Here is a 68,679-nt window from a genome sequence, read left to right on the forward strand (position 1 = left end):
CAATAATGAACGAAGGTAATCCCACTGATAGTCTCCAAATATGCTCAGACATCCAATTCCCCCCTCATGGTCAAGGGCGGCGAAGAAGCTAGCATCAAACTTTGAAGCAGGGAGCTCCTCCTCCCCTGCGGTCAACGTGATGGGTGCGGGCCCCTGGAGCGCACACCCATTCAAGAAAGTTGGGCAACCAAATGTTGCTGGGACGAAACAACAACTTCACCCCGACAACAACTCCCATCGCGGTACAGAGACCGACTAGATGCCAAACTCAACACCCTCTGCCTCGCTTGCGGATGTTGTCCGAAGCAGAGCCAACCCAGCAGACCCGGTAACTTTCAAACCTGACTCCCTGAAGAATATAGGATTTGCAGGCACAAGCAAAGGTCTCCCCTCCATATACTTCTCAAGATCAGAAACTGAGATCCTTGCCTAAAGAATGGGACACGCCATCGTGGGAAAATTTTCACACTCTATCCCAGCTGCCCATCAGATTCAGAGAGCACTCGATGATATTCACTTCTCCCGAAACTGAGGAAGCGATCCTTGCGCACCTGAGCCGATACGAAACCAGCTCAAATCCCACCAACAGATCAGAGATGGAAACCTTAATTTTGATTGTGCTTTGATTATTTTTTAATATTAAAAATACAAATTTTATAATTAGCCCTAAATTTTTAATTTTGAAATTTTATTTTCTAATTAATCTAAAATTCTTAATTTTTATTATTATAAAAAAGTTGAATCACAATCAAAATTAAATTTAGCTACAAGTCTAAAAATGCCCTCCATGCTTTTGGAGGCATTCTTCGTTCAAAATCATGATGAATAGTGAAAAATAACAATGTGATCACACTTTAGTTCAAAGACTATCCATGATATTTTTAAAGATCAGATATTTGCGAAACGCTTAATTCTAGGGCTATTTGGATTTGCGTAGTTAACTATTTAGAAATATATAGATTATCCAAGGAGAAAATTGCGTCGCTTAGAGCATCTGTAACGCAAGGGGCCGGGCCGCATCTCGCGAGTCCCGGCCCGTCCCGAGCGTTGCACGGAGGAGAGTCACGGCCCAGGCCCGTCCCGGGGCCGCGTTCCCGGCCTGTCGCGCGTCCCGCGTCCCGGCCTGGGACGGCGTTGCACGGTGACGGGCCGCAACTGTAGAGTCCCGGCCCAGCGTTGCACGCTCCTCGGGCCGGGCCGCAACCAATTTTTTTTTTTTTAATTCGAAATTTTTTTCTATAAATACTACTCCATTTTCATACACATTCAACTTCATATTCAACTTCAAATCTCTTCCTAGAATTCGAAAAAATCTCCGTATGCATGTATCATAATGCATAACATGATCGTTGAGGACGAGCAAGATAACGTCACTTTGTGGAGTGACGATCCGCTCGCCAGCACCGGGAGCAACTACGTTGTCACCGAGCCGCCCGTGTGCAGGGCCTTCCTCACGACATCCGCAATGTCATGGCCCGTTCAGCTGCGATGCGCCAAGAGGAACAACACACTCGCCTCCAAGCCGATCTAATCGAAGAAATTTGGACTCGCACCAATGTTTTCCAGAATTGACGTTATGTTTTTATGTATTTTATTTTCAGTTTAAAATTTCTATGTTGTAATTTTGCAGTATTCGATGAAATTAAATTTTCCGTGTTATAAATTTCCAGCGTTTTTTATTTTACGAGTTAAATAGGTTGGAGTTGTGAATAGTGTCATTTATTAGTTGCGGCCCTGGCCGCAACCTGTAGGGTTACAGCAGTTGGGGCCTGGGCCGCAACTGTAGAGGAATGATGACGTGGAGGGGACTTAGGGACGGGGTTAATGATGGCCGCAACCTGTAGGGTTACAGCAGTTGGGGCCTGGGCCGCAACTGTAGAGGAATGATGATGTGGAGGGGACTTAGGGACGGGGTTAATGATGGCCGCAACCTGTAGGGTTACAGCAGTTGGGGCCTGGGCCGCAACTGTAGAGGAATGATGACTTGGAGGGGACTTAGGGACGGGGTTAATGATGCCCTTATATACTCACCAAAAAGCTGCAGCGAAGAAACGCGACTTCTCGGAAAATCAGTGCTGCAGCCCCAAAAAACCACTAAACCCTTGCAATGAAAGTTCAATCATCAACAGAAATTCTCTACTTATTTCGGAATTCTGCAAAAAAAAGGAGATTTTTTGGCCTCACATTGTTACAGATTAATGGCTTTCAGGCGTAGCATGACTGCGCGCGCCAGTTTTCTGTATCACCAGCAACGAGTCGCCGTTCCATTCTCGCATATCGATCGCAACAACGGCGACCGCGAAAATCTGCCCCGTCATAACGCTATTTACAATGGCACTGATATTCTGCACCCGTTTGTTGCCGGACCAAATTTAGGGAGTTTTTATGGATCGAGGAATCCATTCCGAGATCGGAGATTTGCGATTCCTGCTACTGTGAGAAAAATGTCGACAGCGCCGGGTGTGTTGGGAGAGACGGCTGCACAGGTAGCTCCGGTGGCGGACTCGTCCTCGCCGATGGCTGCAATACAATACATGATTGATTATGTACACACTTTTACAGGGTTGAATTGGTGAGAATTATTTATTTAATTTTGATTATGGATTGAAATGAAAATCTGGCTGTGTTTAGGTGGACATCCATTGTTGTGACCACTGTTTTGTTCCGTACGCTTATACTTCCTTTCACAATACATCACACTAAATCTGCGTCAAAATTCACTGTAAGTTCTTCTATCATTTTCCATTCTGTCTTCTAATTGCTACACTTGATTAAGAGTCACATGACAACTTTAGCTAATTACATTCTTTTCATCAAATTGTTCAATTTTCTTCTATCATGTACATTCAAAGATCTACAACACAGAGAATTATTTCTCTACAATACAGCGTTTCCTCCCCTTCTCAAAAACATTGAGGGTTAGATATGCTAAATAGTAAAAAGTGAAGTGATGTATTGTAATGCAACTGTCTTCTGATAAGCCACCTTTCGTTTTTCTGTTTCTTCTTTGTGAAATCCAAATCCCTATGATATCATCATATTTAACTCCGGTTGCTATGTGAATAATGCTTGGCCTGCTGCTTTTTTCTGATGCCATAGTCATATCTTATGATGCAGCTTATAAGGCCACAGCTGGAAGAGATTGTGAAACAAGTGAAGAGTAAGGTAAGTGCATCAAACTATTATCGGCTGTTGTGAATTTCTTATTTATTGCTTGATTGTGTTTGTGTGTCAAAAGGCGATATCCACTTGAGGAGCATTATGCAACAGAAACCCGTTTTTGTTGCATTTCTACTTGATTGTATTGCTTTAGAAACTTGATGAATGTTCATTGGTTTTTTTCCAGGGTATGACTCCTGCTGCTGTACATGAAGGCCGGGTGCAAAAGTCAAAACTATATGATACGTATGTAGCCTTTCTTTTTCCTAATTAAAAATTTAACATTTTACTTTTTTATTTATTTACGTTTTCTATTGGGTGGTTAAGTGGTCCAACTTTTCGACATAGTTATAAGACAGACAGCTTTGCAATTTTTGTAAGTCTTGATTGCACTTATTTCCACCTTCACATAAAAAATGGACACAAATACCTCATATAGTTACATTAGGCAATATACACAGATGAGATCCGCCTCTAGTTTTACTCTACTTGCATGCAATATGTCTGCAGAGATGTCGGTATTATAGCATGCCATCCTATTTCTTGTTTTTATGATAAATCTTTTAGAAGCATTTAGAAGTTTTCAGTACAAAAATGTGCCAATGAACTAAGAAGCACATTAAAGGAACTCCTAGTCCACTACTAAATTAAACCCAGGCGCATCTATACTTGCACCTTTTCCCTTCTGGCATGAAGTTCAGGCATAACAGATTCAGCCTTCAACAATGGCCGTTGTACCTATGTCCATCCATATAACTTATAAAGTGCCACCCCTTTTGCATAGTTTTACTGGTTTAAATTATTAGTGAGCTCAATAAGCTTTAATGCCCTTGGTTGATATGGTCATCACTCATCAGAGGTTTTGGATTGGGATGCCTCTTCATTTCCTGGTGCAAATTGTCTGGATGCCTGATTTATATTTCTAGAGCTTGCCCTTCCACATCAGTTGGACCACAATAACTGAGGTTGGGATTGAAGCTTGAACCTGCTGATACAGATAATCACGAATGTGGCAACAATAGGCGAGATGTGAGAGGATATAGTCGAAGTTGTTTCCTGGTTTTCTTTAGCTCTTTACTTTTGGTTGGAGCCTTGTAGTCATGCATGTCTTTGTTAGTTTAGTTTTGTTGGGAGTCTTTAATTTTCGTATCTCTAATATTTGTTTTGGTTAATTGTATGGGCTATTTAAGTCCCCCGAGGTTTGACTGGGGAGAGGGTCTGGAATTTTAGTTTGTATTAGCACTTGGCGACGGCCTCTCATAAGAGGAGTCTATAAATTAGTATAGGGTGCAGCGGTATAGATGAATAAAGAATAAAGATTCTCCATGGTTTGATGCATTAATGACTAAAATAAAATAAAATAAGTACACATTAATGACGCCTATGGTGTCAACCAGTTGGATATGAAGAAAGAGAGATATTGGGAGGACCAACTTTATAATAGGTTACTAAGGTATAAATGAGTTTAGTGTCTCCATGGTCTGAAACAATGACGGTGAGGGTGACAGACAGAGATTGGGAGGATTAACTATAGCGGAGGGTTTGGGGTACTCCATAATCTATTACAGCACCCCCTCCGGGCTGTGCCCTGCACCTTGCTCACCCCAGCCACCTTAGGGCGATTCCATCCGTTCCTCAATGATCCCCAGGTGTCCCCCTAACAACAATGCTTGCTGATGGTGAACACTCACGGTAACTATCCTCACCTTGACGGCCTTGAACAGACGGTCGCAACAGAAAAGAACAATATAACAGAAATATGCTCCACCATGGTAGAGTTTATTCGCTAGGCAGTCGTCTGATTTTCCGGCTAGATTCGGCGTCTAAACTCAAAGACCGCCCAAAAATGCATATACCATATACCATCGACACCAACTTCGCATCCTCATCTCCTGCCTTGGTGCCACCGCACATCTGCATACAACACCTCCCTAGTTTACGCACCCGGACTTTGGGGCTGTGCAATAGGCTTTGCCCCTCCATCGATTGATGGCACAAATGCGCTAGCTTGGTTGGCTTGGGCGACCCAGCTGCTCATACAACAATGCCCCCTGCTCGATCAACATGTTCCTTTCTCTCTGTCACCCTTTATGGACCTTCTTATTTTGTGTTCAGCTGCTCCTTCGGCGCGATCCATCAATATCTTGGAATAGTTATTGAAGGAGTTACTGGCTCGTTTTGGTGAGAACCAGGAAATCGATGATTACGAGGCACTACACATGACTCGACAAGAGGGTCATTATTGTTGTACTTTGACACTTTCAAAGCTCGTATGCCCAACATTCGCTTGCAACATAAGGATCCGGGCATCACGAGTTATCTAATACCGTTCGAATGTTCAAGTGGATTGATTGCTTGTTTTAACCATGTTCCAGCGGCAATCGCATGTCTTCCAGAGACAATCCAGCCCCATTGTATCACCCAATGTTATCAAATAGCGGATATGGCGGCGCCATGGCGCTATGACATGGCGTTCGGTGGTGGAAACGCCATAGCACCATGTCGCTGCCATAGCACCGCCATATCCGACATAAGACAACATTGCGTGTGTACTGCATTTAGGAATGGGGCATTATGCAAGAAACATGGAGGTTGGAGTTGTATTTTATGCTTTATTAATTGTTTAAAGTGTTTTAGATGATATATTTTTAATATTTTTTATTTTTTGAATTATAAATAAATATATATGTATTATTTTATTTATTTAATTATTGACCGCCATATCCGCCATGCTAATACGCCATATCCCCGGGCGGTTTTTAGGCAAACCGCCATAAGCCGCCATACGAGATTGATAACATTGGTATCACCATGTCTTCCAGTGACAATCGCATATTAGTTTGTGTATTTCTAGTCTTTAATCTGTGTATTTCTATAATTTTATTTGTTAGGAGTTTTGGCTATTTAATTCCCCCGAGGTTTGACAGAGAAGAGGGTCTGGAATTTTAGTTTGTATTGGCACTTGGTCATGGCCTAGCAAACACCTTGCCACATTCAATCAGTGGTCTTTTCAGTCGCTGCTCTAAACACCTACCAGTCCTTCCCATAATTTGTATCTGCCTCATCATTGTAATCTTTACCCCATTGATTGACTGGTAGGATAAGCAGAGCCAAATATTCTCCACCATGCTATACCAACAAAGCGTAAAAATATACTTGATTGGCTCGTGTGCTTATCAAATGATCTCTGCACACGCATCAGTTGTCATCTTACTGAATTAAAATATTTTTTGTTGCGATAGTGATAATCATTGTCACTAGTTGTACTTTTTGTTAAAACACTCTTATTAAGAACACGCCATTTACAGAGATGGTTGTTGCATCTTGCTGTTACAGATATGGTGTCACACCGTTCACCCCTTTAAAGGGAATTCTAGTTGGTGGACCCGTCTTTTTCTGTTTCTGCTTCGCAGTAAGATCACATTTCCTTTAAGTCTTCTCGATGATTCCTTCGGCTCCCAGTAGATTTGTGTTTATCCCTTAAAGTTTTCCACTTTTGAACTATTTGACACTCTTGGCTCATCACTTCATGTTCAGATCAACAATATGGCACAAAATGTTCAATCTTTCAAGGAGGGAGGAGCATTCTGGTTTACTGATTTGACTACTCCGGATGCAATGTATATTTTGCCAGTTTTGACGGCGTTGACATTTTGCAAAACAGTGGAGGTCAGCTACTTGGAACTGTGTCATCGATTGCTTGATATCTATCAGTACATGTTATACTCTTGTAGGCTATGAAACAAAATGTCCAAATAATTTTACCTGATAATATGAAGTGATATTAATTTCTGTTTTTATCTGTTGCTGCATCGGTGTTTTGTTAGTATGCTTTCTTATCATGATTGAAGCACCATCTATCTAGGGCACGGTTATACTATTGGAATTCCGAAAGTTGTGTTGTTAAGGGGTTAGAATTTACTTGCAACTGAATAATTCACGTGTAATAAATTGAATATTTCATTATTTGACGTGTAAATTGTTTTGTATAAATACTATTCTCACTTAATCAAGATCATGCATGAATTACAAATTTACAACTAAGAAATTCAAGGCAAAACACATCTGGAGGTCCTTGTACTAATACTTTTTATTTCATTAAGTCATTCTACAAATTTTTCATTAGATCCTTGTACTAATGCATTTTGTTTCATTTCCGTCTCCAACCATTTACACCAAACTCAATCCCATTTTTGAGTATATGTCACATCGAAAAGTAGTTTTGCTCCCACCATTTAACATCAAACTTAAATTTTATATCATTTTTTAGTATGTGTCCTAAATTTTTGCAGGAGCTACAATAAACACTCATATTTGGTGTTGTTCCGTTGAAAAATGCAAAATGGGTTTGAGTTTGCAGCATGATTGGGGAAGTATGCATGGTTGGGGAAGTTTCTAAATCAAAAATGAGATTTGGTATATGGTTGGTGATGGCCAACTCATTTGACATTTCATTAGGTCCTTATACTAATGTATTTTGATTTAAGAGGTTCTTTGGTTGAATATTTATTTAACGGACTTCATAAGTTAATTAACTTTTCTTGTGTTAATTATATTTATTCATTTTTCATTTTTCTCTTATTTATTTTGAAATTAATTTAGCTGCAATATCGGCTCAAGAATCATTGGGAAAATGATAAAATTTATAAATTAACAACGGGCAATATCAATAAACTTTTTCATTTCCCCAATGATTATTGAGTTGATACAGCGACTGAATTAATTTGAAAATAAATATGAAAAAAAGAAAAATAAATAAATTTAATCAACACAATAAAATGTAATTAAATTATATAGTCCATTAAATAAAGATTCAACCAAATTAAAAATAAAAGTATAAAAACCTCTTAAATCAAATGCATTAATATAAGAACATAATGAAACAAATAATTTTTTAAAAGAATCTAATGAAACAAAATCTTTGGTATGGAAGCACCTAATGAAACAAAATGTATTAGTACAAGGATCTGTAGATGTGTTCTTTGCCAAATTCTATGGTATGTTAGTGTCTTAGGTGGTTGAAAGTTATTAATTGATGAATGATAATAATATAGGTATTAGTCTGCTGTAGATATTATAGAAGTATACTGATGTTCTTGACCAGATAATAGTACTTATCCACATCCTTTTTTAGCACAACGCTCAACAAGGTTTGGAAGGCGATCCAACTGCCAAGGACAGCTCTAGAGTCATTGCAGTATTATCGATCCCTATCATTGCTCAGTTCCCGAAGGTATGTGTTATTTATTGCCTTGTACTTCTGCCGAAATTCAGTTTCCAAGTCAATGGAAAAATAAAGAAATTGCTCTCCATGTACTGCAATGCAACTGTTCATACCCGGGATGATCATTTTTGGTATATACCGTTGTTATCTAATCGTCTCCACGGCCTGAAAAGAAATGTGAATCAATGCCTCTTAATAACTGCCATGTTTTTACCGCTTTAACACTTGCGTACTTGCTCTCTTTCTCTCTTCATCTTCAGGCTATGTTTTGTTACTGGATTACATCAAACCTGTATACCATCGCTTATGAATTGGGTGAGCCTTGTAATTGCATAATTGAGTAGTGTTCAATTTTCCAGTTTTAAAATAAACTTCTGTAAAATTCTTATGATTTTTCGAATGCTCCACGACTTTGCAGTGATAAAGAAGCCTAAGGTGAAGCTGATATTGGGAATACCGGATCTTCCACCACCATCGACTAATCAGGAACCTTCCCCCTCGTTTTCTGAATTGTTAAATTATGTAGTTCAGCAGCTGCAGCTAATAGGTCTTTTTCCTCCAACACCAGAGCAGTCTCGATCACCACCGCCAGAGCAGTCTTTATCACCACCTCCTGCTAATGAATCGTCGAAGCCAGTAAATCGAAAATTGAATTCAGTGCCATCATCGGCACTCAGCCAGCGGATTAAGAACTTAGATAAAGAGGTCAAGGGAAGGAAGAAAGGGAACAAAAGGTCTTTCGGATGATGGAAAATTAGTAGAATTAGATGACTAAACAAATAAAGTTATTTAGAGCATGCAAATTTGATATCGCTCTTAGTAGTTCATTAGATTAGTCGAAACTTAGCAGAGTTTTTGAACTTCTCTCTAGATGAGTTAGGAAATGAAATTGAACGTTTTGGCATCGTCTGATAGATGACTTAACTTCTTCTGTTTACAAAACAGCATTATATAAATCTCATTTCGGAAAATAAAATTTTCATGTTCGGTGGGATTATTTATCTTAATTTTTGGTTAAAATCTCTTAAGTTACTTATAAGACCTTTTAAGGATTAAGTGGCTCATTTCTAAAATGATATCAAAGTGGGCAAATTTTATCTCCATTTTTAATATTTTTATATTTGTAAATTTAAGAACCCAGAACCCACAATTAATATACAGATTGTATAACTATGACGTTTGGTAAAAATTTGTTCAAACTCAATATTATTTTTTTCAATTTTCCCTAAATGAATTATTTTCAAAATAATACTAGAATCATTTAAAATAAGGTCTCGAGAGTATAGTATTACCTACTAAGAAAGCTGCATGTAATCATAATCTTTCTCTCTTTTATCTAGCTCTAGGTAAACACGTGCGAGAGCGAGAGTCTTTGGTTCACACATGTACAAATGGAAAAATATGAGCATCCACGATGGTTTTAGGCTAGCCACAACTCCTTCTGCCACATCATCAGCACTAAAAACTCCTCCTACCACATCATCAGGACAAACAACTGGACAAGCAATAGGCTAGCCACAATAAACAAAATTATAAAAAACAAATAATTAACAATCACACAAAATACGGAATTAAATTTACAACACAGATATGAGAAAATTCAATAATAATAGTAAAAATAAAAAAACTACATTAATTAAAAAAATTACATTAATATAAAAAATTAAATTAATTTAAAAAAAACCCCTCTTCCACACACGAGCCCCCGCCTCCGCCTCACTCCTCGTGGCCGTCGCCGTCGTCGCCTCCGCTATCCAGGACCCCCACCTCTGCGGCATCTGAGCCCGCGTCTGAGCCCCCAACCTTGCCGCGGCGGCATCCAAATCGACCCGCATACTCTCGAGCATTGAGTGAAGAAACCTCTTCTCCACGGGGTCAGTTGCCGCCCTCAATTCAGCTAAGATCTTGTGCATCTGAGCCCGCGTTTGTTGACGCGCGAAGAAGGCGAGCTCGGTTGGCAACGAGCCAACAGGGGGGGATGCCGACTGGACCTCATGGGACCCTGGGCGACCCCCCTCACAACCCGTTGCGCCCTCCTTTGCCCAACCGGGCGAGTGCGGCGAGTAAACGATGGAGGGGACGGGAACTCCTGAACATCCTCGGGGCGGTCGTGGGAACCGCCGCTGCTGCCGCTGTAATCACCGGCATAGTTCAGTCACTGCTTCTTCGGCCAGCCAACATCGACACCTGCCCGAAACTTCTCGGAGTCCATCAGGACCTCATAGCAGTTCCAGTAGGTGAACTCCTTATAAAGCCCGGGCACGGGGAAGGCTTTCTCCGCTATCCTCCTGCAGTCCTCGTCAGTTTGGCCACTGGTCTACATGCGGAGGGCGTTGGTGTACAAGCCCGAAAATCGGGAGACCGCAGCCCTGATTCGGTCCCACCCCTTCCGGCACTCCTCCCCGCTGTGTGGCCTCCCCTCCGGGCAAAATGCCTTATAGGCTGCTGATATTTTAGCCCACAAGTTGACGATCCTCTGATTGTTCGAATGGAGGGGATCATCGCAAACACTCACCCAAGCCTTGGACAGCGCGACGTTCTCCGCATCCGACCACCGTGCCGGGCTGTCGTCATCAGCCGGCTACGGCGACTCGCCGACCACCCTTTTGCCTTTCCCCTTCCCTTCTTCTTCTTTGGTGCACCCCTGTTAGAGTTTGTATACTATAAATCACCTTTCGAGTGATTGAATACTGTAAAACTCTATAAGCTATTTTCCAATAAATAAAACATACTCCCTCCGTCCCGTGCTACTCGCACGTTTGCTTTTCGGCTCGTCACAAAGTCCTTACACTATTTATAATTTAAGTTAGAATTAATGCATTTAATTAATATGTTAGTTTAAGTTAAGAGCTCTTTTATTAAGTGATGTCTCATTACACTTAAAATTCTTTTTTAATTACACAAAAAAATCAATCTCAAATTTACGGCCTAAAATAGAAAGTGCGAGTAGCATGGGACGGAGGGAGTATTATTTTTATCATAATGTTGTTATGTTTTACATTTAATGGTTGTTTATTGCATATTTAAATGTATAAAAATGTAATAAAGTCTAAGTCTTTGTTCTAGTAGACCGGTTGTGGGCGTCGTCCAATTTAAGGTAACACGGTCATTTCTGAACAAAGAAACCCAGATAGGCCTAGACTACCTATCGTGAAAGGTTGCAATGTCAGTCCGATTATTTCTAAGCCTTATTGAAATAAGATGACGTTGGTGTGATATAGCACTGAATGGATCTAACAGCAAGACATGTCTTTATGCTATCTACTGAAAGACGAGGTCTTGATAATTAATTTCTTAATCAATGTACGTTAGCATTGAGCATACGATATTGAGTATCTACTACTTTGACTTACCAAAGGTGCAGGTTTTTCGTCACCCAACGATCCAGGTATATTGGGTAGTGGTGATCGTTATCTAGCGGTGCTAGGATTGCTATTACGTTGAATCGTGCGCGAGGAGAGTCTCGTTTGATAACATCCACGAGAGAAGCTCGAAACAAGGTTTTATTATTTTGAACCTAGCTAGTTGGAGTTTAATTACTCTATGAATAATAAATAAGAGCTTCTTGCTGAGTCCACTCTTGGAGATTAAAATATGCTAATTAATTAAGTCCATAGCAGACATTAATTAATTAATGGATGTTTCCATCTTAAGCACGGGAAATAAATTACTTACTTAAAAAGGAAACCCGGAATACTCGTAATTTCGGATTTGGAGAGGCAGTGCAATATTACTTCTGTAGTGGCTGCTTGTAATATTCCAATATAAGTTTATATTAAATTGTGGGTTCAATTTAATTAGTAAAAAGCTAATTGGGTGAGGCCTGATCCAAATTCTTCCTTAGATCCCTGACTGGGCCCAATATGTGACTTAATATAAATAGGAGAATAAAGGAGACAGAAAGGCAGATGAATAATAATTATTACTCAGAATTTTCGTCCCCCTCAGAGAGAGAGAGTTCGAAAATTGCTTCCTCCGTGAGCAGAGTTCTGTCTTCGTTATTCAAGTCCTAGTACGCTGGTGAGATTTGCCCACACAAATATCAGTGTACAGTCCAGGACACCAGTCAGAAGATCCGAGGTCGAGTACTGAAGATCTTCACGTGGAGACGGAGCAAGCCATCATCGATTCTTGATTGAATCAACGAGGTAAATTGGCTAATTCCGTAGTAAGCATGTTTTAGGGATTTAATATGCTAAAGCATGTTTTAATTCAAGTTATGAGCATGATACATGTGATAATTACGCGAATAGAATTTGTCTAAATAATCTGCTAAATAGATCAAATTATGTGATCGGATTTTACGCACGCTTCCGCTGCCAACCCCTTCAGCCCCGACCCCGCCCTTCTCTCTCCGTTTGAACGGGAGTGTCCGCATCCTCGAGATCTATCCCCAACTCCTCTAAGGAGAAAGTCTCACACCCAGTGAACTGCGTCTCCGATGGGGTCAATGTGTACGAAGAAGCAGTCAAAAAATCAAAACTGGGGCGATAGACATTGTCCCCCCCGGCATCCCCTGCATCCCGGGCTGCCACCCCGGCAACATCTGCATCCCGGCTGCCTACCCCGGCATCATCTGCATCCCGGGTTGCATCCCCGGTACCCCTGCCCGCCCTGCATCCCCTGCCATCCCGGCATACTACCCTCGGCTGCCATCCCGGGCATCATCTGCTGCCAAGGGTACATGTTATAGTACCCAGCCATCGGACCCCATCCACCTCCCATGGATACCGTGGGAGTTTGAGACCCGCTCGTCACTGGAAACCCCTCGTTGTTGTTCTCTATGTTGCTTTATTGCTCTTATACAGAAATTAAGTGAGAGAGAAAACTCGTTAAAACAAGTGGTGCGAATGAAAATGACGTGCAAATCGCTTATATATAGTGTTTCGAAAATTAAAAAAAAAAGTGCTGGCCGATCGCTCGCCGATTGCCCGCCTACAATGGCGGCCAGCCGATCGGCGTGCGCATCGGCCAGCGCCCGAGAATTTGCGTCCGCTCGCCGATTTTTTCACCGATTTGGCGCTAGCCGTCTCCAATGGTTCGGCGAGCGAACCGGCTAGCGTCGGGAATCGGCTAGCCGGTCCGCTAGCCGCCATTGGAGATGCTCTTAGTAGCCCCCGCGGAATTTAGAAATTCTTCTAAACTTAGCTCTATGGCGTCGGAGAAGACCGCTGCAGTTTCAACTTCTGACTCTAAGCAATTTCATTAAGGACCCACCCGCACTTTGCTCACCATTTTTAAATCTCTCGTTGCAGGAGGCGTTGCCGGTGGAGTGTCAGATCCCTCTCTCTCTCTTCATAAGGGCATCCACAATAAGAATAGCCCAGTCATAGCCTAGCCACAAACTCCTCCTGCCACATCATCAGCACTAAAAATCCTCCTGCCACATCATCAGGACAAGCAAATAGCCCAGCAATAGCCTAACAATAACCTAGCCACATCACTCAAAATTATATAAAACAAATAATTGACAATCACACAAAATACGGAATTAAATTTACGACACAGATACGGGAAAATTCAATAATATTATTAAAATTTTAAAAAGTACATTAATTAAAAAATACACTTCATTAAAATTAAAATAACATTACAACATCCTCAAGAATGAGTTTGTCCCACATCGAAAGTGGAACATAAAACATTCAAGGATGTCCAAGAATGAGTTTGTCCCAAATCGAAACTGGAACATAAAACATTCAAGGATGTCTCTATAAAAGAGAAACAACCCAGAATGAGTTTGTCCCACATCGAAAGTGGAACATAAAAGAGAAACATTCAAGGATGTCTCTATAAAGGATGTCTCTAAAAAAGAGAAACAACCAAGAATGAGTTTGTCCCACATCGAAAGTGGAACATAAAACATTCAAGGATGTCTATATAAAAGAGAAACAACCAAGAATGAGTTTCATAAAAAAACATTAAATAAAAAAAAATTAAAATTTTCACTCGCCGATCGGGAGCCTACAATAGCGGCCAGCCGATCGGCGAGCGCTCGGGAATCGGCATGCGCTCGCCGTTTTTCTCGCTGATTTGGCGCTCGCTGGCTGCAATAGTTCGACGAGCAGACCGACGAGCGCCAAAAATCGGTGAGCCGGTGCGCTCGGCCCTATTGGAGATGCTCTAAAATCACTCGTTTAGTTGTACAGATAAAATGCATGTTTTTTGTTCGTTATACATTTGCGATCGCTAGTAGAGTAGTACATAAAATCCGCAATTAAGTAATGTAGATTTCTGCTACTATTTTTATTTTAGAAATTCTACGGAAATGTGACACTGGACAAGATGCACTGGAGAAAATTTGGGGTTTTGTTCTTGCTATTTGCTAAAGTTCTCAATGGTTAGTTAGAGCATCCACAATGATAATAGTCCAGCCATAGCCTAGCCACAAACTCCTCCTGCCACATCATCAGCACTAAAAACTCTTCCTGCCAAATCATCAGGACAAGCAACTGGACAAGCAATAGGCTAGCCATAGGCTAGCCACAATAAACAAAATTATAAAAATAACAATCACACAAAATACGGAATTCAGCTTACTACACAGATACGTGAAAATGCAATAATTTTATTTAAACTAAAAAAAGGTACATTAAAAAAAAACTAACGCCGTGCAGTCCTCCGCGCCCACAACTCTTCAATTAAATCATTTTGGAGTCGAATATGAGCTTCCACTTGGCACATGTCGGCCTGTGCTTGGAGGCGACTGACTTCATCGTGAGGTACCCCACTTCGTACGTTGGGGGCGGCCACGCCATGGCTTGGACCGGCTTCATTATCGTCGTTGGCCCAACTAGTCAGTTGTACACCTTCATCTTCGACAATCATGTTGTGCATGATAATACAAGCGTACATTATATCAGCAATGCAGTCGACGTGCCACAAACGCGTTGGACCCCTAATTGCCGTCCATCGAGACTGGAGCACACCAAATGGGCGCTCCACGTCCTTGCACGCTGACTCCTGCTGTTCCGCAAAGTAAGCATTCCTCTCATCTGATGTGCATCTGATCGCCTTCACAAAGACGGGCCACCTAGGGTATATCCCATCCGCCAAGTAGTAGCCCATATCATGCTGGTTCCCGTTGGCGATAAAACGGATGGCCGGACCGATGCCGTGACACTGCTCGTTGAAAAGGGGCGACAAGTTGAGGACGTTGAGGTCATTGTTTGACCCGGCTACCCCAAAATATGCATGCCAAATCCACAGCCGGTTATCAGCTACGGCCTCGAGGATCATCGTGCGATTCTTTCCCTTGTAGCCGGTCATGTAGAACCCTTTCCAGGCAGCGGGGCAGTTCTTCCACTCCCAATGCATACAATCTATGCTGCCTAACATACTCGGGAACCCATGCTTCTCCCCGTGCATCTGCATCAGCTCCTGGCAGTCTTCGGGGGTAGGGCTTCGAAGGTACTGTTCACGGAATATTTCAACCACGCCCTAACAGAAATACTTGATACATTCAATGGCGGTCGTCTCACCGATGTGGAGGTACTCGTCCGATATGTCTGCCGCGCCTCCGTAGGCCAACTGCCTGATTGCCGCAGTGCACTTTTGAATTGGTGTGTGGCCGAGTCTGCTAGCCGCATCGTGCCTGAAGCGGAAACACATATATCAACGCTCCAAAGCGTCAACACTACGCATAAACAGGGCCCTGCGCATCCTAAAACGCCGCCTGAAAAGGTTGGCGTTAAACCGCGGCTCCGGTGCGAAGTAGTCTTCATATAGCTGCTGATGTGCAGCTACGTGATCCCGCTCAATCACTGCTCGGCAGTGGACAACGTGTCGAGGTCGAGGTCGAGGTACCGCCGGCTGCAAGGCCCCTTTGTATCAGCCGGTTTATCTCATGGGACGTATAAGCCTCCAACTCTTCGTTCATTCACCGTTCGTACTCCTCTGTATCCCCACCACTACCACCACTACTACCACCCGCGTTACTCATTTCGCGTTGTTGATCTTGTACAGAAATTAAAATAGAGAGAAAACTCATTAAAACAAGTGGTGCGAATGAAAATGACGTGCAAATCGCGTATATATAGTGTTTCGAAAATTAAATAAAAAAATAAAAAATCGGTTGGCCGATCGGGAGCCTGCAATAGCGGCCAACCGATCGGCGAGCGCCCGGGAATCGGCGTGCGCTTGCCATTTTTCTCGCCAATTTGGCGCTCGCCTGCTGCAATGGTTCGGCGAGCGGACCTGCCAGCGCCGGGAATCGGCTAGCCGGTCCGCTCGCTGCCATTGTGGATGCTCTTAGTTAGTTATGCTGTAAGTTTAGAATGGCTTAAGAAGGTTAAGATTCTAACCCCTTCTTGTTTTGCATTGTTGGTTAAGGACTACATAGTAGAGTATTAATTTGAAAAACAATTTTTATCATAAATATTACTCTAAAAGGAAGGACAACCATGAAAATTGTAAAAGCTAACTCTAGATTGTATGATTTTGATGTTATGTAGTTGTTTTATAGAGGAGATTTTGTGCATTCTGCCGCAGTTCTCTTTGACTAATGATTCAACGCTCCTCATTATGTATCTCCTATTGAAGACTACTTGTAGAGAGGAGAGTTTGTGCATTCTGGCGCACTTCTCTTTGACTAATGATTCAACGGTCCTCATGTCACAGGTCACGCACTGCAGTTGCTCCCCTGGAACGGTTGAAAATCTTGCTTCAGGGTGATACAGAGCTATTATTTAGTTATATCTTTTGATTCACCAAATCCTTCCATATATTTGTTATCTTGGTCAATAAGTTAGGGTATAGTATTTGAGTATTATAAATAGGGATAGATGGTTATTATTTGCATTCATTCAGAAAATCAATAAAATCGTTACGTGTCCAACAACGTGTTGAGAAATTCTCTTTCACTAAGATCTCGCGCTGCCCGACGGAGAGGAATTCCCGCGCACAGCCGGTTCTTTGCTACCGCCGATCCTTCGCTAGGACGCCGGAGAAACGGGATACGACGTAGGGTCGTATCATCTGGTGCTTTCATTGAGAGTGCTCATGAGACGTGTTAACTACAACATCAGAGCCGGCTGGGGCTCTTCACGCCCTGACTCATTCACGAGTGGGGGGCAGCGTCGTCAACAGCCCGTTGATCGTCGCAATTTCGGGGTCCCTCATCGACCGCAGTTAGATGATGGGGATTTGGAAGTTCGTCAATCGGAGGAGATAAATCACGACGACTCGGTGAGTGGTAAGTTGGATCGCTTATTGGATCGTCTCGACATATTTGATGCGTGGAGGGACGAGACCGATCGACGTTTCCAGTATCTGGAGCCGCCGGTGGCGGGCGAGGCAGAACCGCCCTCGTGTTTCGAGGCCGGAGAGGATTGGGGGGATGATGGTTTCAGGTATACACGGTATGGTGACAGAGGGTATAATTCACGGTACCCTGACGGGGGGCTGCGAGACGGCCAGCAGCCGGGTCGGGGTCGCCGCGGAGGCAGGGGCCAACTAGATTCATGTTGGGACCCGCCAGGGTATATGCAGGCCCGTACCCGTGCAGGAGGCTTCGACCAGTCGCAGGAAAGGCCATCAACGTGTTGGGATCCCCCACAGCGTTTCCAGGCCAACATGTCGGGTTATGATCAACCCAAAAGGGTGCACATGGATGCCCCGCGTTTCGATGGGACAAATGCATCAAATTGGATCTCGAGGGTCCAATGTTACTTCAATCATTTGATGTTGCCCGATGCCCAACGATTGCACTACGCGGTCATGTTACTTGATCAACCAGTGGCGGATTGGGTATTCAATTATTTTGCGAATAACGATTTCGTGACGTGGCAGGATTTCTTGGAGGATGTGCGTGATCGTTTTGATCGTCAAGGCCCTAAACCAGTTATGAAGGAGAGGCTAAAGTTCCCAACGATGCCGCTCACAATGGGGGCTCTAATCTTGATGTTCCAAACGACGAGGCCATAGAAGAGATCGAGAAGACCGACGATATGTCGTTGCAAAGGCTCGTCGGGGTATATGATGAGAAGATTGGCGAAGATGGAAGTGATGAAGGAGAGAAAATGGAGGAGGAAGAGAGTGAGAATAAGAGGGAAAATTTGAAGAAGGGATCGAGAAATGATAAAAAAGGTGAGGCTATGGAGTTGGAATCGCCGAGGAGTGAGAGGCCAACAAGGGAGAGGAAAACGGTGGAGAGATTCGTCGTGGGGGAGAGTCCCAGGGCCTCGGCTACCAAGACTCTGTCAATTGAAAAGGGTAAAGGCACACAGCTTAAGGACATCCCAACTGTGGCATTCAAGTTGCCTAAGAGGAAAACTGATGAGACCCTACAGCTTCTCCACACTGTTCTTGTTGGGAAGAAATCTAAGGTTCACACCCTTAAGAAAAATATAGGCCTCTTTTCTGGTTTTGTATGGGTTGAGAATGAGGAAAAGCAGAGGACAAAAGTCAACGAGAAATTGGAAAAATGTGTTAGAGGAAAGTTGCTGGATTTATGTGATGTTCTTAACATCACTGTGAACAAAACCTCTACAAAGAAGGAAGAACTTACAACAGTGTTGGTGGACTTCTTGGAATCTCCACATGCTACAACAGATAGCTTGCTTGCTGACAAGGAGAAGAAGGGTAAGAAGCGGAAGAGTAGGGGATCAACAAGCAAAAGTCCCAGTTCTTCTAATGCGACTGTTGGACAATCAAAAAAGAAACAAAAGTTGGATTCTACATCTGGGAAGAAGTCAAAGCCTTCTATGGAAGAAGAGCAAGACAGTGATGATGATAAAAGTAAATCTTCACAACTTGAAGATGATCATGATGATGACAACGTAGTTGGTGAAGCAGAAGGTGAACAGGAAGAGCATCACTCGGATGAAGGTACGGATGATGATGAAGATGAACCTGAGACGTATATGGTTGTCGGGAAAAGTTCCTCTAAGAAAAGTGCAAAGAAAGATACTGAGAAGACTGCGCTGAGTGTTCTTGGAGGTGATAAAGGAGGACATTCAACTGTTCGATATGTGTTTGATCCCGGAGGAGACGCCTCGCTAAAGCTTTTGCTTTCAACTCTCGTCGTTGGTTTGTGGTTCCCACCTTGAGGACAAAGTGGATTTTAACCGTGGGGGAGTTGATACGAAGCTATTATTTAGTTATATCTTTTGATTCACCAAATCCTTCCATATATTTGTTATCTTGGTCAATAAGTTAGGGTATAGTATTTGAGTATTATAAATAGGGATAGATGGTTATTATTTGCATTCATTCAGAAAATCAATAAAATCGTTACGTGTCCAACAACGTGTTGAGAAATTCTCTTTCACTAAGATCTCGCGCTGCCCGACGGAGAGGAATTCCCGCGCACAGCCGGTTCTTTGCTACCGCCGATCCTTCGCTAGGACGCCGGAGAAACGGGGCATTATTTGAAGTTTCTTGGCAAGCTTCATTTCCTTTACCTGTGCCATAGTTTCAATAGGTGCTTGGTGCTTTTGTACATTATAGTAATTTTTGTTGCTTTTCCAACCTCCCCTATCGTTCTAACTGTTAAATTAAAGTTTGGAGAGGTTACCTGGTTTGGAAGTGCATCCAACCATTTCAGGTTTGTGAAAATTTGGACATTGTTTCAGAAAGACCTGTCCTAGACTGGTCAACAACATGTTGCTTAATCAATTTGAATACATTACTTGTACTTTTGATAGCGAATATGTTGGTGATTGACCCATTTTTCTTTTTCATTCTAAGACTGGATGCAAACAAAGTAATTTTTGTTATTAGGAATTAGGATGCTTGATGCTTTTTGATAAAAACAATTGCACTACTCCACATCTATCTGAATTTGTATTTAAAACTTTTTCCATCAGTCAACCTTGTCATATATTCACTTCCTGTTACTAATAATTTCGATATTCATACTCATTAAAATCACAGGTTCAAAATCCACACAATATGAAATATAATGGCACAATTCAGGGATTGAAATACATATGGAGAACAGAGGGTTTCAGAGGGTTGTACAAAGGAAATGGCACTAATTGTGCACGTATTATTCCAAACTCAGCTGTCTAGTTCTTCAACTATGAGGAAGCATCAAGGTAGGATAAAGTCATCAAATCTATTGTTTTTCTTTTGACTACAAAAATAAATGTTTCCAACTATTGTTTGGAATTGTATGGTATTCCAGACATGTCCTAAATAACATGCCTCTCTCGGTTCTAACTTTACTCTCTACACAGACGGATATTATGGCTATATCGTCAGCAAACCGGGCATGGTAAAATTGGTTCACCATCTTTTTCTCTTCTTATTGAATATTTAGAGAGCGTAGGAAACTATTCAATTCCATGTGTTGCAGAGGATGCTCAGCTCACTCCACTTCTACGTCTTGGAGCTGGAGCATGTGCTGGAATTATTGCCATGTCAGCAACTTACCCCATGGACATGGTACGAGGTCGGCTTACTGTCCAGGTATTGCTAATAAATATAGCTTCCTAGTTCCTACTGATTATATTCGATTTTATTATAGTCTCAATGTAATATATCAAGGTTCTCAGCAATAATTTTTAGCCTCAGCTCTTCAACTCATCTTTTTAGACAGACAAATCACACTACCGGGGAATCTTTCATATTCTTAAAACAATTTCCATGGAAGAAGGACCTCGTGCATTGTATAAAGGGTGGCTTCCTTCTGTTATAGGAGTGGTATGTAGTGATTTCAAGTCATTATACCAAAATCATTAAGCATTAGTTTTCTTTGAGATTTTCGCAAAAACCTCATACATGTTTCATCATTTTCTCAGGTACCCTATGTAGGTCTCAACTTTGCTGTATATGAATCCCTGAAAGATTGGTTGATAAAAAACAAACCATATGGACTAGTAGACGACTCAGAGTTAAGTGTGACCACAAAGCTCGCATGTGGTGCTGCTGCTGGAACTGTTGGACAGACAGTTGCCTACCCTCTTGATGTTATCCGCCGAAGAATGCAGATGGGGGGATGGAAAGATGCCGCCTCTGTAGTCGCCGGGGATGGGACAACAAGAGCACCACTTGAATATGCAGGAATGGTAGATGCATTTAGGAAAACAGTTTGGCATGAGGGATTTGGGGCGCTGTACAAAGGCTTTGGCCCAAATTCTGTCAAGGTCAGTCCTGTCATGCAGGAATATTCTACTACGTTCACTACTTAGCATATCTTAGGGCTCTCTACCTTTTTATCGCATGTGTTTTCTAAGGTGGAAAAATTTTCTCACACACTTAAAACATGGGAAGATATAATCATGTTAATACCACATGATAATATTATCATGAATTGGAGTGAGAATGAGGGAAATGGGATGCTCGGAAGACTAGTCACACGTCAGAACATGTGAAACGTGTAGGGAAGTGGCGAAAATATATGTTTTTCATCCTAACGCAGAAAGGTAAGGACGAATAACACATTAGCACACAGTAAAAGAATAAGACCCGCTTAAAACATGAAAAGCCTCAACAAGAGAGCAGCTACATAATTATGTTTGTTTTCTCAAACACCAAAATGCGTATCCCATTTTACTTGTGCAGTTTTGTGAGTGTTTGGGAAGACATTAGATCTTGAAATGTATAACGAATCATCTCTCGCTCAGGTGGTCCCTTCCATAGCGATTGCATTTGTGACATATGAGGTGGCTAAGGACATTCCTGGTGCAGAGATGAGAATATCAGATTAAAAGGTGCTACCTTTTTTATTTAACTTCATGTTGGAATATTCTTCACTCATATAGAGCAGATCGATAAATATTGAACCCATTTTTGTATTAAGCGATTATCTGCTTAATTTGTAACTGATAGTGAAATAGGTAGCAAGAATTCACTACCTAGAAACATACACACCACACCCTATCTTGACCTCAAAAAAAATGAAAATTTATGTATATTACTGACAACATCTAGCAAATTTTCCTCAACGCTGACAAAGGAGCAAGGGAAAAAGACTTAAAAGTATAACAGTGCAGAGAGAGTAAATTTTTCTCAATGCATCTACCTTCTCCTTGTTTTGGCAATCATGTCTTTAAGCTCGTTGTTGCGACTGCGGTGGTATTCAATCCATATGCACAACTGTCTTATGGCCTCTCTTTTCTCCTCAATCAAGCTCTCAAATCCAGCCTCATTTTCCTTCATCTTCATCTCCAACTTTCTCGTTTTCTCATCCATTTCTGTTACTATTTTCTCAAGCTCTCCCATCTTCGTCTCCCTCTCTCTAACAGTTTTGATCAAGCAATCCTTTTCGTCCTCGTCTTTTTGCAATGTAGTTTCTAACTCACCAATCCTTCCCTTGAGGTGCATACTGTTACTCTTCTCATCACTCAGTTGCTGTGACAAAACAGTGATTTCCTTCCTAAGCTGATCTTTCTTGATGTTACTATCTTTGATGCAGTTCGTTGTGATCTTGAGCTCGTTCACTGTTTCATAGATACGAGACTCTATGTGGCCATAGTCTTCCTCAAACTTCATGTGGAATGCATCTATGCCTGTTAAAGTGTCGCTCAACTTATCTGATATCTCTCCAACCATTCTCACTTGAGCGTCTTTATATGTTTGAACGATCCCTGAAAGTGTAGCAATTATCTCTTGTAGTGATTTCTGCTCTTCCAGTAACTTCTCTTCCTTTTTCAAGTAGCTCTCGTCCTTCTCGACCAACAACTGCTCTGTGACACGGAGCTTCTGGCTAGTTAAACGTTGCTTGACCTCAATGTTCCGAACATTGTCTTCCAGTGTACAGAAGTCATCTGTTTTCATCTCGAGATCTCTCTTTAGCCCTTCTATGTTTTCTTCCAGCTCATTCACTTCTTGATTTTTCGCATACATGTCAATTTCAAACTGGTGGGTCATCTCTTCTGTCTTCTTTTCAGATGATCTCAGACGTTCTCCACAGCTTTGGAACTGATTTTCCAGTTTTTTGAGCTCCTCACACAGTCTGCTTTGCGCATCTTCGTGTTCTTGCAGTTTCTTCTCCTGCTCCTTGATCTTATTAACTAATTCAGCATTATTGTTCTCAGTGAGAGCCAAATTTTCCGCGGCCTCTTGCTTGCTTTTCTCAATTTCCACTTCCAATCCTCTTTTCTGAGATTCCAGCAGTTCCAGGGGCTGCTGAAAAGAATTAATCTGTTCTTTCAAGGAAGAAATTACGGTGGATGACTCATGCTGCAGATCATCCATTTTTTTCTGAACAGTTAAGAGTTCATTGCCTCTCTCTGCTAGTGTGTTACGGACAGGGAATGGAGGGTGTACACGCGGGGAAATCGAGAGGTTGTTTGGCCAACCGAAAAGGAGGATATGGAGGGAGAAGCTGGGCCAACCGAAATGGAGGATTTGGTGGAATGAAGTTGTTATAGCAGCTTGAAAATCTCGGCGGTCATTAGTCCACTTTTGTTATTTAGTTTCCTTTATTATAGTAACTTCTTGTTAAGCTAATCACCTATAAATTAGAGAGTCCTCTTAATGGTTGTGGCATCGAGGAAGATCAGTTTAGAGGGCGATTGATCGCAGGCCTCCTTTGTGAGGATTAGTCTTGTTACTCATTTCCTTTCCATTCATGTTATTCAATAAAGCCGAGAGTTGTTTCCAGAATTAATTATTGTTTCATTTGATTATTTTGTCAAACACATTGTGAGTTATCCTTTGGGGCATTTTGTCGAGCACTCCTCGTGCTCCTTACTGGCACCAGCCTTTACTCTATCAATTTGGTGCGGTGAACGATGGCTAGTACGCGTAGTACGGAGGCCCGATTGGGAGGATTAGAGAAGGCTGCGGGAGATCTGGAGAAGAGTCATGAGTCATTGGCCAATGCGGTCAACGAGATGAATATGCAGTTCCAGAAAACGGACGAGCGGATGAGTATTCAGTTCCAAAAAAACGATGAGCGGGTTTCGGCGTTGGGGTCTAAGCTCGAAACATTCATGGAGGAAGTCCGGAAGGTTATGGCTTCCGGCAAGGGACACGACACAGAGTCATCTGCAGGCCATGAATCAAACATAGCCGGTTCTGTGGGCACGTCGCCCATACTTATGCCGACGTTTGATGGATCCGATGCAATCGCTTGGCTCGCGCGGGCGGAGCAGTACTTTCTGGTGTCCAACACCCCACCAGAAAACCGTTTGAAGGTTGCCAGGGCAGCCTTGGCAGGCCAGGCCCTGCCATGGATTCACCTTTTAACACGACGGATTCCCACTCTGTCCTGGGATCGTTTTACACAGGAAATGATGAAGCGTTTTGGGGATAATATGGCGCTCGATGAGTATGAAGCTTTCGCGGCTATTCGCCATGACGGGTCTCTCACCGACTACGTGGCAGCTTTCGAAGCCCGCCTCGCCCAGACTGATCTCTCCGACCACCAATATCTCGGGTTCTTCTTGGCAGCTTTACGCCCAGAGATCCGGATGCATATGAAGGCATCAAATATCACCAGTTATTCAGATGCGGTCCAGTTAGCCTTACGGCTGGACAACCCGGCAGTAGCGCAGAAAACGGCAGCAGCCGCACCGTTCTCCAGCAGTTCGCCACATTCTGTGGTGCGTTCAAATCCGAAGGGGTTTTCCTCTTCGTCCTCATCCTTCTCGTCAGCAAGTTCTCCTCGTCCCCCTCCACGGAAGTTTCGGAACATGTCATCGGAGGAGTATAAGAAACACATCGCCGCCGGCACGTGTTTCAAGTGTGGACTAAAATTCAGCCCCACGCATAGATGTCCCCCTAAAACTTTGAATGTTTTGGTGGCTGATGATGAGGAACCTGTCTTTGATGTTCCAATAATAGACGATCCAGACGATCAAGATGTGGGTGTCGAGCTGCAGCTGTCAGAACTTTCATCAAATGGTCTCGACACGTCTTATACCTTGAAGCTATTCGGCGACATTGACTCGCACAACGTGAAGGTGATGGTTGACAGTGGTGCGAGCCATTGTTTTATCTCGGAACAGGTTGCCCAACTCCTACAGCTACAGATCACTCCGACTTCTCCTTATTCCGTTATGTTGGGAGATGGTTCAAGGGTTCGGGCCGCAGGCATTTGTCACGCCGTACCACTTCGGCTAGCCACAGCGATTTTTCAGTTATCTTGCTACGTATTTCCACTGCGCAACGTCGACGTCATTTTAGGAGTCACTTGGCTGGCCTCACTGGGCAATGTAATGGCAAATTGGGATCGAATGTTTATGAAGTTCTCTATTAATGGCCGTTTATTGACTATTAAAGGCGACCCCACTCTCACTCGTCGGGCATGTTCTTCCCACGACATCAATTCACTCGAAGAGGGCGACGCTTGCTGGGTTTTACGCTCTTTGGAAGGCAGCGAGGAAACATTGGCGTTTGGGCTTGACGACAATCTGTCGGCTGCAGCCCAAGAGCAGATCCGAGACATTATTGCCGCCTTTCCCACGGTCAGCCGGGCTACAACCAAGCTGCCACCAGCGCGACGTGCGGACCACCGGATCCCTCTCCAACCGGGGTCCCAGCCAGTCTCGGTCCGGCCCTATCGGTATAACCACCTGCAGAAGGATGAAATGGAAAAACTTGTCGCTGAAATGTTAGCTTCGGGGGTCATTCAACCAAGCACGAGCCCCTATTCAAGCCCGGTTCTCCTCGTTCGCAAGAAGGACGGGTCGTGGCGTTTCTGCGTGGATTATCGCGAACTGAATAAGCGAACAGTTCCTGACAAGTACCCTATTCCGGTGATTCAGGAACTATTGGATGAGTTGCATGGTTCCAGATGGTTCAGTAAGCTTGATCTAAAGGCGGGATATCACCAAATCCGCGTGGCTGCCCCCGACGTGCACAAAACTGCTTTCCGCACACATTCCGGTCACTATGAGTTCCTCGTGATGCCTTTCGGTCTCACCAACGCACCTGCCACTTTCCAAGGGTTAATGAACGACATTTTTCGCCCATTTTTGCGGAAGTTCGTTTTGGTTTTCTTCGACGATATACTCGTCTATAGCACTTCTTGGTCGGACCACTTGGATCATCTTCGCCGGGTTTTTCAACTCCTGCAGGAGCACTCGCTGGTGGTCAACCCAAAGAAGTGTTTAATGGGCCGCGACAGCGTGGAGTACCTTGGCCATATAGTATCCTTCGATGGTGTTCGAATGGATCCATCTAAAATCTCGGCTGTCCTACGGTGGCCAACCCCAACTTCACTGAAGGGGGTACGTGGATTCCTCGGCCTTACCGGCTACTACCGACGTTTTATCCGGGATTATGGTAAAATTGCAGCACCCCTGACTTCTTTATTGAAGAAGGCCGTGGTAAGCTCCCAGAAGAGGACATGGGCGTGGCCAGCTGAGGCAGACAAGGCGTTCTCTGACTTGAAGGCGGCCTTGACCTCTGCGCCCCTACTCCGTATGCCTGATTTCTCCAAAGAATTTGTCATCGAGTGCGATGCATCCGGCCGTGGCCTAGGGGCGGTCCTCATGCAAGATCGACAGCCGGTAGCTTACTTTAGCAAGACTTTATCTAACCGTTGGCTTGCCAAGTCTGCCTACGAAAAAGAATTAATGGCTCTGGTCCTAGCCATTCATCACTGGCGACCATACTTGTTGGGACGCCGTTTTGTGGTCCACACCGACCAACGAAGCTTGAAGCAATTATTAGCACACCCGTTATCCACGCCAGCACAACAGAATTGGGCGGCCAAACTGCTCGGGTACGAGTTCTCTATTTTATACAAGGAGGGGAAACATAATCGCGCCGCAGACGCATTATCTCGGAGGGATGAGGATTGTCTCGAGCTCTCAGCGCTATCACGACCGACTTGGCCGGCCTGGTCTGATGTCCAGTCCACGCTATCGGCTGACCCACTGCTGTCCAAGATCAAGACCGAGCTGAAAGCAGGACGGCCGGCGGCACCGCACTACGAACTGATCCATGGAGTTCTATTTTATAAAGGCCGCATTGTGGTACCATCCCAGTCGTCGTGGATCCCTAAGCTGCTGGCAGAATTCCACCTAACGCCGAGCGGCGGTCATGCCGGAGCATATCGCACCTACAGACGCCTAGCTTCCAACGTATATTGGCCTGGGATGATGAAACACGTCATGAATTTTGTGGCAGCTTGCTCAACGTGCCAACGCCATAAATCTGACACGAAATCGCCGGCCGGACTTCTTGTACCCCTCCCGGTTCCAGAGCGGATTTGGGAAGACGTCAGTATGGATTTTCTCTCCGGACTCCCCAAGGCCGGCGGAATGGACTGCATTTTCGTGGTGGTGGACCGTTTGTCCAAATACGGCCATTTTATCGCTCTCCGCCACCCATTTTCTGCAAAACAGGTCGCCGCCCTGTTCACCAAAGAGGTGGTCCGCCTCCACGGTATCCCGAGGTCCATAGTCTCGGATCGAGACCCGGTTTTCCTTAGCTCCTTCTGGCGGGAGTTGTTTCGTGCAACGGGAACTAAACTAAAGATGAGCTCGGCATATCATCCCGAAACGGACGGCCAGACTGAGGTGCTAAATCGTTGTCTGCAAACATACCTGCGTTGCTTCTCATCGGACCGACCAAAGAACTGGAACCGTTGGCTTGCTTGGGCAGAATTTTGTTATAATACAAGTATGCACTCCGCATTAGGCACAACTCCTTTCGAGGTCGTCTATGGCCGACCACCGCCGACTCTCCACAACTACTTACCCGGCGAGATCCGTTCACAGGCCGTTGTTGACACTTTGCGTTCAAGGGACGACGCACTAGCCCACTTGAGGCACCATTTACTTCGTGCCCAGCAGCGCATGGCCGTCGCCGCTAACAAACATAGGAGGGATGTCGAATATAATGTTGGTGACTGGGTTTACTTGAAATTCAGGCCCTACAGACAGTCAACGCTGTTCACGTCCACTAATCGGAAGTTAGCTCCCCGTTATTTTGGTCCTTTCCAGGTGGAGGCGCGGATTGGAAAAGCAGCCTACCGTTTAAAACTTCCCACCGACTCCCGCATACACCCGGTGTTTCATGTTTCCCTCTTGAAGAGAGCCATTGGCGATGCGGTTCCGGAGCAGACTCTTCCGGAAGGCCTCATGGATGCTGACCCACCATTCTTGCCGGAAAGGGTCCTTGATCGACGTTCCACCTCAGGGGATGGACTGGCAGAAGAACAAGTCCTAATTAAGTGGGCGGGGCTGCCGGAGGACGAAGCCACGTGGATGAATGTAGCTGACGTGTGCGGCCAATTCCCCTATTTCCGCCTTGAGGACAAGGCTGTTTTGGCGGACGGGGCAGTTGTTACGGACAGGGAATGGAGGGTGTACACGCGGGGAAATCGAGAGGTTGTTTGGCCAACCGAAAAGGAGGATATGGAGGGAGAAGCTGGGCCAACCGAAATGGAGGATTTGGTGGAATGAAGTTGTTATAGCAGCTTGAAAATCTCGGCGGTCATTAGTCCACTTTTGTTATTTAGTTTCCTTTATTATAGTAACTTCTTGTTAAGCTAATCACCTATAAATTAGAGAGTCCTCTTAATGGTTGTGGCATCGAGGAAGATCAGTTTAGAGGGCGATTGATCGCAGGCCTCCTTTGTGAGGATTAGTCTTGTTACTCATTTCCTTTCCATTCATGTTATTCAATAAAGCCGAGAGTTGTTTCCAGAATTAATTATTGTTTCATTTGATTATTTTGTCAAACACATTGTGAGTTATCCTTTGGGGCATTTTGTCGAGCACTCCTCGTGCTCCTTACTGGCACCAGCCTTTACTCTATCATAGTGTAGTCTCCAATTCACAAATCTTGCTGTCTAGGCCATCTTTCTCCCCCCTTAGTTGCTCTCCCTCACTAACTTTGATGTTTATTTGATCTTCCATTTCACCATTTTGTTGGCGAAGAGTCTCCAAGTCTAGATTCAGATCGTTTAGCTGTACTGTCAAAATTTCCTTCTCTTCAATTAACTTTTCTCCATAAGCAGTTTTGCCTGATAGTTCTTCTTTTAGCTTTTCAATCTGTAGCTGAAGCTCTGATATTTCTCCAGTCTTTCTGTCGAGAATGATATCTGCCTCACTTCTTAGAGCAGCCAAAGAACCTAATTGCTCTTGTAGACTGCTTACTTCTGCAGTAACTGCAGCAATCTGAGCGAGTGCTTCTCTCTCTCCATCTTCGGATTTTTTCTGTAAACTAGAGAGTTCATGCTCTTTCTCAGTCAATGCTCTCTCTTTTTCTTGCAGCTTTCCGTTTTCCTCTTGCAACTCACTAAGTTCCTCACCTTTTCTCTTCAACTGCTCTTCGAGTTTGTGATTCTGGTTGCTCAGGGTGTTGAGCTCCAGATTAAGATCTTTAATTTGCGACAAAAGAATCTCTTTCTCTTCCACCCTTTTCTGTTTTTCTGAACTCCTGTCTTCTAACTCTTTTTTCAAAGTCTCTGTCTGAATTACAAATTCTGAAATTTCTTGGCTTTTGCTATTCAGCTGTTCCTCTAATTCCAGTTTCTGACTGCATGTGGAGTTGAGCTTCAGTTCCAGATCTTTTACTTGTTCTAGAAGAGTCTCCTTTTCTTCAATTTTCCCCTTTAGCTCCGAGCTTTTATTTGTCAGCTCTTCTTTCAGAGTCTCAATCTGGAGTAAGAATTCAGAGATTTCTTCAACTCTTTTTTCAAGATGCACCTCTGATTCCATTTTTTGACTGAGCAAGGTTTCCAGTTCCACCTGCTTTTCATGGATCTTATCTTTCAAGTCCTTGACTTGAGCAGAGGATTCAATCTCTTTCTGTGCTAATTGTGCTTCCAGCTCGCCCTTTTGAACCCGCAAGGACTCTGCCTCAGCCTGGGCATTGTTGATCTGCTCTTTTAGATCATTTACATGTGATAATGATGACCTTTCTTGATCTTCGAGTTTTTGGAAAAGAGCAGAGATTTCATCATCTTTCTGTTTCTCAATGTCTCTTCTTTTTGTGTGTGATGAATCAAGTTCCAGCTCCAATTCCCTCGTACGAGTTGATGCTTCTACTGTGTGAGACTCGTGAATCTCCATGTGGCTTGACAACTCTCTTTCCTTTGTTTCCAACTTTTCAGTCAACAGGCTTGATTCAGTAAAAAGATCACGAATCTTGTTTTCAGCTTGTTTAATCTCATCCTCAAGCTGTGAAATTGTTGAAGACAAATTGGTATTATCCTCTTCAGCAGTCTTATGCATCTGACTAAGCTTAGTGATTTCTGCAGTTGCTGTCTTCAGTTTCTCCAGTGCTTCCATTTTGTGAGCTTCAAGGTGACTTGAAAGCTCTCTCTCCTGCTCAGCCGATTTCTCCCTCAACTGGCTAGAATCGGTAATAAGATCTTGAATTTTGTTTTCAGCCTGTCTAATATCATCGTCAAGCTGTGAAATTTTTGAAGAGTAATTAGTATTCTCCTCTTCAGCAGCCTTATGCATCTGACGAAGCTTAGTGATTTCTTCTTCTGCTTTCTCCAGTTTTTCTAGTGAAACCTCTTTGTACGCCTCATGAGTAACAATGTGAGTTGAAAGCTCCCTTTCTTTCTCAATCATATTTTCTCTCAACATGCCCGACTCTGTAATAAGATCTTGAATCTCTTTTTCAGCCCGTCTAATGTCATCCTCAAGCTGTGAAATCTTTGAAGTAGGACTAGTTTTCTCCTCTTCGGTAGCCTTTTGCATCTGACTGAGCTTAGCGATTTCTTCTGATGCTTGCTCCAGCTTCTCCAATGCGTCCTTTTTGTGGGCCTCGTGAGTCACAAGGTGACTTGACAGCTGCCTTTCTTTCTCCCTCAACTGGCTGGATTCGGCATTGAGATCTTCAATCTTGCTTACAGCCTGTTTTATCTCTTCCTCGAGCTTCAAAATTTTTGAGGAGAGACTACTGTTCTCCTCTTGAGAGGCCGTGTGAATCTGATTTAGCTGGACCATTTCTCTTTCTGTGGATTCCAGTCGCTGTTTTGCTTCTTGTTTGTGAGCCTCGTAAGTCTCCAGATGACTTGCAAGCTCCCTTTCTTTCTCTCCCAGTTTTTCTCTTAACTGGTTTGATTCAGATAAAAGATTCTGAAACTTGGTCTCAGCTTGTTTTATATCATTCTCAAACTGTACAATCTTTAAGGTAAGATTAGTTCTCTCGTCTTTATCATCGTCTTGCATCTCATGCAGCTTACTGATTTCACTTTCCGCAGAGTCCAGTTTCTCCTTTGAAGTAGAGAGTTCCCCATTGATTGCTACCACCTCTAGCTGTATGGCTTCTCTCTCCTTTTGAAGCTGGCTATTGATGGTTCTCAGCTCTTCAGCGATTCCCTTCTCCTCTTCATGGTTGGCAACGGCTGCATCTCTGTCGATCTTCGTCTCTTCCAGCTTCTGGTTCAACATCTTAACCGAATTCTCCAGTTCCAGTTTCACATTTTGACATTCCTGATGCAGCGTTTCCTTTTCATAAACAGTGATTGCAAGCTTTCTCTTCAAGTCAGCAATCTCAGCCAGTTCTTGCTCGACAGCTGTTGCTTTCTTCGAGCCTCTTTTTCCCCTGTGCGAAGAACCATCTGAGTCCGAGGAATCAGAGCTGCCCTTCCCATGTCTCCCGTTTGCCTCTTTTCTCAACTCCTCAGTCAGATTATCATAACGCGCGTACAGAGACTGGTACTGATTGTGGAAATCCTCAATCAGATCAGCCAGTGGTTCTTTCCCACCATCGTCTTTAAGAATCTGTATGATCTTCTGCACGTTTCCCTCGATTACTGTAAGCAATAAGGCCATTCAGGAAAGAAGTAGAACCGTTGAAACATCATGCTTATAACAGATCACTATGTTTGATGAAATTATCAGAAAATGCACACCTGCTTTGGTTTCTCTCAGCTCCTCCTCACGTTCGGGATCAACATGATTTCCAAAAAAGACCTTGACCGATTCGCGCCAGCGATGCTTGGGCATGTTTTCTGTGTTCTCAAGCAGCTTAACTGTCTGTACATCACAAGTCGAATGAGAGTTGATTTTGCCGAGCATGCTAAAAGCATATTTGTCCACATGAAATGTGTAATCGGGCATTTAGACTTGTAAATATATTGAAATGAATTAAGATGCTTTTCATGTAGGAGTACATCATTTTATTTTTGTTTCACCTTCTTTAATACAGAGTAGAGAATTCAAGTCCCAAAAGCGTGGGTTAATTTTGCAGGTTGAGAGTTATTCACTAAGACTAATATGAGTGTGTAATTTGCTCTAATATACGTCTACTATATTCCGTAGCAACTTAGTTCGCTCTATTAATGCGTTCCAATGAAAAAATACAGTTCTGAAAGTCACCATTTCTTTTTATAAGATGAGCTTTTTACAATTCTCACTCTTCCGACAAAATTAAACATTTCTTTTTATAAATTAAATCAAACACAAAATTAGTAATTACTACTCCATCCAATTACCAATAAATGTTCCATTTCGTCATTTTCCTTCGTCTACCAATAAATGTCTCTTTTGTTTTTTTTTACTATTTTTTTGTAATAAACCCAACATTCCACTAACTTTATTTTAGACACATTTCACTATAAAACTAATATATAAAAATAGGGTCCACCTTCCATTAACATTTTCCACTCACTTTCTATTACATTTTTTAAAGGTCGTGTCCGATCAAAATTGGCCTTGTATTGGTGGACGGGAGTATGAAAAATGAAATTGAAAGAGAACAATTTGGTGTAAATCAGTAGCCGACATATAGTTGAGTTCTGTTATTAAATATTGGTAGACACTACTATAGTCCATAGTAGTCCAATCTCCATATACTCACTCCCTCCGTCTTAAGATAAACGAGTCATATTTTTTTTTGGATGTCCCAATATAAATGAGTCATTTCTCTTTTTAGCAAAAAATTATATTTCTTTACTTCTCTATTTTATTCTCTCTTTACTTCTCTACTTTTCTCTCTCCTTCATACTTTACTTCTCTATTTTAAATATTAATTTTTTAAATTTCTTGCCTAAAAGAAGCGTTTGGCTTATATAGGAAGGGGGAGTGAGTTATAAAATTGAGCAGTATACCTACTCTTTTGATGCACATGAGCCAAAAGAATATGTGATCAGAATTGCTACAGCTCCCAAAACAGGTCCTCCATTCACTTAAATGCCTATAAACATCTCATATTTGCACAAATCACGCTAATTATCACATTATTACACGACAATTTTGTACATCTGTCTATAAACCCCTCATTTTTACTGACTAATACGTGACAAAAATTCTTCATCCAGGGCATCAATTAGTATACAATTAAGCAGACCATGTGAATCCACATGGTCACGTGGGCCCTCATTTTCCAGTTCACCAAATAAAAGGAAAATACTCAAAATTGCTTACATTTTCCATTATTGTAGACTTGTAGTCTAATAAAATAGGGTGGATAATTCATATTTTAAATTAAAAATACTGAATTAGTTAGTACTACTATTTATTGTAACCACCATTCCAATTCAGTTTCAATGATACAATGGATTACTAAAAATAGTCAATCAATTAATCAATAGTAAAATATTTAATTAATCTACTCCTCATAGAAATGATGACTAAATTTGACAATTGATAATATAAAAACGACAACTGGACCTTGGTTTTGCATAATCTCTCGTCTTTGTCGTAAATCTCCAGAAAATTGGTCAAAACAGAATATATGAATATCCAGGTAGGGAAAAACGAGTAAAAACAAGAATAATAGGCAGTCATATTTTTTGGTAGATCAAATTTATTTATTATAATTAGTTATAATCGGAGGGAGGGAGGGAGGGAGAGAGAAAGAGAGAGACAAAATCATCTCGACTTTGTTTTCAATTTCCTTAAACTAGTCAAGTACGTTCAATATATACGTTAAAGATTTCCAAACAATGATTGTTTATCCAATTAAACCCTACAAGATAACAACTAAAAATATAAGCAGAAACGAAAAAAACAATCATGAATCCAAGATGAAGAAGAAGCTTAACGAATCTGAATGGATCCCAATCAGAAACGTTCATAATATATGGTGATCAAGCAACTCCATAATATAAACAGAGGAGCTGATCATGTAATTCGATTAATTAAAAGAAATTACCTCGAAAATAAGCTTTCCTGCATTGGCAGCCTCAGCTCATCACCAAAATCTTCTAGCTTTGTGAGAGAGATGGATGGAGTATTAGTATTTAAATTTGAATGGGAATGGGAATGGGAGCACAATGGTGTGCTATCTATAATTGGCCCAAAATTAAAATGAAACAAAGAAAGGAAAAGTGGATTTGTCATCTAGTCTATTATGCACAGATAGATTTACAGCGACCTCCACTCCAATTTTCAAATGGAATTTCTATGTTCTATTTAATTACCCATTTATTTGCAACAAATTTCGGAAATACCAGTCTTTATGAAATTCTGAGCTGTCAAAATAATTGCACAATTCATCTATACTTTTTGTGCTTATATGTAAAGCTAGATCATTCATTTTCTGGCCTATACAAATAAAATTACTCTCCCAATATTATGCATCTTCATTAGATGTCCAAAACGAAAACAATAAGTAAACCATGCTTACGTCAAAGATAGCATGCTTTGATTCTTCTTACTCACCATTCACCTTGCATACAAACAAAAATGCAGCATGTCACCACACAAAATTTAAGAACTATTCATTTGTTCTAAAATAATACTAATGCCTTCGCTCCCCATTAAATATCTAATGTGATATTTAATAAATTATTTATCTTTATAAATAAAAATAGTAGAAAAAGTTAGTGGGATGTGAGTCATATTTTTATATATTAGTTTTATAATAAAATGTGAATTAAAATGAGTTAGTGAAATGTAGGATCGACTACCGAAAAATGTAAAAGTGAATTGGGTAATTTATTGGAGACCGTCCAAATAAGGAAATATGAGACATTTAATGGTAACCAGATGAAGTATTATTGAGTGATATTGGTTCCTAAAATCATAAATTTGTTCTAAATCTGATGTATTATATGAAATTTATAAATGGTTTAAAATATTATAAACTACTATATACTATTTCATTTGTTATTTTCTAACATGGCCTTAATAAGATATTTTTGACAAAAAGTTATTCTATCTGGGCAACCGTGAAACGTTTGTGATATTTTATACTACCACTTTTAAAGTTCATCCCAAGTAGGATAAAAAAACACGTTGATTTAGTTGTGCAAGTAGGATAAATAAATGTTCTATAAGTTAGTTGGATATGGTGATTGCTGTTGGAAAATAACAAACGAAATGTAAATTTGTGGCATTTTATTGAAGGGGTTGGCAGCGGAAGCGTGCATTTAAAACGGATCACATAAAAATTGATCTATTTAGCAGATTATTTAGATAAACTCTATTCGCGTAATTATCACATGTATCATGCTTATAACTTGAATTTAAACATGCTTCAGCATAAATAATACTTAAAACATGCTTGCTACGAAGTAAGTCAACTTTCCTTGCTGATTCACTTAAGAATCAAAGATGGCTTGCGTCTACTCCACGTGAAGATCTTGAGTACTCGACCTCGGATCTTCTGACTGGTATCCCGGACTGTAAACTGATATTTGTGTGGACAAATCTCACCAGAATACTAGGACTTAAATAAAGAAGACAGAATCTTACTCAAGGAGGGAGAACAAAAATCGTTCCTCTCCTTGGAATAAGGGGGGACGAAACTTTTTATTTTAAGAAAAACAAGTGTCTTTTCTGTCTCCTTTATTCTCCTATTTATATTAAGTCACATATTGGGCCCAGTCAAGGATCTAAGGAACAATTTGGATATGACCTCCACTAATTAGCTTTTTACTAATTAAATTGAACCCACAATTTAATATAAGCTTATATTGGAATATTACAGTCAGCCACTAAAGAAGTAATATTGCACTGCCCATCCAAATCCGAAATTACAAGTATTCCGGGTTACTATTTGTGTGCAATTTATTTCCCGCGCTTAAGATAGAAACATCCATTAATTAATCAATGTCTGCTATGGACTTAATTAATTAACATATTATATACTCCAAGAGTGGACTTAGCAAGAAACACTTATTTATTATTCATAGAGTAATCAAACTCCAACTACCTAGGTTCCGAATAATAAAACCTTGTTTCGAGCTCCTCTTGTGGATGCTATCAAACGAGACTCACCTCGCGCATGATTCAATATAATAGCAATCCTAGCACCTCTAGATATTAATCGCCACTACCCAAGATACCAGGATCGTTGGGTTACGGAAAACTCACACCTATTGGTAAGTCAAAGTAGTAGATAATCAATATCGTATGCTCAATGCTAACGTACATTGTTATCAAGACCTCGTCTTTCAGTAGATAGCGTAAAGACTCGTCTTGCCATTTAGATCCAATTCAGTGCTATACCACACCAACGTCATCTTATTTCAATAAGGCTTAGAAATATGCGGACTGACATTGCAACCTTTCATGATAGGTAGTCTAGGCCTATCTAGGTTGTGAAATTCTTATTTTTCTTTGTTCAGAACTGACCGTGTTACCTTAAAGTGGACGACGCCCACAACCATTCTACTAAAACAAAGACTTAGACTTTGTTACGTTCGCTTATACATTTAAATATGCAATAAGTATCCATTAAATGTAAAACATAATAACATTATGACAAAAAAATCTGTTGCATTCATTGGAAAAGAATATATAGAGTTTTACAATATTCAATCACTTGAAAGGTGATTTCTAGTATACAAAACCCTAACATTTATATCAATTTATAGTTCATGGAAAATATCAGAATTTGACGAAAGTTCATAGTTTTAGATACCAATATTCATATTATTAATTTAATATTTCCTTCATCCCACCAAGATGTTCACCTTTTCTTTTCTTTTTTTGTCCCACTTAGAATGTTCACTTTCTAAATTTAGAAATAAATCTCTCTCTCCTCTATCCTCATGAAAATATTCAACTATTTTTTTTCTTTCTATTTACTTCACCTAACAACTCCTCTTAAAATCTCGTGTCACTCAAGAATGTGGACATCTTGATTGAGATGGAGAAAGTAATAATATGGTTCATAATCTTACCAAATGTATGATTAAGAATTTAAGATTGTGAAAATGTATTTTATAAATTACAATAATACTATATATAATTCTGATAAAAATCTTATTTCAAAAACTAAGATGAAATTAGAGTATTTTTTCCTTAGATTATCATGATCAAGATCAACGGTTCAGATTACGATACATTACAAATCTTTAAAATTTATTAATAATGGTAAATTATAGAATAATAAATTTTGTAGTTATGGAATAATCTACAATATTATAGATGCAAAATATATATATATATATATATATATAGAGGTGTGATCAAATACAAACCCCTATTTATAATACAAACTACAAACTTTAATCCTACACACTCCTTGTAAGTAATCAACGGTTAGCAATGAGATTCATATGTCAATGTCAACGCCTAATACAAATTCTGTCACTGGGGGGAATGTCAATGTCAACGCCTAGGGGAATGTCAATGTCAACGCCTAATACAAATTCTGTCACTGGGGGAAATGTCAATGTCAACGCCTAATACAAATTCTGTCACTGGGGGGAATGTCAACAATGTCAATGCCTAAAGTTTGTATAGTTTGTATTATAGAGGGTTTGTAGATTATCATGACTATATATATATATATATATATATATATATATATATATGGTTGTGATCAATTGAGATTTTTTAGGCTAATTGAGAAATGAGATGTAATATCAGCCACTCATTTTTATTAAATGAGTGGTTCAAATTTTGCCACATGAAAAATATTTTTGGATTAATTTATTATGAAATGGTATAATGGTCATTTCGTGTTTTCATGGGGAAGAAGAACTGCAGCCCCAAAATCAGTTTCCAAAACCACGACTGATCCTTGGAACTTGTGGAGCGGGTCGTCGGGGAAGAATATCTCGGAGAGGCGGAGGCGGAGCTTCTAAGAGGTGGTTCTGGGCGGCGGCGGGCAGACTCTATGAACCTCCAGCGGCGGAAATGGCGGCATTGTTTCCCCTCCTAGCCGGCTGAGTCTCCAGTTGCCCGCTCTCTGCCGCTTCGCTTCTTTCACTCTTCTCTCCGTTAAGAATGCCACATCGGAGCCCTCCGCCGCCTCGCAACTCACTGCCGTCGTCGGATCACCGCCTCAGCTGACCCTCTCTCATCGCCACATTCAATTTCTCAATCTCACCGTCTGCGCTGTACTCTCTATTTCTCTCTCTCTCTACCTGAATTTGATATAATTGGGGAAGATCTACTCGGCTTGTGATTAATTCATTTCATATTGATTGGGGATTGCTCGCTGCGTTGTTCAGCTAAAATAATTGAACTGAGTAATGAATATCTCCACATTTTGAAAAATTATGGTTCTTAGCTTCAGTTGTTTAATTTGTATTTTCATCGGTTTTACAAATTTAGGGATCTTAGCACTAATTTGGTGTTGATTTGCTGACAGCAGTTTCTACAACCTAGCTTTTCTGCGCTGCAATTCCAGCCCTACTAGTTAGTGGTTTTTCAATTCGTGTAGCTATTCTGGGGAAACTCTAATTCAAGTCAATGTTAATGAAGAACTCAGTTTCAAGGATAATCCAATTGTGAAATTATATTGATTTTTAGGCAATGGTTGTAAAATGCAATTATTTTGTTTCTTTGATTGAATGTGGTGACATGCTATACTATCCACTATTTTTCTCCATTGAATGCCTTCAAAAGAGCTGCGGAATCACTGGAGAAGCTAATGGATGCCACGAGGGAAGAGCTGCCGGACACCATGGCTGTCGTTCAATTATCTGGGATGGAGATCAGCGACTTGACAATGGAGCTCAGTGACAATGGTTTCGAATCGGAACTCTTCTACTTCAAATCTCATGAGCTCGTGGAGGTGACGAAATCGTCCAAGGATCTGAGGCACAGTGTGCCGGAAAAGTTGGAGGTAGAGGTGGAGGTGGACCTAGGATACAGAATGCGTCGATGGAGATGTACAGGAGAAAGAGGGAATTCACGAAAATCAATATCACAAGTTGTTGACAAGCTGTTGACATTTTGCTATAAGTTGTTGACATTTGATATGCAGACTATTGGCATGTGTTGTATGATCATGATGCCATAACTTTTGTCATATAAAAAAATTAAGATAAAATAGTTGTTATTTTTTAATTACAAGAATTGTTTTTGAGTTGTTGACACTATATACAAGTTGTTGACAAGCTGTTGACATTTTACTATAAGTTGTTGACATTTGATATGCAGACTATTGACATGTGTTGTATGATCATGATGTCAGAACTTGTGTCAAATAAAAAAATTAAGATAAAATAGTTGTTATTTTTTAATCACAAAAATTGTTTTTGAGTTGTTGACACTATATACAAATTGTTGACAAGCTATTGACATTTTGCTATAAGTTGTTGAATTTGATATGCGGGCTATTGACATATGTTGTATGATCATGATGCCAAAACTTGTGTCAAATAAAAAAATTAAGATAAAATAGTTGTTATTTTTTAATTACAAGAATTATTTTTGAGTTGTTGACACTATATACAAGTTGTTGACAAGCTGTTGACATTTTGCTATAAGTTGTTAACATTTGATATGCAGGCTATTGACATGTGTTGTATGATCATGATGCCAAAACCCGTGTCAAATAAAAATTTAAGATAAAATAGTTATTATTTTTAAATTACAAGAATTGTTTTTGAGTTATTGACACTATATACAAATTGTTGACAAGTTGTTGACATTTGATATACAAGCTGTTGATATTTTCATATAAGTTGTTGATATTTGATACGAAAGCTATTGACATGTATTGCATGATCATGATACCAGAACTTGTTTCAAATAAAAAAATTAAGAGAAAATAGTTGTTCTTTTTTAATTATAAGAATTGTTTTTGCGTTGTTGACATTTCAATACAAGTTGTTGAACTGATTGACATTTCATATATATTACATACTGCTAAGTTCAAAAGTCAGAAACCAGAATAGTTGTCCATGGTTTGTGTAGGTAGTGCAGGTTTTAGGAAGAAGCCTTCACCAACCCAAAGTTTGATGAATTTAGAGGCACGTATCTCACAATCTTCCGGGAATGCACCCAGGTAAAGGAAACAACCTTGAAGTCTAGCGGGCAAGTAAAGGTAGCTGAGAGCCAAGATCTCCAAGTAGGAACCCTCCCCCATTGCAACAGCATTAGCAGTATCTTCTTCTATCCTTTTCCAGAAATTAATCTTTTCTGTCTCCTGAATGAGAAGACCACCAACCACAACCAGTGACAGAGGAAGACCTTTACATTTCTCGGCGATCGATCTTCCAATTTCCTTCAAGTGAGGAGGGCAGAGCAATGTAACATCATCATTATCAATTTTCAGCATATCACCGAAGGTAAGATAACAGAGGAACTGCCAGCTGTGCTCCAGCCCGAGCGGCTGCATCTCATGAAGTAAACTAGATTTTTCAGAATTTTATTCAGTGACCTCCTGAAGCCTAGTGGTGAGAAGAATCTGGCTGTCGTTCTCCTTATCTGGCAAGGCGTGCGCGATCCGATCCCAAGCATTATCATCCACGATGATTAGAAACTTGAGATTGTAAACCTCTTGATGCCGACACTGGAGCAACGTCTGCTCATCCTGAGTGGCATAGTGGCTTGCTTGGTAGTTCTTGCTCTCCATGATTACTAGCAGTTCATGACCTCACCTATAATTTATTTACTACTGTTAAATATCAAATGAACTTTGTAAATTTTTTAAATTTAGTCATGCATCAAAAACATTATTCCGATATTTCATACTGAGAAACATGTTTTTACAAGCAGGCGAAATTAATTGATATCAAAATCATAAAAATAAAATAATAAAAACACTTTGACAAACTTTTCAGTAGCCAACTTCATTTAGAACTTTCATCAAACAGTTGGCAGAAAGATGCAACACTTACATACCGGCGCATAATTCGTGACGCTCTTCACACCTCCAGAACCAACGCGGCCAGCTCGATGGTACTCATCCTCAACGTACAAGCGGATCGGCCCAGTCCCTTCCTGCAAACCACAACAATTAAACCATATCCACAAACTCCTTAATATCCCCTTGATTCAATCGAATTAAAATTGAAAACGTAAACACAACCCTGAAATAGTTTCCAACTGGAGAAGCATACACCAAAAATGTGTACTCGAAAGACGGTGCCAACCCCAAAACTAGCCCGCTCCCTATCAGCAGAGGCTGAATGTCAATTTGACTATGTCAACAACGATTCTAATAAGTATACACTATGTCAATAACAAGTATATCCTATTTTTTTTTCCCAACAAAAACGCCCTTTGTGGGCGGGAGGTTTAGGCAGACCTCCAACCCGTAAATAGAATCAAAATAAAATGTTCTAACAGCATGATCTTAGCCCAAAAGTAACTAGGATCTAAACAAGAACATGAAGAAGCCAAATAGAGGTCCCACAAGTCGAGATCCTCCGTACTATCAAGTGGAAAGAAACTGATTATATATATACGAGGGAGAAACGAAAAATTATCAAAACCAGCCACCAAGGAAGCTGGATCAACCCACATCTCTACGTCGGAAACGAAAGTTAGGATATCCCAGCTGGTCCATCCTAACCAGTGCCTTCAGATACCGAGGCGCAGAGATTGGATCATAGTAAGTAAGGGCAGGGGTCTGAACCCCCCTACCTGCAAGAAAGTCAGCAGCTCGGTTCCCTTCTCTGTAGATGCTTGAGAACCGAACATGCCGCTGAGAAGTCATTCTCCGGATCAAAGCCATGTGATGTCTGAAATCCGCAGCGCCAAGCTGTCCAGAAGACAACAAGGTAACCAGAGCCGCAGAGTCAAGCTCAATCCAGGTGTGTGTCGAAAGCTCCATAGCCATCTCGAACCCCCGAATCAGAGCCAACAGCTTCGCCTCAAAGCTCGATGATGCGGCTATCGGAGCACAAAAGGTACACAGAAGTCCTCCATCAGAGCCTCGAACCAATCCTCCCTCCCCCGCCTCCATTGTCGATGTAGAGAAGGCACCATCAGTGTTTAGCTTCACCCAAGGGGCATCAGGTGGATTCCATAGGACCATGAGTGACCGCCAGAACACGCTGTCTGGGGGAGAAAGGCATGAAATCAACCAACGACGAGCATCCCCTCCAGTGGGTCGGGGTGATCTTGCCGGCCAAGAGAAGCACGTGCAGGTGGTGAGTGACCTGCCAAATAACATGAGAATGACGAAAAGGACGATCGCCATGCTTGCAGCCGTTCCTCTCCGTCCAAAGAAACCAAGCAATCAAACAGGGAACAAGAAAACTAATATGTAAGGCGGGAGCCCTCTGGAAAGAGGACCTCTGCCAGTGACCTAGTCTAAGTGCAATATCAGTGCTCGTGTGAATCGGTGTGTGCGAGGAAGGAAACCAGGCATCAAAATACTCCCATGCAGAAAAAGCCGATTGACTTAAGAAAAAGACATGACTAAGAGACTCAACTGAAGGAGACCGACAACACTGACATCTAGACACTAACTCAATCCCTCTCCTCTGCAACTTCTCATCCACCGGCAACCTATCAAATAACAACCTCCAAATGAACACCGAGATGGTAGGGGTCAACCTATCATGCGACCCACAAGGAGATGTATGCAAATGACAAGGAAGGATACTGTACTTCTGGGTCATGAACTTGGCCCAAAGAGAATCCTGAGCTAACAGTCTCCACCACAGCTTGAACCCAAAAGCCATTGACACTTCCCTGAAGCGGCGAATACCCAAGCCACCCTCATCCAAAGGCAAGCAAATCTGCCTCCAAGAAATCCAGTGTAGCTTCCTCTTTTCTCCAACTGTACCCCAAAAATATCTAGCCAGAATTTGCTCCAACTCGTCCAAAAAGCCAAGCAGAGGATTCATGACCTGTAAGATGTGAAGCGGGATGACGGTGAGGGTGCTCTTAATCAAAGCAAGCCGACCCCCAAAAGCAAGGTGTCGATGGGACCAACTGTGGATTCTGTCCATGAGCTTCTGCCTTCGGGGCAAAAGATGATCTGCCTTCCTTGCTCCTCTGAAGATCGGGACCCCAAGGTATGTGAAAGGCATCACCCCTCTTTGAAAGCCTCCAACCTCCTCAACAATGCTAGCAAACTCCATGTGCTCAGTCGCCAAAAAGACATGTGTCTTCCCATTATTCACCTTCTGCCCAGACACAACAATGTAGTGATCCAGGCATCCAACCAATCTTTCCACTGTCTCTCTATGTGCCCTCGAGAATATGATTATATCATCCGCGTAGGAGAGATGAGTGATAATGGGGGCCTTTTTCCGGCGTCTGTATATCATCTCTCTATCCCCCTTGATCAGCCTATCCAGACAACTTGAAAGGTAGTCTGCCGCTAACACAAAAAGGGAAGGCGATAAGGGATCCCCTTGTCTTAGCCCCCTTGAGGACTGAAAGAAACCCGCCGGACCTCCGTTCACCAGGACCGAGAACCAACATGAAGAGATGCATCTACTAATCATACTCACCCAGGCTGTTGAGAATCCCATCGTTTCTAAGACCTTGAGCAAAAACGGCCACTGGACTCTATCATACGCCTTTGCCATATCCAGCTTGAGTGCCAGATTGGGCGATCTCTCTCTACTCGAAAGCTCCTTCCCCAGGTCATGTATCAACTCCTGGGCCAGAAAAGCATTGTCACTAAGCAGGCGGCCCTTGATGAACCCACTCTGATTCGGTGCAATAACAATGGGAAGTAAAGGTGCAAGTCTTGAAGCAATGATCTTTGTGATGATCTTGTTCGTAACATTGCAGAGGCTGATCGGTCTATAATCCCCCCATGTGATCGGGTTAGGCTTCTTCGGAATGAGGACTATCATGGTAGCCGTGAAGCTTAGGGACATAAACGCCCCACTGAAAAAGTCTGCCACAGCTGCTATCACATCCCTCCCCACAGTGTCCCAACAGTGCTGAAAAACAAAGAAGTGAACCCATCCGGCCCGGACACACTATCACCACTGATCCCAAAAACTGCATACCTAACCTCCTTCTCCTGCGGTGGCGCACACAAGGCCTCCTGATCCACTGAATCTGGAAGTGTATGGATGAGAGATAAGTCAGGCTCTGCAAGGTCCCCAACGTCCGATGTCAGAAGCTGCTGAAAGAAGGTTGCCGCTGACTCCCTAATCTCTGTCTCCTTTGTCAGTGTCTGCCCTCCAAACTCGACTGTGTGTATCCTCGACTTAACTCTCTTCTGTCTGACCCAGCCATGAAAGAATTTGGAGTTCTTTTCTCCGTCAGCAGCCCATCTAATTGCCGCCTTTTGTCTCCAAAATTCTTCCTCCATCTTTGCCGTGATGATGAGCTCTGCAGACACTCGACTGAATTCAGCTCTATGTGCTAGTGTCGGGTCACTATCATATAAAATTTGTGCCTCAAGCACTACCTGCTCTGCATCCTTTAGGTTCTGGATGATGTTGCCAAAAACTTCTCTGTTCCAAACCTTTAGGAGCTTCTTGGTCCTGATGAGCTTGAGTTGGAGGTGCATCATGCCATTATATCCTGTCTCTGCCTCCCAGACCCTGGCAATCTCGCCCCTAAAAGTCTCATGTCTCACCCACATATTCTGAAATCTGAACGCCGGTCTCGTGGTCTGGACAGAGAATTGACATCCCACCAAAAGTGGCGCATGATCAGAGCTAAATCTCGGCAAATGTGTCACTCTCGTCGTAGCAAATACCGATGTCCAATGCTCTCCAATCAAGATGCGGTCCAACCTCTCCCAAAGCCCCCCTCTGTGCCACGTGAAGATCGGTCCATCGAAACCTGGGTCAATCAGCTGGCACTCGGCAATAGAACAAGTATATCCTGTTTAAAGCAAGCATAATTATCTTTTTACTATTATATCAATTGTTAAAGTTTATAATGTCAACAACAATCCAAACAAGCATACACTATGTCAACAGTATACAAAATTATCTCAATGACAAGTATATACCGTTTGTAGAAAACACAAGTATATTATCATAACTATGTCAATAACTATTGTATGAAATGTCAATAATCTTAAAAATTTAAACAAATCCTTAACTGGAAGAAGATGCTTGTTCTCTTCTGTTTTTTCCAGCAACATTGTTCATTTCCATCTCTTCCGATTCTACCATCGCTAATCAACAAAAAAAAGCAGCAGAAATCGAATTCGTAAGAAAAAAATCCAGATGTGTTATAATACACTAAAATCGAAGCAATATACTTAAAATTTGAATCAATTTCTTAAGCTGAAGAAGTCGCTTCAACGACCGCCGATTTGGAATGCCTTTTTCTGGCTACAATCGGCGCTTCAGCTTCAACAATTTCTTCGATCCTCATTTTTGAAAATTAATTGATGTAGAAAACTGAACGAAGTCTAGATTAGGAGATGAATCACGACGAAGAGAAGAGAAGATGCAGAACTGTATAAGAAACTTGGGAGAGAAACGTTCGAGAGTTTTACAGAGGTTTTTGAATATAATTTAAACATTTTAGAATTGAAATGACAAAAATACCCCCTTGTTGACATAAACTACACGCAAGACATCGCACGAAAATTGTGAATGAGTGGCTGAGATTGCATCTCAATTATATATATATATATATATACAGAGTAGTGATCTATTACAAGAGCCCCTTAAACCTATAACTAGAGAACAAATCATAGCCACAAGATCAAGAAAATCAAGGGCTAGTATTAATACAAGTAATTTTCTAATTTAAGGAGAAATTAGTTCCCTCAATCATAAATTTACTCCATAATAACAAGGCGGGGGTATTATGGTAACTTTGTAAAAGCTTGATAACAAAATCAGGTTAGGTCGCCAAATTGATTTCATTTGAAAAACAACCGCGATTTCTTCTTCTCTCTTCTCCTCTTCTCTGTTCTGGAAAATTAAACCGCGTTCAAGCCATCGCCATCGTCATCGATTAGGAACCCTATTAAGATGGGTGGAATATGTGCCGGCAGTTCCTCAGCCGCCGGATGTCGTCCTCGCCACCGAATTCGCACAGGCACACCGCGCACCTCTCCGGCTCGTCAAGATCCTTCTCCAAATCTGCGAATTTCACCACCGCCAGCAACTCACGGATCAGCACCGCGCTACAATAATCGGGCGATGCAAACGACGCCGTTTCCGGCTCGAGAAAATCACCCAGCCGTAATACAAATAGCAGAGCGTACTTAAAATTGTCTGCACAAGTCCTAATGCCGTCAGCATATACTACCAATTTGGGGATAATTAAATCAGTGTATGCAATTGGAAATCCTATTCTCAATCATGAAATATTGAGCGAAATTTTAGGAGTTTTGGGTTTCTGTTAGTGTGTGTATTGTGTGAAAAAAATTAGGAAACTGTGCTATTGTTCCTACTATAATAGTGGCATTGGTTTTTAACAAATTAGAATCATCCTTGGATATTTTGAATGATTGGCTCAATGTGTTACAATCTATACAGATACCTTTTGCAATAAAATCAGAGAAACAACAATTGGCAATTGATATTCTATATTGATGTGTTTTGTCAACAACAGTGAAGTAAAATCATGCTAATAATGATGTGTTTTGTTAACAACAGTGAAGTAAAATCATCCTAAGAGTGATGTGTTATGTTAACTACAGTGAAGTAAAATCATGCTAATAGTGATTTGTTTTGTAAACAACAGTGAAGTAAGATCATGCTAAGAGTGATGTGTTTTGTAAACAACAGTGAAGTAAGATCATGCTAAGAGTGATGTGTTTTGTAAACAACAGTGAAGTAAGATCATGCTATGAGTGATGTGTTTTGTAAACAACAGTTAAGTGAGATAATACTAAGAGTGATGTGTTTTGTAAATGACAGTGAAGTAAAATCATGCTAAGAGTGATGTGTTTTGTAAACAACAGTGAAGTGAAATAATGCTAAGAGTGATGTGTTTTTGTAAATAAAAGTGAAGTGAAATAATGCTAAGAGTGATGTGCTTTGTAAACAACAGTGAAGTGATATCATGCTAAGAGTGATGTGTTTTGTAAACAACAGTGAAGTGAAATAATGCTAAGAGTGATGTGCTTTGTAAACAACAGTAAAGTGAAATAATGCTAAGAGTGATGTGTTTTGTAAACAACAGTGAAGTGAAATAATGCTAAGAGTGATGTGTTTTGTAAACAACAGTGAAGTGAAATAATGCTAAGAGTGATGTGTTTTGTAAACAACAGTGAAGTGAAATAATGGTAAGAGTGTTGTGCTTTGTAAACAACATTCTTGTATTCCTGGTCTTGCCAAAGGAACGACCTTCGTGTAGGAGGTCTTGCAAAAGGTGACTACCATTATTCCTATATCTTGCTTTTGTCTTTTCTTCCAATATTATTTTATTTATGCGTTATGAATTAATTAGGAGCTACAAAAATAGTTTTGTATGGCACGATTTGTCGGAGGATGATCTCATCATTCCGGAGCATGGCCACAACTACATTCTCAAAGGTTCCGCATTTCTCGACAACCCAACATCCGCTCAAGACTACACTCGCCGCCGCAACAAATCCTACAACTCCATCGACTTCGACTCCAAATCAACACAGACAGATGACAGGCTCACCGACTCTAAGGAACTCAAGATCGAGATCTCCCCACCGCCGTCCGATTCGAGCCCCCGAGACACTAGGCACGTTGTTGAAAGCCGACAGACAGGTTAGGCTTCTGCCCGAGGCGGCGGGACATCGCCATCATCACATCCATCGGTGCCGATCGTCGATGGTGCTGACGTAGTTGATCACCTGCGGTTCGATGCCGTTAAGGGACTGTGGGACCGGGAGCTGGAGGCCACCTGATGCGCTCTGCGGCCACCTGACGTAGCTGGAGGACGGGGCGGCGTACGAATCAGCTTTCGCGGCGATTCACCACCGGAGGTTGAATTGAATTCCGATTCTTCAGATGCAAACGTACTTTTCCATCGCCGACGTGATGGCGGAGCTGAAGAAGGTGGTGGAGAAGAAGATATCGGAGAATGACGCGGGGGTGAACAAGGCTCAGGGTGATTGTGCGGCGGCGATCGACAGGGAAGAGAAACAGAAAGACAATAATCACCATAATTTCCAACGAGATTTGGAAATTGAAACCGCATAATTTCATATTTAAATTTCATAATGTAATTTCCAAAAATACCCTTGTCCTATTTTGTATTATTAAAATAAATAATATTTGTTCCATTAAGATGTGTGGCTGAGATTTGTTCTCTATTTATACACATAAGATTATTTATATCTTGATCACTAACCTATATATATATATATATATATATATATATACACACACACACACGATGAATGATATGCTACATACCTTATATGAGCTCCTTATGTGAGCAACACTCTCGTTTGACGCACGTTTAGCGTTGTTCGTTTCGATTTATATATTTAGTTTGATTCTAATACATTAAAAAATGTTATTAAAATTTTTAATTTCACAAAATTCATAAAAATCAAAGTTCGATTTGCTCGTTTTCTCTATAATTTTAAATAAATTAATAAAACAACAAACCGAGCCTTGATTTTTATGAATTTTGTGAAATTAAAACAATAACATTTTTAATATATTAGAATCAATCTAAATATATAAATCGAAACGAACAACGCTAAACGCGCGTCAAACGAGAGTGTTGCTCATATAAAGAGCTAACATAAGGTATGCAGCATAACATTCCTCTGAATATTCATATGGTAAATAACCAAGTCGATTCATTGTTATAATATTGTAATTTTTTTAATTTTTTGTGTCGCATATAATTTATAATGACAGTTGGCAATCCTAAAAAAAGGAGAAAAGTAGACAAGATAGGAGAAGGAAAGAGAAAAAGTATGAGAGAGAAGGAGAAAAAGTTAATAAAGTACAAGATAATATTTTCATTTTTAAAATAAGACTAATTTTCATGAATCGGCGTATCAATTGCGGTTAGTGCATGGCATGATAGATATGAAGTTACACCACTTTTCATGAAGAGTCATGCAACACCTATAAATACATGTGTGCTCTCATTCATTAGGAATACAATCCAATACATTATATACACAAAAAGTCACGGTATATACACATGTATATATTCACTATATAAAGATTTTGATTCTTTATCCATCAAAAGAATCATTAAAGGCTTGAGGTCAAAGAGGGGATAAAATCAATTGGAGGATCCAGTCATAGAAAGGACTAACATCAATTGGTGGATTTCAACCTCTACATCCAACAAAGAAAGCAAGGATGAAGGTTGGTGATTTTATCTCCAATATATAGTGTAAAATTGTGGTTGAATTAATTCAAATCTAGAATTAGATTTCATTATCGAAATCATTAAAGTATTGAGATATGGCTAACAGTTGGTATCAGAGTCAATCTAGATTTGGTTAATTCACCATTTGTGTGATTTCAAAATCGAAATTTGAATGGTCTTGGATTTTTTTTTATTTTGGTTAATATGCTTCCGCTTGTGTGTTGGGTAATTGTTTTATGAAATGTTAAAACAATATTAGGATATTCTACGCATAAAAGATTCTAATAATTAAATAATATATAACTTGTTTATCACCAAAGTAGTCTTATTATATTGCATTTATTTATTGAAAATGATGAATGTTTATTAATTGATCATGATTAAAGAGATGCTATAAATGACATAAGAGTTTGACTGATCAATTATTTTATCATCTATATATTGGGAGATCACCCAAAGGTGGATCATTGTATATAGTTAATAAATACGAAGTGGATTAATCATTTATTCATGTATCATTTAGTATGTACACCCAAAGGCAACATGCTTATTTAATATATGTTTAGTTTGATTAATTGTTTAAGTATATATTTAGCATAGCGGAAAGTACATGTGCTTAAGTATTACCCAATTGTTACTTAAATGCATGTTATTTAAAGTTTTATTACTGTTTATGAATCCGTGTTAAAAAAAACTCAAGCACGTATAGATAAGCATGTATAAATGTTGCAGCTTTATAAAATTTGTATGCATATGCTAACTTTGTCATTAAATTAATGGGCAAAATTATGGAGAATGATCCGAATAGATCCGGCTTACACTGGGTGTAAAGATATTGGACCATGTCATACTAACGGAAGAGGAATCCTCAACCATCATAGATGTCACTCTGTAACTAAAAATCTCAATGTGAGACTTAGGAGTGATCAAACAGGTTGAGCCTTATGAGAATGACGATAGCAAAAAAATTTGAGGTCATCTTTGCCCATGACAGAAAAGCAAGGGAATTTACTAAGAAAATTAAAGAGTATTAACGATCGGGTTTGGCTGATAAGTCAAAATTATTGGAAGCATATTGAATGGGCTTACTACAAAGAAGTTTGAATTGTCTCAGCCGATTCACGATCATGTGGCAAACATGTTTGTCTTGACAGTAAAGTTAACGACCTTGAAAATGGAGGGTCTTAAGCAATTTCCAGCCTAATTGTGACGCCCCGGACTTTCATTTCTTTTATTATGGATAAGCCGAATTTTGCTAGCTTATTTAATTCTCGTTTGGGAGGCGTAGAAGTTTCGTTGTAATCGGGTGTGGAATAAATTAAGTATGGACGTTGAAAGGAACGATGTACAAGGAAATGTTTTCAAGAATAAAAGTAAATGAAATACTATATTAGAGAAAAGTAGAATACTTGTGTGGAGTAAAAATACAAATCCAGCTATACAAGTTGTACATGATTACATGTGTGATAAAGACAACACTCACACCTACACTACACCATTCTACCAACTCTATTGAGCAAGTCTAAAGGTTAGCTAAATTGGTATAGAAACCAAGGAGCTACAAAAATGGATTCTCTTCCTCTTTCCCATTCTTTCCTTCTCGAAATTTCAGCCTGCAAGCTCCAAGAGAACACAACCTACAAGGAGAATTCAATTACCCGAATAGTAAAGGAACAAGTACCATAGAAAGAGCAATAGACAAAAGTAAGTCAAGAGGGTAGTGGAAAATAGTCAAGGGAGAGCAGCAAGTCTATGGAGGAGCTATGTCACCATATCATTCTTTTCCCATAGATCAAATAGGAACAAGAAGCATGGAAGAATGAGCTCACAATGGGGCAGACCATACCCCCTCCAGCTGGGGACAAGCAAGACATGAAATCAGCCCATGAAACTCCCAAGAAGTTTCACCAAATTAGTATACAAGGCATAAACATCAAGCTCGAAAGAGAGATAGGATACAACACAAAGATAGGAGCACAATCTCCAAGTTTCAGGCACTAACTGCCAAGATGAACGCCTATATAAGCCGCCCCCTTCACCCCCTCCATCCCACTTTTCGAACTCCAAAAATTCACATAACATAAGAGAGCAGCAAAGGGGAGGAGCGAGGGCGAGCAAGGATCAGTCACAAAAGGAGAGAGTGCACCGAGTGAGGTAAGCTCCAATATCACCCTCTCTTGCATCATGCTAGGGCAGTAGATAGCCGAATATAGAGGCTCGGTAGGATATCCACCATAGCACGGGCAAGAATCACGTAGGTTTAGCCTCAACAATCAAGTGTGCCACATAACAATAGGAGTTGCTAAAACCAACAACACGGATGACTTAGGCAAGAGGTGCAGATCACCACAGTAGGTCTCACACATTTAATTCAAGCACCAAAATAAAGAAAATCCCAATATCACCTAGCTACTGCCAAATCGAATAACTACACTAAGGAACGAATAAGAAGGACTTAGCTTTAGGCCGAGAATGAGTCAACGAGGCGAGCCGGGACGCGGAGGCGACTATGGCAGATCCGCTGGAGCCAACGGACGGCGACTGCCTCGGGGTGTGTCGATGGCACGTCTGCCGGAGCACTGCTACTAAACTCGTCGGCGACGCAGACGGCGGTGTTGAGAGCTCGCCGAGCGAGAAGGAGAGACGCCGGCGGTGGATGAAAAACCATCGACGACCATTCCTCCGGAAGGAAAGAAGAGCTCGAATGAGAGAGGTCTCAACGGAGTGAGGAAGCGTGACGGAGGGAGTGCGTACCGACGAGACTCCAGGAGCCCGTCGAGACGACGACGATTTTGCCAAGGAGGAAAGGCGCCACTGTTCTCCGATTTCAAGGTTAGGGATTCGAGTTTGGAAGGAGGGGTTTAAATTGAGGAACAGGGGAAGAGAGGGATCCGACGCTGAGGCCGGCGGCGAGCCGCCTGAGAAGGGAGAAAGTGGAAGGAAGTGGGGCGTCGCTGCCTATTTGGCTTCAATTTTGGGATTCCTGAAATTGGAGGAGAAACGAAAAAGGGGAATAGGTAGAGAGGGAGAGATAATCGGCCGAGAAGAAGAGAAGGGGTCCATTTTTTGGACTCTCATTTAATTGTAGTTGGGCCAGTAAGTAATAAAGAATTTGGTTGAATTCCTCCAACTTTTAGATAAATTGGGCCGTGATGGTTTAATTAAAATGAAACGAGCTCAATGGGGTTAATAAATTTAGATGAAATAATGGAGTAGTTCTAATTTAATAATTTGGACTAATCCCATTTAATTAAATTATGAAGTGGGCCGATCCGTGGGATAGAAGAAAAGAGTTAAGAAATTAATTAGTGTATGTCGAGTTTGTAATCAATGGAACCAAGGTTTTATTATGTGGAGTCGAAATTAAATTAAGAGTCGGGTTGGAGCTTGATGAATTAATTCCAGATTGAAGTACTAGATTCCCGAAGATGGAAAGTGATGAAGTGGGAGACGCGAAGGGCCGACCGGTGTCGCCCGCGACGCCTTGGGCGGCCTTAAGAAAATTCCGAAGAAAATGATTTAAGAAAGGGATCTTCCAAGAATCCATATTTTGTTAAATAAATGCCCAATTAATTACTTTAGAGATGATAGAAATTCTCCAAAAATTAGCAAAGAGAATAATTAAATTCCGCAGTAAAGCCGAGTTAGGATTTAAGAAAAATCCTATAAGACGAGACTAGGAGATAGATGCTATCCCATAGGATGCATGCATTCTTTTCTCAGAAAAGTAGTTCAAGTACTAATTAGCGTGTTACGCTATTTATTTTCAAAGGAGAAATTATTCAAGGGCAAGTGAGGCCAGACCGGGATTTTAATTGGAGATAAGCATACCAGGTGAGCTTTCTTTTAAATATCCAGCACTATAGTGTGGATACAAAGCAAATATTTTGAAATTATGAAATATCATCTTTTCTCAAAAATGGAGATGTGAATTATTTTAAAGTTGTTGTCATGCCATAAAATGTTTGTTTTCGAGACCTTTCTGTGAGGGCTATATGCCGAAAGTTTGGCGATGCCAAAAATTTGGTAATGAGTTTGGTTTCCAATAGGACCGCAAATCCTATTCGGAGTTTCGTGCGCGAGCGCTGTGAGCCATCCTAGAGAGAGGTTGGCCGGCGAGGGTGCTTGTGAAGGCGGCCACCTTCACGGCACACTGGATTCTCAGACATGGAGGAATACATCAAGAACTTAGACTGCAGTCGGACTTTTAAGATCACCAAAGAATTTAGTATGCTCGGGCCTTTTAAGAAAACCCCCGTGTGATACTGTTGATGGATGACAACATATATTTGTATGTTTTGTTTTCGGCACGTTTCCACTGAGTACTTCTGTACTCAGCCCTGCATGTATTTATAAATGTGCAGGTTGAACGTCAAGATGGAGAAGAATTGATCGGAGTCGATGCTATTAAATAATCGTGTGGATTTCTCGACGATTCGTGTCTTCATACACGAAGTCGTTCAGTAGGGACCTATTCCGCTGTGTTTTGTTAAATGAGAATAGTAACGTCTCATCATTGAACTCTGATTCAGTTGACATGTCAAATTATTCTATTCCGAGATTGTATCAAATATTTGACTGTTATTTTGAAATATCACATTTGGCCTTCGGCAAGTTCTTCAGATTCTACCCCCTTTTCTATCCCCGCTTCTTTAAATCCCCCATTAGTTGTGAATTACTCAATCTTGTTATCCTTAACGAGAATTGGGCCGTGACAGAGTGGTATCAGAGCCTCAGTTTTATTCCTGCTCTGAGATCCACACCTTTATTCAGTAAAGATCTAGACTTGTTCACTAGATCATTCCAAGTAATCGACTCGATCAATACTCCAAGACGTTTAACCAAACAAGTTGAAAGATGAAGAAGTGGGAAATTTTGAGATAACTAAAACAAAGTGTGACGAGTATGTTTTACCTAGTCAAGATAATAGAAAGAACTAAGAGGGAATAAGTACTCTCCCTAAAGAATGTAGTTCAAACTGGGACTACGAAGGATGAACCATAAATCCTACTATTGTTTTCCCGAGCAACAATTTTGAGACGATGCTAGATAAGAGTTAAGCACGAAAGCGGGATCTAAGGCGACACGACTTTTGCACAAGAAGAGCCAATGCCCAAATGCATAAGAGCACGAGAGGGGAAACTGTTGAAAAGAAAGACGAGGGACGATGCTATATGGGAATAGCACAAGATAGATCCTCACTGTGGCAAAGCCACTCGATTAGATCCAAAAGAGGTTATTGATCCCATCACCTTTCATGAGACCTTATAGAAACGCTCGATCTGAGATAATAACTTAGTCTAATGATGATAGATCACACAGTATAGTGACTCTAGTTGATGACTTTCCCTACATTGATTTTCATGCATCAATTCGACCTGGATGAAATAGACGATTTTAATCAGCAGTACTTACTTAGATTCCCAGAAATTTCTTTCTTTGAACATCCTTAATGGAAATACTCCCCGGTTATTTTACACCCTTGATCGACCCGCAATTTGCAAATCAAGATGACAATACTTCTCTTTTCCTGTGAGAGTTGTGACCCATTTCCAGTCAAAAGATCACGGTTAAATATTCAATTTCAAACACTTTGAGCAACTTGCATTGCAAATCAATGTGCCACTTCTTATCTTAGGTATATTAGATTGCTATTCACTTTCAGTTACATGAGCACGAACTTTGCTCTCGTATTCTCAGATATGTCGATTGACAACAACTTTTCTTACTCATCATTCGTATGAGCGATATTTTGACTTCGCAAGCCCAATCGCATTGTTATTCTAAAGTTGTTTGACTTCAGAACCTTCAGACTAAGCTCGTTTTTCTAAACCTCGTCTTTAATGAATGACGTATTCTTCTTGGAACTCCTGTCAACTCTTGTTATTTTGCAAACATGTATATGACAAGTTCTTTCTTGCAAGACTGAGATTTTCTCATGTTCAATTCCACTACATGTTTGTTCCATCTGGGGAATTTTTACCATGTCTTCAATATTCGTTAAGACTAGCATACCCACTTCATTCTTAACGAGTTACTTTGGCTGTTACCCCAGAGGTTTATCTTCTTGAGAATTTTCTTGACAACATGCCAATTCTTCAACGTGATTCTATTATCACTAGCTTTGACATTTTTAGAGGATGGTCAGCGCGACTTCGTGGCAATTGCCTACACTTTCATGTACTGCTACCGACTCTTCCAAGCTTTAACACATTTGAGCCATCAATCTATTGTTAGCAAGATCCTCTTGAATCTGAACAGTCAATTAGACCATACTATTTGATGCCTACTATGAGAACTCCAATTTAATTCGTTTTGTCATATTTCGTGGCACATTTCATTTCTTTCGAGAAATCCCCAAGTTCTTTGGGTTCGCTTGAAACCTCTTAACCAGTGTGATCTTTTGAAAGAATGTGATTAATTCACAGAGTCAAACCAGAGAAATCTTCAAGTTACTTGAGCTTAGTCCTGCTATCCTTGTAAACCAATCATTGCGAGTTGGTGATTTTAATTCACAGAGTCACACCGGAGGTGTTATTTTTGTCACCTTGAGTGATTTGAGAACTTTTTTTTTTCAAGACAAGGAAATTTTTCAGTACTTCTTCATGTTGAAATCAGTATCATCCAAGTTAAGTCTGTTTGACTAAATTTACAATGCAAGACTCTCAACAAAGGCGATGCCTTGATCCTTTTCAAATACCTATGAGAAATAAGTCCGGATAGACAGACATGAGTAAAGATGATGCACCTAACGACCCTGTCATGCCGCACGAGTTAGATAAGAATAGTTGATCGATGGATACGCGTAAAACGAATAGAAATAAGTGAGTTGCGAGAAATGGATATTCACGCCACGGTTATGCAAGATCACTTCTAAAGGAAATACAAGTAGTCTCACAGATTACGTGTTAGCGATTAAATGTCGACGACAAGAGAGTTGGCGAATTAGAAACCACAAGTATGAGACAACGGAGGGAACAAAAAAAATGGAATCCCCATAGTATGAAACAAGCACGGATATCAGTGACGGACTACGACCGGATATTCTGTGATGTGGCTCGGTACGCACCAGAACAGTTGAAACTATGAGAAGATGGCTGAAAAATGTTGTGCCAGTCTGAGGTAACGAGATTCGCATGGCACTGGCCAGCCATGGAGGACTGTCCTACTCTGAGACTCTGGGTAGAGCACTATACATCGAGGCAGCCATGCTGGGAGAGGAAACCGGGCCAGCTGTGAGTCATGCTCCACCCCCGGCTCTGTCCCAAGCACTCAGGGACAAGAGAAAGTGGGAAAGACCACGAGCCCAACCTGAACCTAAGATGGGAGGGTATGGACCAAACAAGCCACAGAATGACGGATACCAAGCTACCCCTGGATCTTTCAATGGGAACATATCAAGGTCCAGTCCATGTCCCAAATGCAACAAACTGCATGGCGGCATTTGCAAGTCAGGGACAGATACCTGCTTCAACTGCGGGAAGACTGGGCACCTTGCTAAGCACTGCCCGACCAAGACTCCAGGGACAGGAGCAAAACCTCACCCGTCAGCTCAGCGCCCACAACTGCGCGCGATGAAGGTCCAACCTGGAGCAAGCTCACAGCGGTCACCGAGAAATCAGCAGCAGAGGCCGAAACTCCCAACACAGGCTCAAGCTTATGCAATAAGGCGGAAGCAGCCAGAGGTGAACCAGGGAAATTTGGCAGTCATGGGTAAGCTCTCCAACACACCCGTTATGCTTCTGTATGATACTGGTGCTTCACATTCTTTTATTTCCGCTCATTGCGTGACTACCTTAAGACTCGCTACGAAATAACCTGAACATAGGATGGAAGTATCTTCCCCGGTAGGAGGACGTATAGAGATCTCTCATACTTGCTCGAACTTAGAAATCACCCTGAGTGAATTTAAGATTTTAGTAAACAACTTGAGTATTATGATCATGTGGGATGTGGACATAATACTAGGAATGGACTAGCTGGACGGAAACCATGCCACGATCCTTTGCAAAGAAAAGCAAATTTCTTTTAGAAACCCCGAAGGTGAAGCTACTCGCTTTCACATAATTTCTGCGGGAACGCGAAAATCGGTGATAATGATGTTGCAAGCCAGTAAGCTGATGAAGAAAGGATGTCCGGTATACTTTGTCCACCTGAATAAAGAGGAGAAAGAAGAAAGAAAACTGGAAGAAGGTTGAAATCGCTCACGATTTTCCAGATGTGTTTCCTGACACACTACATGGTCTACCGCCAGACCGACAAGTAGAATTCACTATAGATCTAGAACCAGGATCTGCCCCGATATCAAAGGCACCATATCGAATGGCCCCAAAGGAACCGGACGAACTGAAGGTACAGCTGCAAGAACTCCTGGACCTGGGATTCATCAGACCCAGCGTCTCGCCGTGGGGAGCACCTATACTGTTCGTCAAGAAGAAAGACGGGACCATGAGAATGTGTGTGGACTACCGAGAGCTTAACCAGCTAACCCTCAAGAACAAATATCCGTTGCCCAGAATTGATGACCTATTTGACCAACTCAAGGGAGCCAGCATATTTTCCAAGATGGATTTGAAATCGGGATATCACCAGTTGAAGATCAAACCAGAAGATGTGCCCAAGAAGACATTCCGGGCTAGATACGGTCACTACGAGTTACAATTGTGTCGTTTGGACTGACCAATGCGCCAACAGTGTTTATGGATCTAATGAATCACGTTTTCACCCATACCTCGATAAGTTCATACTAGTCTTCATCGACGATGTGCCGACATACTTCAAGAACAGGAAGGAACACGAGAAGCATTTGAGGACTGCACTAGAGACGCTGCGGGTGGAGAGGTTATACGCCAAGTTCAGCAAGTGGGAATTTGGCTCAACGAGGTGAACTTTCTTGGACATATCGTGACGACAGAAGGAATCTGAGTAGACCCCGCCAAGGTGGAGGCAGTACGAAATTGGAAAAATGCCAACTACGCCCAACGAAATTCGAAGTTTCTTAGGACTAGCTGGCTACTACAGAAGATTCATTAAGGGATTCTCGAAGATTGCACGGCCAATGACTCAGCAACTCAAGAAGGGAACCAAGGTGTCCTGGTCTCCCGAGCGCGAAGCAAGCTTCCAACGGTTAAAGAAGAAGTTGACCAGCGCACCCGTTTTAGCAGTCCCCGAGCCCAGAACGGACTATGTAGTCTATACGGATACCTCCAAGAGCAGACTTGGATGTGTGTTGATGCAGAATGGGAAGGTGATCACTTATGCGTCACGACGACTCAGACCACACGAGCTAGAACTAGCGGCAGTGGTCCACGAGTTGAAAATTTAGAGACACCACCTATATGGAGTTAGGTGTGAAATTTTCACGGACCACAAGAGCCTCAAATATTTCTTCGAGCAAAAAGACCTGAACATGCGACAGAGGAGACGACTCGAATTAGTAAGAGATTACAACTGCATAAACTACCAATCGGGCAAGGCTAACGTCGTGGCAGACGCGTTGAGCCGTAAGAGTCAACACCAATTAGCAGTCATGTTGCTCAGGAGGAGGAACTGCTTAGAGAATTCGACAGAATGAATTTAAAGATGGTGCGAGCACCCGAGACGGTAGGAGGCATAATTTCTACTCTAGTAGTTATCCCCGATTTAAGAGGCAGGATCGTCGAGACCGAGAGACGGGACAAATCTCTAGAGAGGTTGCGCTTAAAATTGAGAACGGGCAAACAAGAGAATTACCAAGAAGAGGCAGACGATGCACTCCTGTTTGAAGGGAGATTGTGTGTGCCCAACCAGGAGGAGCTCAGAAATGAGATAATGAGCGAAGAGCACGATACCCCGTACACCGCCCACCTAGGGAGTACAAAGATGTACCAGGACTTGAAGAAGAAGTTCTGGTGGGACGGCATGAAGAGAGATATAGCATCTTACGTTGAGAGGTGTCTTGCCTGTCAGCAAGTGAAGGCACTACACAAACAACCCTACGGGGAGTTGTAGCCGTTGGAGATTCCTGAGAGGAATGGGAACACATAGCCATGGATGTTGTCACGGGACTACCAAAATCTCAAAGAGGAAATAATGCAATTTGGGTTATAGTTGATCGTCTTACTAAGAGCGGCCATTTTGTACCAATACCTATTACGTACGGGTAAGAGAAGCGAGCCCAGTTGTACGTAAGAGAAATCATTCCCCTGCATGGCATACCAACGACGATCACGTCAGAATAGAGATGCTAAAGTCACGTCCAGATTTTGGAAGAGCCTACAGAAAGAGCTAGGAACGCAACTGAATTTTAGCACGACATTTCACCCACATACCGATGGACAGTCGGAGAGAACAATTCAGACACTCGAGGATATGCTAAGAGCAGTAGTGCTCGAGAGAGGGAGCAATTGGGAACCAGTACTGCCGTTAATAGAGTTCGCATATAACAATAGCTATCAGGCAGCAATTGATATGGCTCCATACGAAGCACTGTACGAGAGGAAGTATAGGTCACCCCTCTATTTAGACGAGGTCGGTGAGAGGAATTGTCAGAAAAAATCCGAGAGAAGATCAAGGAGGCTCAGGACAGACAGAAGTACTATGCAGATGTCCGACGGATTGATTTACGATTTAACGTGGGAGTTAGAAGATAAAATGAAGAAGCGCTATCCCGAGCCGTTCTAGTAAAGCAGCACAAATTTTGGGACGAAATTTCTTTTAAGGAGGGTGGAATGTGACGCCCCGGACTTTCATTTCTTTTATTATGGATAAGCCGGATTTTGGTAGCTTATTTAATTCTCGTTTGGGAGGCGTAGAAGTTTCGTTGTAATCGGGTGTGGAATAAATAAAGTATGGATGTTGAAAGGAACGATGTACAAGGAAATGTTTTCAAGAATAAAAGTAAATGAAATACTATATTAGAGAAAAGTAGAATACTTGTGTGGAGTAAAAATACAAATCCAGCTATACAAGTTGTACATGATTACATGTGTGATAAAGACAACACTCACACCTACACTACACCATTCTACCAACTCTATTGAGCAAGTCTAAAGGTTAGCCAAATTGGTATGGAAACCAAGGAGCTATAAAAATGGATTCTCTTCCTCTTTCCCATTCTTTCCTTCTCGAAATTTCAGCCTGCAAGCTCCAAGAGAACACAACCTACAAGGAGAATTCAATTACCCGATTAGTAAAGGAACAAGTACCAAGAAAGAGCAATAGACAAAAGTAAGTCAAGAGGGTAGTGGAAAATAGTCAAGGGAAAGCAACAAGTCTCTGGAGGAGCTATGTCACCATATCATTCTTTTCCCATAGATCAAATAGGAACAAGAAGCATGGAAGAATGAGCTCACAATGGGGCAGACCATACCCCCTCCAGCTGGGGACAAGCAAGACATGAAATCAGCCCATGAAACTCCCAAGAAGTTTCACCAAATTAGTATAGAAGGCATAAACATCAAGCTCGAAAGAGAGATAGGATACAACACAAAGATAGGAGCACAATCTCCAAGTTTCAGGCACTAACTGCCAAGATGAACGCCTATATAAGCCGCCCCCTTCACCCCCTCCATCCCACTTTTCGAACTCCAAAAATTCACATAACATAAGAGAGCAGCAAAGGGGAGGAGCGAGGGCGAGCAAGGATCGGTCACAAAAGAAGAGAGTGCACCGAGTGAGGTAAGCTCCAATATCACCCTCTCTTGCATCATGCTAGGGCAGTAGATAACCGAATATAGAGGCTCGATAGGATATCCACAATAGCACGGGCAAGAATCACGTAGGCTTAGCCTCAACAATCAAGTGTGCCACATAACAATAGGAGCTGCTAAAACCAACAACACTGATGACTTAGGCAAGAGGTGCAGATGACCACAATAGGTCTCACACATTTAATTCAAGCACCAAAAGAAAGAAAATCCCAATATCACCTAGCTACTGCCAAATCGAATAACTACACTAAGGAACGAATAAGAAAGACTTAGCTTTAGGCCGAGTATGAGTCGATGAGGCGAGCCAGGACGCAGAGGCGACGATGGCAGATCCGCTGGAGCCAACGGATGGCGACTGCCTCGCGGTGTATCGATGGCACGTCTGTCGGAGCACCGCTACTGGACTCGCTGGCGACGCAGATGGCGGTGTTGAGAGCTCGCCGAGCGAGAAGGAGAGACGCCGGCGGTGGATGAATAACCATCGACGACCATTCCTCCGGAAGGAAAGAAGAGCTCAAATGGGAGAGGTCTCGACGGAGTGAGGAAGCGCGATGGAAGGAGTGCGTACCGACGAGACTCCGGGAGCCCATCGAGATGACGGCGATTTCGACAAGGAGGAATGGCGCCACTGTTCTCCGATTTCAAGGATAGGGATTCGAGTTTGGAAGGAGGGGTTTAAATTGAGGAACAGGGGAAGAGAGGGAGAGGGATCCGACGCTGAGGGCGGCGGCGAGCCGCCGGAGAAGGGAGAAAGTGGAAGGAGGTGGGGCGTCGTTGCCTATTTGGCTTCAATTTTGGGATTCCTAAAATTGGAGGAGAAACGAAAAAGGGGGATAGGTAGAGAGAGAGAGAGAGAATCGGCCGAGAAGAAGAGGAGGGGTCCATTTTTTGGAATCTCATTTAATTGTAGTTGGGCCAGTAAGTAATAAAGAATTGGGTCAAATTCCTCCAACTTTTAGATGAAGTGGGCCGTGATGGTTTAATTAAAATGAAACGAGCTCAATGGGGTTAACAAATTTAGATGAAATAATGGAGTAGTTCTAATTTAATTATTTGGACTAATCCCATTTAATTAAATTATGAAGTGGGCCGATCCGTGGGATAGAAGAAAAGAGTTAACAAATTAATTAGTGTAGGCCGAGTTTAGCAAAGAGACTAAGAGATAGATGTTATCTCATAGGATGCATGCATTCTTTTCTCAGAAAAATAGTTCAAGTACTAATTAGCGTGTTACGCTATTTAGTTTCAAAGGCGAAATTATTCAAGGGCAAGTGAGGCCAGACCGGGATTATAATTGGAGATAAGCATACCAGGTGGGCATTCTTTTAAATATCCAGCACTATAGTGTGGATATAAAGCAAATATTTTGAAATTATGAAATATCATCTTTTCTCAAAAATGGAGATGTGAATTATTTTAAAGTTGTTGTCATGCCATAAAATGTGTGTTTTCGAGACCTGTCTATGAGGGCTATATGCCGAAAGTTTGATGATGCCAAAAATTTGGTAACGAGTTTGGTTTCCAATAGGACCGCAAATCCTATTCGGAGTTTCGTGCGCGAGCGCTGTGAGCCATCCTAGAGAGAGGTTGGCCGGCGAGGGTGCTTGTGAAGGAGGCCACGTTCACGGCACACTGGATTCTCAGACATGGAGGAATACATCAAGAACTTAGATTGCAGTCGGACTTTTAAGATCACAAAAGAATTTAGTATGCTCGGGCCTTTAAAGAAAACCCCCGTGTGATACTGTTGATGGATGACAACTTATATTTGTATGTTTTGTTTTCGGCATGTGTCCACTGAGTACTCCTGTACTCAGCCCTGCATGTATTTATAAATGTGCAGGTTGAACGTCAAGATGGAGAAGAATTGATCGGAGTCGATGCTATTAAATAATCGTGTGGATTTCTCGACGATTCGTGTCTTCATACACGAAGTCGTTCAGTAGGGACCTATTCCGCTGTGTTTTGTTAAATGAGAATAGTAACGTCTCATCATTGAACTCTGATTCAGTTGACATGTCAAATTATTCTATTCCGAGATTGTATCAAATATTTGACTGTTATTTTGAAATATCACATTTGGCCTTCGGCAAGTTCTTCAGATTCTACCCCCTTTTCTATCCCCGCTTCTTTAAATCCCCCATTAGTCGCGAATTACTCAATCTTGTTATCCTTAACGAGAATTGGGTCGTGACACTAATTTATCATAAACTCCCTACATGTTGAATTAGCCAGTTCCTGGTGAATTATAACACCATTAAGGATAAATGGGACTTTAAAGAATTATAGGCTACGTTGTTTTAAAATGAAGGGAGATTAAAGAAGATAAATTATGAAGTTGCGAATCTCGTATGTCTTGGAGTTGTTAGCACCAGTAAAGGAAAACTGAGTAAGTAGGACAAAATAAAGGATAAATCTCAAGAAAAGCAAATCCATAAGAAAAAGAGGTGTTTTCATTTGCAAACAAATAGAACACTTCAGGAAGGTTTACTCGAAAAGGAAGGCTTGGTTCGATAAGAAAGTTAAACATAATGGTTTTGTTTACTTTGAGTCAAATCTTATCGAAAAGACTAATAATACTTGGTGGTCAGTTTTTTTTTTGTGCTACAACTCATATGTCTCATATAAAACATGGATTCATTTCGATCCAGTCTATAAAAGGAGTTGAACAATATTTGTCAAAGAAAACATGATGAAAACATTGAACGGAGGCATTGAGACTTACAGATCTATCTTAGACATCAGATGTCATGTAGATCTTAGAGCATATATGTATGTGCCTGAATATGCTATAATTCCTGTTTCCGTAAGCAGATTGGATAACTTAAGTGTTAATATCAAGATTGGATATGATGAATCCACATCGTACCGAAATGATTACTTTTAATGTAATGGTACAGTATTTGGATTCACTCAATAGATGCATTCTTGATGTAAAGTTGTATGAATCATAATTTAAAGTCAAGGCGTTAAACGTAGTGCGTCAAGTAAAAGTTTTGCGTTCTTGTGGCATTAAAGAGTAGGTCATATTTCTAAACAAATGATTATGAAGTTGGTAAAGTATGAAAGTCTTCCTCAAAATTGGAAATGAGTGTCCTAAATATGTGTGTAGATTGCATTAAAGGGAAGCAAACTAAACACGTTATAAAGAAAACAACTATGAGAAGCAGTCAACTTATTAAGTTAATACATACTGATATATGTGGTCATTTTGATACTCCTTCTTGGGTTGATAAGAATTACTTTATCATCTTTATTGACGATTACTCACATTATGGAATAAGTATCTATTGCATAAAAGATCCAAGCCAGTGAATGTCCTAAAGGTATTCATTGACGAAGTGGATGGCAGTTATATAGAAAAGTTAAAGTTGTGAGATCGGATAGAGTTGTTGAGTTTTTATAATAGATATTATCCATGTCCATTTGTAAAGTTTCTCAAAGTATAGGCATTTGTGCATTGTATACAATGCTTAATACTCTGCTAAAGGATGGTGTAATGGAAAGGTGGAATCGTACTCCGCTACATGATGGTGTAGTGGAAAGATGGAATCGTACATTAATGGAACTGGTTAGAAGTATGTTAAGTTGTTATACTTTACCCTTTTCATTGTGGATTTATGCTTTAAAGACTACAACATATATGCTTAATTAGGTTCCCAGTAAGACAGTTCCTAAAATTCATTTTTGAACTGTGGACGGAAATGAAACCTAGTTTAAGGCATATTTGTATTTGGGTTGGTCGAGCATAAATAATGTTATATATAACCCACATGAAAAGATTCTTGATTCAAGGATTGTCAGTTAATTGTTTTTATTGGCTATCCAAAAAAATTGAAGGGGTATACACTTTATTATTCTAACCATAGTACAATAATAGTTTAAACGGGAAATGTGAGGTTCATTGAAAATGGTGAAAACTAGTGGGAGTGGTGAAAGGTGGATGTTCAAGAAGTCCACAATAAGGTTCATCCACATGTTGTTTTCACCTAAGGTTGTTGTTCCTATTGTATCACAATCAAAAGACACAATAGAACAACATGATAATGTGTAAAACCCACTAACCGAAAATGAAGTAGATGAACCTGTCACAATTCTAGAAGAGAATAGTGAACCACAATAAATATTGAAACTATCAGTAAGGAAAAGAAAATCTGTCGTTTCAAATTACTGTGGTTTCTATTAAAAGTGAATGTGACATAAGCCGTGTAAATATTTACTCATTCCAACGAGCCATGAAAAGTGACTATTCCTTAAGAATTATTTTGGCTTTGGTGGCTCATTATGATCACGTGCTTTACCAAATGGATGTAAAACCACCTTTCTGAATGGATAAATGATAGAGAAAGTGTATATGGACCAACCTGAAGGATTCTTGACCACATAATAAGAAAAATTACTATGTAAGCTGAGTAAGTCAATAAATGGACTAAAACAAGCTTCCTAAGAATGGTATTTTAAAAGTTTAATGATACCATTATGTCATATGATTTTGTAGAGATCATTATTGATCGATGTATCTATGTAAAAATCAGTGGGAGCAAGTTTATAAAGTAAGTCTTATATGTTGATGATATTTTGCTTGTTGCAAATGACATGGCAGTGTTACATGATGTTAATAAATAGTATCTCTCTATAAAAGATTGATCCAATTCAGAAGGGAGACAAGTACGATAAAATGAAATGTCCTAAAAGTGAATTGGAGCATAAGGATTTTTTTATAAGAAAGATATGAGTGAGACATCTTATATGATCGAAATAGAAATAATTTGAGTTAGATCACAAGGGCCGTTGAATTTGTCTCAAAAGAAATATATCAATAAAAATTGAGAGAGTTATAGAATGGAAAATTGCTCTATAAGGATAGCTCCAATTCACAAGGGAGACAATGTCCTAAAAATGAATTGGAGCATAAGGAAAAAGAAAGAATTCCATGTGCATCAGTGGTTGGGAGTTCGAACTATGTTCAAGCATGTACGCGGCCAGATATACCTTTGCGGTTGGTATGTTGGGTCGATATTAAAGTAATCCCAGCATGGATCACTGGAAAGCTGCAATGAAAGTCCTCAGGTACTTGCAAGGCACCAAAGAGAACATGTTTATATAAAGGGGATCCGATGACTTAGAAGTCATAGGATATTCAGATTCAGACTATGCCGGATGCGTCAATGGTAGAAATTTGACGTTTAGCTATTTGTTCCTTTATGTCGTGGGAACAATATTATGGAAAAGTGGAAAATAGTTTGTCATTGCTATTTCCACTATAAAGTTGAATTTTGATATGCTTTGAGGTCAAGGTTCGTGAAAAGTTATTGCGAAACTTAATCTTAGGACTAGGGATTGTTAACATTATAGCCAAGCCGCTGAGAATTTACGGTATAATTTCGCAAAAATCTTCTTCTAAAAGAAAGATAAGTACTTGAAAGGTGAAACGCATGACGTTGAAGTAGTTTTCAGTAAATGAAGAAGTACAGAAACATGAAGTGTTCTTTGAGCATATTAGGACAATATAATTGGAGCGGATCCGTTAAATAAAGGATTATCACCCAAATGTTTATTGGCCATGAAAAACATATGGGTATTATAGAGAAAGCCTTGCTATGCGAATTATATTTCGCTCATAAGGTGTAAGACACTTGGAATTCAATTAAAATTTTGTTTCTGTTTTATTGAATATGTTATCATTAAAGTACGTGCATACACTTATGGTTTTTTGGATAGCATATGATGATTGAGAATTAAGGTTCTTCTCAATGAAAAGATAAAATATAAAGTTGGAATCGATTTGTGATACATGGAAGGAATCATGTCGCTTAATGACTTGTGCCCGCCATGATTCAATAGTTCTAATTTTATATTGTATTTAAAGGATTTTTGAACTTAGTATAAAAAGTGCCCATCATGGTAATTAAACCATCAAGGCGACACAAGGTCAAGTGGGACAATGTAGGAATATTTATATTCTTATGTGACCTATGTATCTATTGGTTTAATATTAAGGATTAAGTTATATTAAATGTTAGATTCTAATATAAAAGACGATACCGTAATGGATTGGTTTCGATTAAAGAATTAGAATTGGGGTATTAATAACCCTCCTCTCTTACCTCTAAATTATGATATTATAATATATATAGGTGTATATGTATATTATACGAAAAGGATCATGTATATATATATTATAATTGTGTATATAAATATGTGTGGGCTGACATGCATGTAAATACATGTATTGGATGTGTAAAATTGTTACACATATATTTAAATATTAAAGTATATGCATGTGACGGTGAAAGGGTGTGACAGTGGTAATTAGTTAATTAGTAAACTAATTGTCATTATCCAACCGACTCATTTGTTGGTGAGAAGCAGTTGATGTACATATATTTATGTGATACAGAAAGTGTAACCGTATGGTGGTTGTTATGGATGGATGAATCGACGTATCAATTGTGGTTAGTGCTAAAGGGGTTCGCAGCGGAAGCGTGCATCAATTCACTGATCACATAAATTTGATGTATTTAGCAGATTATTTAGACAAATTCTATTCGCGTAATTATCACATGTATCATGCTCATAACTTGAATTAAAACATGCTTTAGCATATAAAACCCCTAAAACATGCTTACAACGGAATTAGCCAATTTACCTTGTTGATTCAATCAAGAATCGATGATGGCTTGCGTCTTCTCCACGTGAAGATCTTCGGTACTCGACCTCGGACCTTCTGACTGGTGTCCCGGACTATAAGCTGATATTTGTGTGGGCAAATCTCACCAACGTACTAGGACTTGAATAACGAAGACAGAACTCAGCTCACGGAGGAGGCAAAATTTCGAACTCTCTTTCTCTGAGGGGGACGAAAATTCTCAACAAGAATTATTGTGTTTTCTGTCTCCTTTATTCTCCTATTTATATTAAATCACATATTAAGCTCAGTCAGGGATTTAAGGAAGAATTTGGAATAGGCCTCACTCAATTAGCTTTTTACTAATTAAATTGAACCCACAATTTAATATAAGCTTATATTGGAATATTATCAGCAGCCACTACAGAAGTAATATTGTACTGCCTTCCAAATCCAAAATTACAAGTATTCCGGGTTTCCTTTAATTGCATTTAATTTATTTCCCGCGCTTAAGATGTTTAATTAATTATTGTCTGCTATGGACTTAATTAATTAACATATTTTAATCTCCAAGAGTAGACTTAGCAAGAAACTCTTATTTATTCTTCATATAGTAATTAAACTCCAACTAGCTAGGTTCCAAACAATAAAACCTTGTTTCGAGCTCCTCTTGTGGATGTTATCAAACGAGACTCTCTCGCGCACGATTCAACGTAATAGCACCAGAATCTGCCAGGTTGTTCTCTGACACAATCTTGACCACTTGTATGTCTCCTCTCTGCACTATATCCCTGATAATATGATACTTCCGCTCTATGTGTTTGCTCGCTT

At 41.0% G+C, this 68,679-nt stretch overlaps 2 protein-coding genes and 1 pseudogene across 2 annotated transcripts; 2 read left to right on the forward strand and 1 right to left on the reverse strand.

Moving 5' to 3' along the window:
• The first annotated feature begins 2,068 nt into the window (after positions 1-2,068).
• Positions 2,069-9,365, forward strand: LOC121759164 (mitochondrial inner membrane protein OXA1-like). Its single transcript, XM_042154669.1, has 9 exons — positions 2,069-2,572; positions 2,632-2,722; positions 3,118-3,165; positions 3,347-3,405; positions 6,496-6,571; positions 6,697-6,828; positions 8,294-8,392; positions 8,644-8,698; positions 8,802-9,365. The coding sequence occupies exons 1-9, from the start codon at positions 2,199-2,201 to the stop codon at positions 9,128-9,130; spliced, it is 1,263 nt and encodes a 420-aa protein (XP_042010603.1). The 5' UTR covers positions 2,069-2,198; the 3' UTR covers positions 9,131-9,365.
• Positions 9,366-9,555: 190 nt separating this feature from the next.
• Positions 9,556-22,248, forward strand: LOC121757648 (annotated as a pseudogene).
• Positions 22,249-22,330: 82 nt separating this feature from the next.
• LOC121758975 (COP1-interactive protein 1-like) lies at positions 22,331-32,879 on the reverse strand. The gene is given in 3 exon segments (XM_042154452.1): positions 22,331-23,562; positions 29,040-32,003; positions 32,103-32,879. Coding segments are annotated over 3 exon segments (4,389 nt in total). The 5' UTR covers positions 32,311-32,879; the 3' UTR covers positions 22,331-22,345.
• Positions 32,880-68,679: the final 35,800 nt, after the last annotated feature.

Source organism: Salvia splendens, chromosome 12 (genome assembly GCF_004379255.2).
Source record: "Salvia splendens isolate huo1 chromosome 12, SspV2, whole genome shotgun sequence".
Classification (NCBI taxonomy): domain Eukaryota; kingdom Viridiplantae; phylum Streptophyta; class Magnoliopsida; order Lamiales; family Lamiaceae; genus Salvia; species Salvia splendens.

Bases quoted from the DNA above. Each gene is read 5' to 3' on its own strand.
- LOC121759164 (XM_042154669.1), top strand. From the start codon at position 2,199: ATGGCTTTCAGGCGTAGCATGACTGCGCGCGCCAGTTTTCTGTATCAC. The intron at 2,573-2,631 runs GTGAGAATTATT...GGCTGTGTTTAG, and splicing joins ACTTTTACAGGGTTGAATTG to GTGGACATCCATTGTTGTGA. The intron at 8,393-8,643 runs GTATGTGTTATT...CTTCATCTTCAG, and splicing joins TCATTGCTCAGTTCCCGAAG to GCTATGTTTTGTTACTGGAT.